The 60,948-nt window shown below is 46.7% G+C and overlaps 2 protein-coding genes across 5 annotated transcripts; both read left to right on the top strand.

Annotated features, from left to right (window-relative positions):
• The first annotated feature begins 4,398 nt into the window (after window positions 1-4,398).
• On the top strand, window positions 4,399-42,854 carry LOC141964667 (synaptotagmin-like protein 2). Of its 2 annotated transcripts, none has more exons than XM_074915336.1 (17): window positions 4,399-4,412; window positions 17,408-17,984; window positions 20,344-20,495; window positions 25,424-25,517; window positions 27,043-27,136; window positions 27,311-27,404; window positions 28,023-29,144; window positions 30,476-30,574; window positions 32,606-32,697; window positions 33,165-33,266; window positions 35,057-35,226; window positions 36,055-36,157; window positions 36,790-36,951; window positions 37,691-37,769; window positions 38,347-38,446; window positions 39,438-39,643; window positions 41,245-42,854. In XM_074915336.1, the coding sequence occupies exons 2-17, from the start codon at window positions 17,884-17,886 to the stop codon at window positions 41,388-41,390; spliced, it is 2,916 nt and encodes a 971-aa protein (XP_074771437.1). In that variant the 5' UTR covers window positions 4,399-4,412; window positions 17,408-17,883; the 3' UTR covers window positions 41,391-42,854. The 2 variants fall into 2 exon arrangements, with proteins under 2 accessions (XP_074771437.1, XP_074771436.1); XM_074915335.1 differs by lacking the exon at window positions 4,399-4,412 and adding an exon at window positions 16,201-16,344.
• Window positions 42,855-52,428: 9,574 nt separating this feature from the next.
• Window positions 52,429-60,856, top strand: RAB39B (RAB39B, member RAS oncogene family). Of its 3 annotated transcripts, none has more exons than XR_012634340.1 (3): window positions 52,429-52,714; window positions 57,022-58,760; window positions 59,610-60,856. XR_012634340.1 is itself a non-coding variant. In XM_074914986.1 (3 exons), exons 1-3 carry the CDS (start codon window positions 52,500-52,502, stop codon window positions 59,723-59,725), a joined length of 552 nt encoding a protein of 183 aa, XP_074771087.1. In that variant the 5' UTR covers window positions 52,429-52,499; the 3' UTR covers window positions 59,726-60,856. The 3 variants fall into 3 exon arrangements, 2 of the variants coding, with proteins under 2 accessions (XP_074771087.1, XP_074771086.1); XM_074914986.1 differs by having other exon boundaries at window positions 57,022-57,242; XM_074914985.1 differs by having other exon boundaries at window positions 57,022-60,856.
• Window positions 60,857-60,948: the final 92 nt, after the last annotated feature.

Raw genomic sequence — 60,948 nt, 5'->3', positions numbered from 1 at the left:
CTCAGTTTTCAATTAAAAACAGTTCAGCTTTTCATCAGTAAAAACTGAGGTCCATACTGCCAAATAAAATAAGTCCAGGTTCTTAGCTGGTTTAAACTGGATGAGCTCCACTTAGCTTCAGCTGACCTGCACTGAATTTTACTTGCTGGATTTTGCCTGTTACATGTCTTTCCTTCTCTAAGACAGACATACAAGCAGACTTGCAAGGGATGTGTCTGAGAGACACATTGCTATTCTGTACCTGTTCAGTCCTAGATCCACAGTTCCTGCAGGTGCAAGTAGGATCCTGCTCATACACAGATTTATCGGGTTTTTTTCTCCTTTGGAGTCTGCATTTATGTTTATGCCTTGCTGCTGGAGCATTTGCACTAACGGACAGGGGATTTTTATCTATTTCCTTATTCTAGCATGCTGTAAAATAAAATTTTAACACCCAGTAAACAAAACTGAGAGGCAGTTTGTTCTCAGTATAATGTTTTTTGTGACAAGACAGTGTGAAGTAAATGGTATCTACAAGCACCATGTTCTTCCCTTGGTGTTCCTGGTAATTTTAGAACTGCAGTTATGTAGCTGAGGAGGAAAGTTACAGAGACCCATTGGGGTAGCAAAAATTTGAATGAAAACCTCCAGCAAGATAGTTGCTGGTGATTTTATCATGTTTCCACATTTAGGTTCTTCTAACACTGAGCCGAATCTTGAAGAAACACCGAGAGCATTAATCACACTGCTATATACTTTTCAGCTCTGTTTTGGCAGCCTTTTAAAAGTCAAAGCTAAAAATACTGAAAACACTCTAGGCTTAATGGGATTTGAGTTAAGAAAAAGGATAGCACAGAAAGAAAAAGACTGAGAACAAGTTGTGTTATGGCTATACTTACTGAGGTCCCAATGTAGGTGAGATAACAAAAGGACTGTTCATCTGAGTTAAAGGTGCACCTGATCTGAAGAGGAGTCATCCCTTGTCCTCTGAAAAGTTGGGCAGGTTTTGAGGGACTTTCCCCCCCTGTACTGGAATACAAATGAACAAACCTGTGTGTGGTAGGTTGACCTTGGCTGGATGCCAGGCGCCCACCAAGCTGCTCTATTACTCCCCTCCTCAACATGACATGGGGGAGAGAAAATAAGATGGAAGAATAACTCATGGGTTAAGATAAAGGCAATTTAATAAAGCAAAAGCAAAGTCTGTGCATGGAAGCTAAGGAAAACGAGATTTTATTCTCTACTTCCCATCAGCAGGCAATGTCCAGCCACTTCCCAGGAAGCAGGGCTTCAGTATGTGCAGAGTTTTCTCTGGAAGACAAAGGTTGTAATAACAAATGCCGCCCCCTCCCCTCCTCTTTTCTCTTAGATTTTATTGCTGAGCAGATGTCATATGGTATGGAATCTCCCTTTGGTCAGTTGGGGTCAACTGTCCCAGCTCTGTCTCCTTCCAATATCTTCCCAACCCCCAGCCCACCGGTGAGGGGGGATGTTGGACAGACAGCCTTGATGTTGTGGAGCAGCAGCAGCAGCCAAAACACAGGTGGTTATCAACACTTTTCCAGCTACCAATACACAGCACAGCTCTATGAGGGCTGCTGTGGGGAAAACTAACTCCATCCCAGCCAGACCTGATACACTTTGTCACTTCAACCACGGCATAAGGGGAGGAAGTGCTCCCAGAGACAGATAGATCCTTGGCAGAGCAGAAGCGCCTAAGGGTTATTGCAGAACTACTTTTGTCTTGGGGCAAGCCCAAGGTTATTTTAAAACATACTGGGGGCTTAAACAGCCCCAAGTTCCCTCTTCTCCCTGCTTTCCTGTCTGGACTGGGTGCTCCAGGGCAGTGGAGAATCCTCGACCAGACCCACAGAGTCAGAGACACTGGTCCAGCTTAAGGATGTCCAGTCTCCTTTCCCAGTCATGGAGGTTTGTGCGCTTGGCCAATATCATCCTTTATAGAAATCATCAGGGCTGCACATGGGCCATAGGCAAAGTGTCAGCTGATCGCAAGAGACTCTCAGTGACTTGTAAGGGCAGGCAGCAATCACCATCTCCCAGACTCAGAACACCTCCCAGTATTTTCAGCTTAATAGCCCAAACCTTAGACTTGAATCAGCAGTTCATTTTAGGATACAGACCATAAAAGCTTAAATAGAGATCAGCAAGTAAATCAGACTTTTTCCCCACCTCTGCCTACTATTTTAGTGTTTTACGTGGCTTCTGCCAGTTGTTCTCATGAAGACATTAAAAGACTGAAAGTTGAGAAAAGCATAGGAGTAGCTGGCTGCGGTAATAAAATACATTTCTTCACTGATTTTACAGGCTGTTGTAAAGTTGTTCCCATGTGACTGTATTTACTCACTTCCAAGTCACATTTTTTTCTATCACTAAAGAGGACTGGCGAAAAATAAAACCTTTTCTAAGCTGTTGTTCCTTTCTCCACTTAATGCAGAAGCACTGATTATCCAGCACCCAGAAATTCAAACGGATAATGATGTTTGGACACTTTGTATGTCTATCACTTCTGAAGCCTACTGCATGCTGTAAGATTGTTATATTACAACCGTTATTAGACATAGACTCCAACGGCCTGGGTTTAAGCCACCTGGATAAAAATGTGAAAGCACAGGCTGTAAATCCAAGCAATATTGTATTCTATTGAATCCTCATACCAAAATTCTTCCTGCAGTTGCAGAATCCAGTTTGCACTAATTAATTTGATGCTGAAACCCCAAAATGGATTCTGAGCATCCAAGCCAAGTTATGGTAGTAACACAGTGCTCTTACTGATCTCAGTGGGCTTTAGTGTTATTGCTATTGAGTGGAGCTGAGATGTAGAGAAGTTAAGTCATTTCTGTGGTACTACATGAAGTTAATTGTAGGATCAGGAGTAAGACTCTTGACTATTTGCCTTAAAGCCATTGCTCCATTTTATAGCCTAAAGGCACCACTGAACCAAGTAAGCCAAGGAGCTGAAGGCCATCAGCAGAGCTGTCTCTGTTTCCTCAGTTCTTGGTTTGTCTGAGCTGGAGGAAATGCACAGCTGCCACTAAACTTATCTCAGCTAATTGAGATCATTAAAGTGATTCTGGTTTACTGCAACTGGAAATCAGTATTTATGGTGGGAAAGCAAATACTCCAATTCCCATGTCCTGAACTCTTCATGTCCCTCGTTTCAAAAAAAATATTTTAATCCCATTGTGTAGAGGCTCAGGCTTGCAGAGGCACTTGAGGATCGCCCAGGAGCAGCACACATTTTTGGGCAGATCAAAGGGTTTTGTCTCAGGGCTGGAACTTGTGAACGGGTCAGTACTGCTGCTGGGGACAAACTGGACTTTGAGGCATGGTGTTGCACTTTGCATCCTTCATATCCCCATTTTTAAAATAGGGACAGTAATGTAAAAGTATGTAGCAAGCAAACACTTAGCAGAAACCGAATGCACGTGTGAAAGTGTGACTAGTCTGTTGTAGAAAGTGTGATTTATCTGTTGTAGAAGGTGAAAATGTGGGAGTTGCTGTACCTGCAGCTGGTCAGGACAGCATGTGCTGCAAATAGCTGCCTGTTGCTCTCAACACCCTTTTCTTGGCTGGGTGCTAAATCCTTTTTTCTAACATGGCACTGACGCATTGTAGATGACCATGGCCCAAATTAGCAAGGTAGGGGCATTCCCCAGGTCTCCTGCAGCCTTTTGCTTTCTCCTCTGTGCCCAAGATCTGTTACTGTACCTTGTGTCTTTCTTCTTGGTGGCTGTACTGGGATGGAGACCAGTGGAGCACCAAGGGGGATGGAAGGCAGTGTCATGGGTCTAGTTTACATTGACAAGGTAAACAGCAGGGATATACGAATGCCAATAAACTGGAATTGCTGGGAACGTAGCTTCAAATCCTAACTTGGACGTTAATTTTTGCTGGCTCATGTTTGAACAGGGACTTGGAGCTAAAGGCGGGCAGCATTGCTGCCTACACCTGCTCTCCTAACACCTTACACCTGCTCTCCTAACACCTTACACCTGCTCTCCTAACACCTTACACCTGCTCTCCTAACACCTTACACCTGCTCTCCTAACACCTTACACCTGCTCTCCTAACACCTTGCCTTCCCGAGGCGGGTCCTGTCCTGGCTGTGCCAAGGGTGGGACTAGTTACCTTGTCTTTACAAGCCAAATATAAAATAAGTAAAAGCTGTAGCTGGGGAAATCGAAAGGATCCCCAACCTGCTCCCAAGCCCAAACTGTCCCCAGCCCCGCTAACCTGCCTGAACGCCCCCGGGCCCCACCCGCGCCGGCTCCCGCTCTCCCGCTCCGGGCCGGGTTTTCCGCGGTGCTGCCGCCCGGGACGGGCACGGCCCCGCCCCGTCCCCGCCCCCGGGGCGCGGCCCCGCCCCCGGGGCAGCCCCGCCCCGGCCGCCCGCCCCGCGCCGCCGAGGGCAGGTAAGGGCCGCCGGGGGCTCCGGCTGTCCCGGGCCCCGCTCCGGGGTCTGTGAGGCGGGGGGAGGCGGCGCAGCCCCCGGCCCGGCAGAGGCGGTGGGTGCGGGCGAGCGAGCGCCTCGGGTCCCCGCGCGGGACGGGGCGGCCCCGGGGACCGGAGCGCGCCGCCGGCTCCGGCCAGACCTCTCCCGCTGCCCGTGCGGGGAGAGCGGCCGCGGTGGCGGGCCGTTGGCTCCCGGCTGGGGTGCCGCTCCCCGCGCTCCCGCCCGTGGGGGCCCGCCGGAGCCAGCCGTGCCCCGGGGGCCCGGGGCGGCCCGCGGGACCTGCGCGGCCCGGCGCCCCTGTCCCCGCAGCGGCGGAGCCGCCGAGGCGGGCGAGCGCGCGAGGTTTGACAGCGGGTGCTGCGCGCAGGCACCGGGCGCGGCACGTGGGGCGGCCTCGATGCCGTGGCGGGGGGAAGGCAGGCGCGGGCCCGGCGCCGTGCCGCGGGCGTGCTCTGCCGGCGGCTCTCCGGGTGAGCAAAGCGCCTTGCGCGGCCTCGGCCTGGGTAGGCTCTGGCGTGGCGGGGGGCGGGAGGTGTCCGTGCCCCCTGCTGCCCTTCGGGTTGGGGCTCGGGGCCGGGGCGGGCTGGCGGTGCCGGGCCTCGACTTGGGGCACCGCGCTCCTGAGCCTAATCGGGGCTTCGGGCCGTGACCGAAATAAAAGCGTATTTCGTCTTGCTTTGGTGAGTTGTGTTATCGAGGCCTTCTGCAATTAGTTATAGAGTGGTTTTGTGGCCTCTGTTAAAAACAAGTTTGGGAGGCAGCAACAGGTTTTCAGAGGAGGGATACCAGACCAAAGGTGCAGCTGTGTTAGAAAATCTGATGTGAAAAACTTGAAAAATAAAAAAGGAAAATCCTACAAAATAAGGGGTACTGCTGGTGCTTTATAGCACACTGTTTGTTACTGCTTCCCGACTTCACGCTGGAAGCTACTTGTGAAAACCTGGAACATAAGTGTCATTTCCCTGTGATTTCTCCTGCTGTGTTGTCTGTATTTCCATAGCCCCCCCCCCCCTTCATCCTGGTTTTATTTACTTCCTTATTCATGCGTAATTCTTGTAAATAGGTGTCGTGGCAACAAAAGCAGCATTTATTAATTTCTCATTAACTTGCAGCCAGCTCTCTGGTGTGATCAATGCTGTTGTATAAGCAGTGGTAACCTGCGGCCACTGCTATTTTGTTTATGATGTCTGTCTTGGATTTCTTTGGTGGGAATAATTTTTAAATAAAATAGCTTGCCATGAAACTTATCTTCCCCAGTGACGTTATAGACCATTCTGTGCCCCCTGGGCAGACCACAGGGTATAGTCAGGATGGTGGAGATCTACTGTCCTACCACTGTGAAACTTCTGTGAGGGTGTCAGCAAGCAAGGATCAGTTGGTTATGAGGGCTGAACTCATCTCCTTTACCCTCTCCTCCTTTCTCTCTTCCACTTTTAGCAGAATATCTGAGAAGTTCCACATGAGGACCCAAGTTTCTGCTGTCCTGCACAGTTCTGTAATTGAAGTGCAAACTTGTTTTTTTCCTCCTGAACTCATAAACCATGTCCTTTAAAATGGGCCTACATCACTGGGAAAGAGGCAGCCCTTGCCACGGCATGGCACAACATGGACAAAGTGTTCATTGTACAGCAGGCTCGCTTTGATTGCATTTAGATCAATATTGTTATCTATGCTTCAGAGATGTAGGGGTGGAGAAAGAACAGTAATTAATGTTTGCAACAACGTTGAAAGGAGTACATAGCTGTCCTGAGGGGGTCAACAGGTAGCAAAGCTGCATAGAGGAATAAGTGCCTGTTAGTGACTCTTGAATCAAAATCAAAGTTACTTTTTCGCAACTTAATGGTGCAGTTCATGTTGGAGGGGAGAAGACAGGTGGCACTGGGTTAACAGGTCCGTGAAGCTCACTTACAGAGGATGCTGTAACTGCCGGCAGCTGCTCTGGGTGTCTGCTTGAATGTGCTTGCCTGACTTCAGCAGGTTCAACCCAAGCTGTTGCATCCTCACAGACATGCAGCTTGCCAGGCTGAGCAAAGCAGAGTGGTCAGTAGCGTGGAGTGGTCAGTCACTGGGCGGACATCTTAACCCTCTGCAGTATAATGTGTACTTTACATGACAGTATCACCATAGCAGGTTTATAGTTGTCACTGCTCAGATAAAAGCTCCAAATCTTACTCAGCTTGAGCACCTACAAATAAAACTACATTGTTCGATGGTACAGGTGATCTTGTTGTTCTTATCCAATCTTATCTGTCTTCCCTACCTCCCTGCAAGATTTGCTAAGTATTCATGGTGCTGCACAGATGGAAGAAACACCTTGTCTGTGCAAGAAAATGGTACCAGATGATCATCTGAAACTGATTTTATTTTTAGTCATTTAATTAATTTGGTGCAATCTGTGTCTGGATTTCTCACTTGAGTTTACCTAAACTTTATCTTGAGCTAAACTAAATGACAGTCCATGTCCATGTGCAGATTTGTGCTAGTTTAAGCACATCCTTTTATAGCCATGCCTGTAGTTAATTAACCTACTGTAACGTTCTCCTATAGAGAAAACCTAATGTGAGAACTGTGCCTTTGTGATGAAATCAGTGTGGCATCTGATTTAATTAAGTAATTAATTTCCTTGTGAATTCAGACTGCCCAGCTCTGGTAGTATTAGCCTCCTCACGCCTGTGGGTGTTGTTAATCACCCTTCACTGGGAAGACAAGATCTTTCACCTAACTGAGCACTGCAGGGGACAGAGTGGAAACAGGTGCTTTCTTTTTCTTCATGTAGGTAACAAGTGCTGCCAGAGAGACCTCCTGTCCCATTCAAGTCATCCAGCTCCTAGAGCACATACATGGCTTCAATAACTGAATTAATGACTGAGTCTGTGATTGCATTGGAAGGTTGCATTATTCCGGGAGGGAGAGTGGCCAGTTGATTAAAAAATATTCCCATCTATGAATTTGTTTCCTAATTGAAGAAGATCTGTTACAAAAGGTGAAATAACATCTTCAGTAATGGGATTACTCTCCCTGGAGTTTCCTTTCACTGTATCTCAAAGTGACAAAGTAAAATGGTTTTATTTAAAAACGTAGCATAGTGCATTTCTGTACTCAAACCAGGCGCAGCACAGACCAATCCAGGCCTTAGCACATGCCTGGAAATTAGAAGAGAAGGTGTGGATCCCAAATCAGGCATGGACTTGAGCTTTGTTTTTCCTCCCCTTTCATAATGTGGGGGCTGACCCTAGACTCAGGACATAGCCCCTCTGTATTTTGACATCACAAACTAGAAATTGCGGATCAGGAGAGTACTTCTTGGTATGTTCTTTCCAAAACTCTCCTTTTCCCAGATATTGGAGGGAATGACACATTCCAAATATACCTCCTTTTAAGCAATGATGAGATGTAGCCCACTGTTTTCCAGTTACCTTCATTCCATTTTTGAGTTATTTCAGAATCATCCAAGTGTGGCTGAAGCTTAAAAATAATCATTGACCAGCAGGAAGGATCCCTCAGGACGCAGTTTCCTAAACAAACAGAACTGGTTTCCCATGGGATTTAGCGCCATGCTCTGCCTCGTGCATCAAGCTCAGCAGGCAGAGGTGTACAAAGGAGCTGGGCTCTGCGAATTTTTGACTTCCGAGCTCCCACCGTATTACAAAACCAGGGTTTTTTGGGGTTGTTTTTCAACAAAATTAGTCTGATTCTGAGGACTCCTAACCAGCTCCAGGCGGGTGGACAGGTGTTGCAAGCTCAGTATTACTGGGGCGTAACAAGCAGGGTCAGGAAAGCAATTTATGTCATGTCACCACTGGAGGCAAACAAGGAGAAATTACATTTGGAAGGAAGCAAAGTTGAGATCAGCAAATATTTTTCAGGGTCAAAAATAAAAGCCAGAAGTTCTCATGGGTGGTTGCTTTTTTCTTCATCTTCCAGCCCTGCAGTTTCTTTATTTGAACTCAGCCAAAACTTATCTTCCATCTCCCTTTTTCATATTGAAAATATCCAGGTTTGAGGATGAGTAAGTGATAAATGGGGACAGGGAGGTGATTAGTCTAAATAACCTTCACCTGCAGTGGTCTAGCTTTAGGCTGCTAACTTTTGGCTATATTTAGTTGTTGGGTTTTTTTCAAGTGTAACGGCTGGGAAGATGCTTTATGGAGTAACCTTCATACCACATGACATCTAAACCACTGCTAGCAGGGCAGCTAGGTTTTGAAGCTGATACAACCTGTCCTCTCTCCCTCGGCTCAGAGGGAATCCTGAACACCAGGATCTTTCTCTGATAGAAACGTCAGTGCAGCAGCAACGCAGCCCAACTTGCATGAGGAGCTCTGAACTGGCTCACAGCTAAGCCGAGGGGATGAAGGCTTGTTGCAAACTAATAAACAGGGAATTGCAAATTCTTTTAAAATTCTGTTTTCTAGAGGATGTAAATGCAGATTTAGTGCAAACCTCAGCACGGGCCTCTGCCCCCCACCCCAAAGCCAAGTGCTCTTGGTGGTGTGGGAGTGCTTCCCTCTCGCCTCCAGCAGAACTGCCAGCCTGCCTGCGCTGGCACTGGATGGGGGCAGAGCGGGGCTAGCTGGGTGACAGACATAGCAAGGTTTCTGAAATACTGGCATCCTCTCTTGCAGCTGAGACACGACTGTCCTTGTTCAGTGGGATATTAGAGGATTTTTCGGTGTCCCAGGCGGCTGTGCTTGTTTATTTGTGTTCTGGCAATCCGCAGAATTACAATGAACTACATCCTGCAAGATCTGCAAATAGTCCCCACCTATGAAATAAACAGAAGTCTCAAATATTTAAACTAAAGCATTGGATTATCAGTTTATTACCGGTAAAAGGCCTTTTCAACCTTAAGGAGTCTGAGTCACACTTCTCCTCTGATGCGGTTTTTTTTGGTGATGCTGGCTCTAGGAAATAATGGTTAGGACTGAAAAGCTTAGTCTTTTGATTACCCTAGGTGGTAACCATAGGATGGCTCATTTAATTAAAAATGGGTAAAAGGAAGTAAATTCTACGAAATGCAAATTCCACCCATGCAGTTCTTTGCTAGAAGGAGATGGGTAGAGTTCAGTGTAATTACTCATGTAGTAGTTACATTGTATTGGGTAGAAATGCATAAGGGAGGAAAATCCTTATGCATCATTTTTTACAAAAGGAAACTGAAGCCTTAACAAAACCTGTAATATTGTAGGTCTCATACCTTCTTTGGGAGCAGTGGTATTTCTGAGGCTGAGTGCAAATAAGCAGAATTTACCCACTTCTAATGTGGTCAGTGGAGCATTTCCTCAGTTACGCATTCCCCACATGCACTGAATAGGGGAGTTTATTAGGTTTTTTGACTTAGTATTTAGAACAACAGTATTGTTGTTCTAAAATATCTTCTACTGGATGATCTCAAGGGGCTGGGCTAGAGACCCTATTGCTTTGATAAATTCCTGTAATTCCTCTGCGCCTAAAAGCATCTCAGGGCCATTCTTGATCAACGGATGTCCTTCACTAAAGCTGCTCAGGGGGAGGAGGAGGAAAAAGATGTTAATAAAACAGCTAAGATTCTCCATCATGCTGGACATTATTGGAAAGTGTAATGTGAGACAATGACCGAAACTGAGCGAAACCATCCAAAGCTGTGCTCACAATGAACAGAGCAGTGGTTTTTGTGCGAATAGCCATTGCTAGGGCCAGAGCTGCTGTCCTCCAGCCTGCCCCTCAGGGCCTGCCCAAGCTGCCCTCGGTGGTGGTTACTGGTAGGCACCAGCTGGCACCATTATGTCTGAGGCGGGAATGGCACATCGTATGATGAATAGAGAAAAACCTGTATAAAATCTGTGATTAGTTGAGCTTGAGTAATTTTGGTGTTTGGATATATGTGAGACCAAACCAGCCTGGCATTGCCAGAATTTGGCCTTGACATTCCTTGCGTGATGGTAACAGATGCATTTATACATGGACTGCTCTGGGAGACCACAATTGCCTGCTTTGTTTGAAGTTATTCTTTATCTTATCAACTGTCTCTCATCTGAAGGCCATTTCTATATGACTTAGTTGCTTAAGAGTTTTTTGGGCAGGAATAGTAGAACTTTTTCCTTTCAGTGGGACAAGTCAGACAAAATAGCATTGCAGACAGTGCAGTCACAGCATTTTTAGTGGAATAGCTTTTCAGGAAACAGTTATCTATATTCTCTGTTCTCATAACTCACAGCTGCTCTTGATCTGCGAAGGACTAGACAGTTCATAGCTACAAGTGGCATATTGCAAATTAAGAGAAAAGTATGCACCATGGAAGAGCTCTTACGATGCTGTGGAGCTTTGCTTTGCAATGGCTAACCAAAAGGCAGGTATTTTATATATTTGTTTCTTGACTGTGAGAGGGAGAAAAAGGGTTAGTGGTGTGACTGTGTCCACAGGCAGAATATACCTGGGTAGGGGGGTCTGCTGTTCAGCCATGCACCTTTTCAGCAGGACAGCCCTCGGCTGCCTTAGGAGCCCCTGAATTTCAGTGGGAGGGTTACACACTGACTGCACTCGCTGTTATCCAATTTGATACTTTAAGAGCAATGTTTGTAGGCTTGTGCAATACTGTTCCTGTCTGTATTATTGCACCTTGAGGGCTTGTTCATGTGTAAAAGGGAGCACTTACATCAGTCGAGCTGCCACAGGTCTAAGTGAGACTTACACATGTGGCTCCCTTCGGCTGCGGCAGCGCCATCGGCTCACAGCTTCCTAGCCCAGGACTGCCATTTCTCTTGGTGACTACGGCTGGTGCAGGCTACAACCAACAGCAAGCTCCTGCGCTGGGCAGAAACGGGGATTGCACAGTTCCCTTTCTGGCTGCAGCCGCAGCACTTGACTCGGGGCAGGGAGACACAGTCCAGCTCTCATGAACAGAGGGTTTTGTGCTGGTTTTCAGCCCATCTCTCCCAAAGAGAAAGACCATCCTATAGTATTATGCCTATGAGCATTATAACGGCTGTCAGTGTTTTGCCTGTAAAATAGCGATGGCAGCACCTCTGCATATTTCGTAGTACTGACAGAAGAAGAAATCAGATGGGAGGATGAGTGGGGCTAGATCTTCCAGTATGAGACAGGGAGAGGCACAAGGCTGATCATGGATTCTGTACAGGTATGGCTGTTTTGGCACTAAATCTTTCTGGTACTGTTAACTACCGCAAGTATTCAGAACTGCAGTATGGCTGTGGGTGCCAGGACCACATCCATCATTCTTAATACAATGCTACTTTTGGTTTGGACCTGCCCTACAAGAGCTGTCTTGACTAATAAGGGTATTGGGAAGTGTCCACACATTGTAAAGCAAAAGGAGGTTATTTCCTTACACTGTGACAGGATATGTGATAAAGAGGCATGGATAGAGGCAAGCAGCCTTTCCAGCTTGCTGCTATTTTCATCTGGCTATGAATAGCTTTGTGAGATCAGTATTATCTGTTCCGGGTTTTGTTATGTTTTGAGTAGGGATGCTTTCATATCTTTATTACATGGACCTATGTCCAGCTCTAGGTCTCAAAGGTGAGGTGGGTCTGGATGGTCCTATGCTGACCGAGGTGACGAAATTTGGGTGTTAAATACTGCCATCATTTCTGAGTTCTGACTACCAAATTGACAGGTTAAAGTGCCTAAATTCTTCGTCTTCCTTTACATGCAGCGCAGCATCTGGTCAAATATATCTGCATGGCCTGTGGTATATATTATTAATCTGTGCACATCCCAGCACTGGGGAGGAAAGGTGCACATGGAGAAATCAGAACTGAGACTGGCGTGCCCTGCAGATGGTCTGTAGATAATTTGTGTCTGTAGGCAGATGACAGCGAGAGCACTGAGCTGGTACTGTGCATCTGAGCAGTTTGTGCTCAGGTTAGCTATGAAGAACATTAACATAGTTCTGTTTTGAGCTGGAGCCGAGTTAAACCTCCCAGATATAAAATGAAAATGCAGCACAAAGAAGGCAGCAGTCCCTTCAGCATATGCCTTTCCAAAAGGGGCTGTGTTTCATGCCTGCTAGGCTAAGCAAGCATTTAATTTTCACCTGATAAAACTATTTGAAAGAGTTACTTAAAAAAACCCAAACAACACCCTTGTCCACTGTATTAAAAAGGAAAAACTTGGAGAGAATATATCAGTTCAGGCCAGAAGTCTGAAACATACCTTCCTTCACAAATAGCTCTTCTGCAGAAACCCTACATGGGATTAGTCAAACTATTTATTTTGGAAAGCGCTCCAGAACTACACCTTCTGAAGCTTTTCCTTGCAGGTGCAGCTGCATGCCCTTGACGGCAGGGCCAGCAGGCTCCCAGTGAGAGGAGGCAGAACCGTCGGCACAGGTAATTCAGTTGATTTTGATCATATGTGTGGGGACACCAAGGAACAAGGAAATGAGCATTGTCCAGGCTGCAGGCTGTCCGAAGGTGCTTTCACTCGGTGTGCCCCAGGGCAGGTGGGCTCCCTGCAAGAGGATGTTGCCCTCTGCTGCAAAAGATTGGTGTTTATTTGCCCCTTCACTTTTAGGGGTTGGATATTGGGTTGGTGCTAGGGGAATGCATGTCAGTCTGCCACCTGATGCTTTGCTGAAGGGGAAAAGCGGTGGTTTTGGACAGATCACAAATTTCTGTCTCAACTGGTGTAAATGGGAGTCTCGATCCACACTCAGCACCTGGCCTTTCCTGCTGTTAGCTGCAAAACATGTGGGGACTGCTTTTTGCCGGTGCACAGTCCAAGCAGCTGACAAAGGGAAGGTTTACTCCTTGTATTAGTATCCCTCTTAGCTTTTCTGCAGGTGATCAGAGCTCCCCTCTTTCCAAGGGCTTGGCAGAGCCATTAGCTGTGCCCCATGTGAAGGTTTTGCCACATTGTCTTTCTCCTTCCCGGCTGCAGAGCTGCAGCTGGGCATGGTTCACACCACCTCTTGTGGCACTGCAAAACCAGTCTTGCAGGTGAAGATACCAGGAGTTGCAGATGTTGGAAAAAGCCTTTTTGCACCCAAACACTGCTAAGTAGTTCTGTAGTAAGCTGGATGGGGAGCAGAGAAGGGTGTGCGGAATGATCAAAGGACCCTGAGTAACACCTTGAATGAGCAAACAACAAACTTCCTTTCTCTGGAAGAGAAACTATGGCTGTGACACAGGTCTGCAAAATGAGCAACATGGAGTAAGTGAATGCAGAGAAATCCTTACAGGGTTTTCTACTAAAATACTTGGGGATATCAAATGAAGCAAGCAAGTGGCAGGTCAAAACAAAACAAGGGCAGATACCTTTGTGATGCTATGGAGCTTTGAGGATATTGCAAATGCTTAAAATCAGTGTAAATTCACAAAGGGATTAGAAAAATCTGTGAAATGCTGCGACATTGCTCCTCTTTCTGGGAGTCCCTGCCCTGTACCTTGCAGGCAGCTGGAGTGTGGGGTGGCTTGCTGTGCTCTCTCTAGCCATATGCTGTTAGTCCTCCTTGAAGATAAGCTAGTGTGTTAGACCTTCAGTCTAGCCATGTATGGCCTTTCCTGTATTTTTAAACTGGATACTGAATATCTGTTGAGAGGTAAGGTGTGCATGTCCCAGTATGCTGTTTTAACAGAGCAGCCCTCACTTCTCCATCGGTGCTTGGGGTCGGGGTTTGACAAGCTGCACAGCAGGCTAACACACCATCATGGATCTCTCACTAGAGCATTTGCTTCTGCTTGAGGAGGCAGCCACAGGAAATCGAATGCAGCCAGTTATGCCACATGATAGGTCATGTTTCTGCTTGCCTCCACACCCAGCATTTGTCAACACAGCTGGGCATGCAAGTTGATCTCTTTGTGATGTTCTCTTCTCCAGAAAAGCAGTTAGAGGGGAGAAAGTCCTTTGGACATTCAGTGTATTCCTCTGCTCCGAGTTACAGTCTTTCCTGTAGCCATGATAATCCATTTTGCCCGTCTGCTTTGTGGTGACCAGCGTCAGGACCCAACAGGGCTGCTCCCCTGCACTGGGCCATCATGGTGGTGCAGCACCTGAGAGCAGCCTGAGTTTGCTCTGCACACTGTGCATCAGTCTTTAAGCGGACACTGCTAATCCAAATGCAAACTTGCTCTTTCATGACTCTCCATTTTGCTCCTGTTTCCAGAGAGCAATCCTGACGTAGGAGTGGTCCCCCACATGCAGGAGGGAAGGAGCGTGCAACTTTGATTTTGCTTGTCACAGTTTGTCCAAAACCAATTTGCATCAGTGGGCTAATAAAGGTGCTTGCACTTTAGAGGTCCCAGTCTAGGGTAGAGTCTGCCCCAGTGCTGCCTTACAAACCTGCAAGGCCTTTGTGTTTCCCTTCCCTGCTGTTTGCAGAGGTGGCGAGGGCTGGACAGGACACACAGAAAGTGGCCTCGTCTGTGTGAGACTCACGGGCTCCTGGCTTTCTTATGGATCTGTCAATTTAGTTGTTCGTACTGCATCATCCCTGTGGCTTCCAAAGTGTTTATTAACAAGGCGTTGAGAGGGAGAGGATTATATGCAGTCTAACAAAGCAAATCAAAGCTGTGTGGTGCTGCTTAAGGAGTGGATGCGAGAGCTCTAGGATTAAGCAATCTAGGGGAGTGGGTGATGTTTAGTGTGCCTGCTTGATAACATACTGTACATGTCAGTTGATTTTTATCCTTAATCTATTGTGCTTGCAGATCCAAGTAAAGAAATAACACGCTCTCCCTTGTGGCTGTGTACCTGAGTGGTTAATGGTGGGATTCTCCTGTTCCAAGCCTCTGCAGCATCCAAGATGCAGCAGCATGGTGCACCCATCAGAGGCTGCAAAAGCTCGAGGTGCAGCAGGGACAGCCCTGTAGCACGTATGGAGATCATTTCCCAGCCTTGTCTATTCCTGCAGGCCTGGGTTGACAGCTTTGCAGCTCCTGAGGCAGCCAGCAAAACCTCCAGGTGGAGCGGTCTTTTGGACCAGCTCACTTTCCCACAGCGAGTGCATTAAGTGGTTTGATTTTTAACTATTTAAAACAAAAGAAGGAGTTGGCTGTTTGGTTTCTGTTAACCTTTTCTTTCTAATGTAACTATTCAAGCAAGATGAAACATTCTCAGGGAAAAAAAGGCTATTTACAAAGAAGTAGCCTTTATTCTTTTTCTAAGTGACTACTGATGAATAAATATGAGTCTTTGCTGAAAATGTTTTCTGAAGTACTTTCAGCCCACACATCGTGGGTTTGTTAAAAATAAATAAAAGTTCTAGAGAAGCAAATACTGTGAAAACTGTGTCCCTTGATACTTTTTTTTAAAAATAAAGTCTGTCCCAGAAATTTCTGTAAATGTCTTTGTAGAGAAATAGGATTGTGCCTGAGAGCCAGCAAGAGTAGATGGTTGGAACCAAGCATGGAAGAGCTGTGCCAAGCTGGATGAAATGGAGGTTTAAACAGTAGAGATTCATCAGGGATTTTTATTACTGTTTCTGTTTTAACTATTGAGAGTGGCATATCGGTAGTTTCTCAGATGATAAAGGCTATAATTGTAGTGTAACAAGCACAGCCATACTTGCCTCAGAGAAATATGAAATGTTGTGTCCTTCCTTCCAAAAATTTTCTTCAAATAATTACAGTTTTTATGACAATGCCCATTTCTTGTATGAGCCTTTTTATGCAGTGTTCTGTGGCATTTCTTTGTAAGCATTAAGGTCAGATGCCAATTCTTCTAACAGTTTGTTACACCATTATGAAAAAAGCAAACATTTGAGAATGTATCATCCATAAAATAATGTAAATCTGTGAAGTTATGTCAAATGAGCAAAGTTCAGCTGAAATACTTCTGCTCGACTTGGGACATGCCAGTGGAAGGAAGACATGCACCATGTGGAGACACTCTAAAGAAGAGTTGACAAAAATGATGAAGACCCCAGCTCTGAGGAACCTGAAGGAGCTGGGGTTAGTTGATGTGGAGGCTGAAGCGTAAAACCCTGTGAGGATGGCTGCAAAGTGACTAGCCCCATGGTGGGTAGGAGGGGCTGAGATTAGGGAGATGTGGGGTAGGCAATAGGAAGAAGTTGCTTGCTGCCAGTTAGCTAAGCACTGAAACAGGTGACCCAGGAGGGCTGTGGTTGCCATCCTTAAAGGGGGAGCTTAGACAGACAGACAGTAGGGGTGATACAGGCCTTGAGGTTAGGGAGTGGGCCTGATGACCTTCAGATCAGGTTTGCCATGAAATCTGGAATTTATTCATTTTTAATGACCTGACTGCCAAGGCTGTGGCTTTGGGAGAAATAGCCAAGTATGATGAAACCCACAGTCACCTGACGGGCTTGGAAACAGTGGAAAAATCCCATCTGGTGAGCTAGAAACGAGCAGAACTTCTGCTCCCTCAAAGGTGTGCCTTATTGCCCTCAAGTTGACCAGGAGAGAGGAAAAGGAATAAAGTAGCAAAGCAACACATGATTTACTCTTCCTCCATACCTATCTGCAGCGTCTGGCCGTTTTCAGTGTCTGTTGAAACACTAAGTGATCTGCACCCATACTGTTTAAATAGCAAATATCAGTGCAGCTTGAAGCAAAGTGCACACATATTAGAAAATGAGCAGCCTCTGGTATTTCATAGCATAACATGCAGCAATAACACTTGCAGGTTGCTGTTCTGTCATTTTCTGATTGCTTTACAAAGGTTGGCTGCTTATCCTCGGTCTTATTTAGGGCAGAAAGAAGTGAGGAAAAGAAGAATGGAGGTAAAAAGCAAGCAAGTAATTTGGTAATTTATATGTATATTTTGCTTGTAGCACACTGAGCCAACTGTTTACCTGTTAGTAAGAAAGTGGCTAAAATGGAAAACTGTCTTGGTTAGGTTAATACCGCGTGAGGAGCTGTAGGACAGGGAGGAAAGTAGGGCAGCTTGTTTTGGAACTTGTGCTGAAGAACAAATAAAAACCCCCAATGTACACATTCGGTTACCATATGTCGCACTTATCATAAAAGGCATCTCGGTGTTATTTCTTTGCAGGGATGCTTGAACTCCCCGGAGGCAGACTTCCCCGTTGAAGAAAGCGCATGCCAGAGGTGCTGGGGTTGCCGTTGGTGAGACGAGCTTTCGTGCCTGTTCAGGCAGCTAAGGCAGGCGGCGAGCTCGCTCCTTCCCGTGCTTGCCTGTTTGATTGACGTTGGCTTCCAAATCGCTGCGACTGTGCCTGAAGAAAAGCAAAGGAGCATAATTTTGCTGAGAGAATTTTCCTGGCAGGGGAAGGAATGCAGTGCAGAGAAACTGCCAGTGAAGAGCCTGGAAGTGCAAGTCCAGGTGCTAATGCAACTTCCACCCAAGTCATGCTTTTGTGAAGTCCTTTTTCTCCAGCCGCGTCTTGCTCAACACACCAGGGCGGGCTGCACAGGGGCTGCCCATGGCATTGCAGCAGTCTAAACTGGATTAGTTCTGGTGTGACAGTGCTTCAGCTGTCTGAAGAACTGAAGAAGACTGCTGGGAAGATGTTGGACTTGAGCTTCCTGACCGAGGAGGAGTATGAGAAGCTGATGAAGGTTCTGCAGAGAGATGCAGAGCTGAAGAAGAAGGATGGGGATCGTATCAGGTAAGAGAGCATGCAGTAACAGTAGGATGTGTGTTCCCCTGGGGTATTGTTTTGCTTCTTTTAGAGAGGAATGTGTGTCTGTGTCTGTGTGTATGCAACAGGGAGAAATGCATGCTGCAGCAGTGCTGTACCTTCTTGCTCAGATCCTGATGGATCTTTCCATTGCACCTCTTGCTTTCTCAGCTATCCTGCTATCGCTGCTGCCTTCTCTCTGCAGGATTATAGGGCTGGACTCTTTTTTTGAATTAATCGGCAGCCCTCGGAGATGCCAAAGGGAAATCATCCCTTTCTTGCTCTGGGGAGGAAGATGCTGATTTCTCAGTGTCAGAGGTCCGAGCAGGGGTGTAGCTGCTACCTTGTTTTCCTCACGCGGCAGCACAGAAATCCTGTAGTGTTTTAGAATGAGACTTTACATCCCCATCTCTGCTTTGTGTCCCTCCAGTGCTCTTTGAGGTGGGTGTGTATGTAGTATCCATCGTGCAGGCAGAGAGGGGCAGTGAGAGCCTACGTGATCTGCCAGCGATTTGTGGGGAGCCATTTCAGAGCCAGGCATTGCGCTCGGTTCAGCTCACTTGTCACTGGCCATCCTGGAGCTCAGGTCTGGTTGATCAGATTGCTTGTGGCTGCTGTCACTTTTTTAATGCCAGGCATTAGACCATCTGGGTTGACAGTATGCACCAGGCTCAGGAATCTGGCACCAAACTCTCCACAGCAAGAAATGAGTAGTTCAGCGAGTGTGGATGGCACTGTGCCAATTTACCCCTGTTAAGGATGTGAGTCTTCAACTTGCTGTTGAGCTAAAAAGGAGTAAGCCCCATGTAGGAGGGATGCTCAAGGCTTGAAGGGGCAGTGGGTAGCTTTGCAGCAGGCTCCAGGGAGCCTGCGTGCCCTGGCCTCTGCTCCTGGGTGAGAGCTGGGGAAACAGCACTAGTGGTGGCTTGCAAAAAGCTTGGACTTGAGGTGTATGTGTCTGCATGCTCTTACATTTCCTCTGAATTGAAACAAGGTTTCAAAAAGGTTTTATATTTTTTTGTTCTTTTGTTCTTTTTCTGAAATGCAGTAAAATTTCTCCTTTGCAGTGGAGGTTTGGGGAAAAGAATGTTTGGATCATTTCAGTTTTGTTTCACTTCTCTTTGGAAGCTGTTGCACAAAAGGCTTTCATTGGGGAGCGAAGTGAGTTAGGTCCTGACCAGGGTGGTGCCAAGTGCCCCTCACTGTCAGCATGGCTATATGCAGTAAGGCCTTTGGTGCAAGTGTGCACGCAGTTGGCTCCAACACAACCTGCCTGCTGGGCAAAATGAAGTCAATGGCATTACGCTGATCTGGTGTCAGCAAGATTAAAATATAGTCCTACATATCCTCTGGCCCAGCACCTTGAGACCCTCATGGGGGCAGATGCAGCCCTGATCTAGATGGGAGCTGTGCAGCTCCCTGGCTGTCAGTCCTGCTGGGCCCCCCAGCACTGCTGGCAGAGGCTGGAGCCCGGTTATCCCATACCTGCTCCCTTCTGGCCTTTAGGCAGCCAAATGTGACCCTTCAAGGCTCCACAGTAGTCTGGAGTTTTGCCCCCTCTTCCTGCTGAGAATTGGACTGAGGTGGGAGTTTCTTCTGGCCTCTTTGGTCTCACAGGGACCCTGAGTTGTGGTGAGCTGTGGGAGGCAGTGTCAGCTGAAAGGCAGCTAATTCAACAAGTCATGGTATAAAAGCAAAATAACCGGAGAGGGGTTAAAAGTACGGCTAGCAAACAGAGCACTGACAGGTTTAGGTGCCAAAAACCAGCCCTGGGTGTGCCCAAATGAGTTACAGTAGGAGAAGCTGTGCTCGGGAAGGAGAGCTAACTGTTTGAGTGCCAAAATTGGCATGGCAGGAGGAACAAGGAGAGGAGCAGTGTCCAGGGAGAATGTTGCAGGGACAGGTTGCTCCTCTAAATAATATGATTTGGTTTTATGGTTTGCATCAGATTTGATCTGAAAGGCTTTGCCACTCATGAAGAGATGAATAGACAGATAAAATGAAGAAGTGCAAGACCTGCAAACAGCCCCATCCCTTCCCAAACCCGCAGGGCTGCAAAGCAAATGAACAAATCTCCTTGTCAGGTGACTCTGATTTGGATTGGTAAAATCTGGAAGAGGTGAAAGCCTGTATTTACAAGGTGCTGTTCCCATTTCAGATAAAGAATAAATCAGCTTTTTTTTTTTTTTTTTAAATGCTGGTTTGGCCCTTGTGATTGCAGAGAATAATCTCTGGATCCTTCATAGTATCAGAGAAGTGAACTATATGGAGAATTGTTATGAAGGTAGTTCAGGGGAAGTCAAAATCCTTGATCTTTTGGTGCGTAATTGTTCTCATTGACTTTCAGGCGGATACAAGGCTCCATCAAGGATGAAAAGAAGAAGAAGTTTGTGACAGGTGAATGGTTTTCAGAAGTGAAGGCAAAACGGTTTCAGGAAGACTTAGAGGGGCCAGATCTACTTCGGGCATCAATTAGAAGGAAAAAGGGCAAACTAGAAAGTAAGTATGGTAGTGTGAATTTTAAGAAAACAAATTGATGGACCAGAAAAAAATGGTCAAATATGGGGGTCTCCCTGCACTGGGAGCCTGCTGGGGACCAGCATTTGTGTTGTGATAAGGGGATTGTCAGCTAAACTTTCAGTACTAGAAAAAAATACCTGATTATCAAAATCAGGACCCAAAGAAAAAATTACAGTGTGGTGGAGGACCAAGGCAAAAGCTGTTTTCCAGCTACGTGCAGTAGATGCCTTTTCTTGGCATAGAAGCCAAAAGGGAAGGGGATGATGTCAGGCAGTTTCTGGCCTCAAACTGATACATGTGGATCAAACACCACTCGCCCCTTGCCCCAATTCCTAGGGTGGTCTGACAAAAACAGACAGCTGGGAGGTGGTGGGGTTCAGCCACATCTCTGCAAAGGGAGGATGTGCCTCTCTTCTCTTGCCAAATATTTGCCCACTTGAGAGGGTCCATAGCTAGGTTTTTACATGGGAATAATTCCAAGGCACAATGTGGTTTTCAAAGTAAAAAGGGCTTTGGGGCCAAGTCTGAATGGTACCCAGTCTGCTGTGCCATAGCAAGGGTATTTGAGGGACCATGTGCTAATTTGACACAGATGTACTGTGTGGTGTTTGACATGCAGATGAACTCTCATGGTAGTATGTGAAACAGATCAAATCAGATTTGTTGGCTCAGGGCAGAGAAGAGAAGGGATCAGGCCCATGTGAAGTGAGCAGGACTGTGCTTTGAGTCCAAATGCAACCAGCCTGGAGCTGGCACTTCGTGCTGAACATTTGTGCAAAGCAGAACTGGCCATGATTCACATCCAGTCCTCAACATGAAGACAGACCAGCTGACTCGCAGCAGGACTGTGGAACCGCAGCCCAGTCTCGCACAACCTCCTTGATTACTTGTCAGGGTGTGTAATCACAGATACTCAGACGTGACTGGTGAGTTACTGGCTGCTGCTGCTCTGGGGGAGCCATGGCCCTGATAGACAGCTCAAAGCAAAGTCTACCATTGTCCCTAATATAAGGACCCTATAACTGAGCTCTGTTCTTTTGCAGTAAAGGCTACTTATATCTGAAGGTTTGTCTTCCATCTGTCCAAAATTCAAATGTCATCTCCACCAGTTCCGTTCAGTCCTCTTTCCTAAGCCCAGCTGCCCATTCCTGCTGTAGAGTAGGAGCAATATAGATCACTCATTTGTTTGGTGGGCCTCATTGGCCGTGATATTTCTGTAACATTAATTTCCAGGGTATAGTATACACCTCTGAGCTCCACATTACTTAGACACATTCTCAAAGCTAAATGCTAGCTAGGGACTTCACTATCAGAGCCTCATTTTCTTTTTGTTTTACTTATCCCTGACAGCTCTGATAACTTAGCATAGAATCATTGGAGCCTCTGATGCAGAACTGGCCCATCATATTTCATGTGAAGTTGCTTTTATCTTTAGTATTAGGGATTCATGATGTCATTAAATTTACTAATTTATCATCCCTTCAGAATGCTAAAACATAGAAAGCTTGACAGAGTTGGCTGGCCATTTCTGCAGAGCATGCTCTCTGTTTTTTGAGGATGTGCATTTGTGCTTGCACTCTCTTCATGTGCACCCTATTTGCAGGAAGAGACAGATGCTTCAGCAGCCCCTCTGCTGAGGCCCAGGTCAGACAAATGCGCTGTCATCTACAGCCCAGCTAATAGCCAGCAATGAATGGGATTCAATCGCCTGTTGCCTCGCCAGAGGCGTCAGCACCCTTAGCTTGCAGACTATTTCAAGAAAGCAAAATTTGAAGTATTGTTGATTTTAAACTTTTACTGCTGATGTGCACATATGAGATGTGGTCTCACATTGTCATCTACAATAATCTCCTTATTAATATAGTAGTAATATGCAAGTTAAGTCTGTGCATGTGCATTACTTGACTAATGCTGTTTTAAGAAGGAAGAAGCAAGTGTTACTAATATACTATAGTAATGAAAAAAATCTCTATTTTCAACTTTTTTTTTCTTTCCTTTATCTTTTTCTATTCTCAGACTTATTTTGGTAAAGTACACAGGTATAATATGACTTTATTCCTTCCTCTTATTTTTGCCACTGTCGTTTTACAGCACTGGTTGAGAATCAAGATTCTGAAGCTAGTAATTTCACCTTGCTGTTGCGTGCTCAGCTCCTGCAGTGGTTACCATATAGATTGCCTGACTTCACACGTGAGGGCAAGCACTTCTCTCACTGGCTTGTCAGCAAGAGTATTGCACTGGTGAGAGCAGTGCTTGGCCTGTTGGGGAACCAGGGTGAGGCCCCTTTACAAACAGTTTGGCTGTGCAGCTCATGTTCAGTCTGCAATAGATGAGATAAGGGCTTTCGCTTGCCATCTTGACACCTTTTTTTCTTCTGGAAAGATCACTCACCTTCTATTGGCTTTCAAGGTGATGAAGGGGTGAATGTTCATTTAGCCAAATCAGTGTAACATGTTCATGACTCCAGGGCTGTTCATCCTGATTTAAGTCGTTGATGACTATGTTAGACTGTGAAATGAGAAAATTCCTGCATGGAAAAGACCCACTGAGATAATTGCTGGCATTCCCTTTGCATGGTAAATGGGCTGAGGAGGGGTGGAAATTTGTGCCTGCACAGGAGAATGCCCAGTGACCTTTTCTGGGGGAGGGTTTTAACCTTTGGAAGAGAGAGTTGTGTGGATCCCTAAAGGTCTTCACAGTTGGTATTGGTTATAATAGAAAACACAAATAATCAGCAGTAATATAAATGTATAAAATAGATACCCTATATTTAAACTGCATCCTGCAGAGCAGCACAGATGGATGGATTTGGTGATAACTTTTCCCTGAGCTTGTGTGTCATGGATGAGAGCTAAAAATCATCTAGGAGAGAGACTCTTTTATCCATCCGTTGAGGCAAGTCAGCCCCAATGGCACAGTTAGCCATGCTTTCCCCTGGCATTGATGTCTTCATTTTAGAGTGATAGGAAATGAGTAAAGCAGGTTAAAGTGTTAGGGCAGGAGTGGCTCTATACATATGTGATAAATATATGTATGGACAAGTTAAACTGGTCAGGCCACTACTAATTTCTGTTGGAATTTGCATCTTATTCTCTCATCCTAAGTTAGCAAAGGCATTTTGCTTGTCTTGATGGATTATAATGTGCTAATAACCTGTTTGTTTGTGGTTATAGAAGCCAGATATAGCTGTGTCAGTGGCTGAACCCTTTTAAAGGGCAGTGATTTGGATGGGGGGAAGCAAACACCTCCCCCTGCCTCTGCCAGCTGGGAACCAGGAGCTCTGTCTGAGGGGGAGGTGTAAGTGAAAAGCAAGTATGACACAATGGCTTTGGAAGCGAGATGAGAAATGAATGCAGCCTTCAGTTGTCGAGGTCTCTTCAACCATGACAGGCAGAGGGAAAACATGGGAGCTCTGTGTTTGGTTCCTCTGCTTCCAGAGAAGCTACCTGCTGGCATCTCCTTCCCTCGGGTCTAGGGCAGAAGAGGAGGATGTGGCTCACTGTATAAATAAACGCTCCTCAGCATGCCTTCCCATGCCTGCACGTGACATGGCCTGCACGTGCCACCAGCCATGCCACTGCTTGTCTCTCCAGAAACAATATTCAGTGACGCTTTTTGTACATCAGTGTTTTCATGGACAAAACAAAGTCCATCTTTCAGAAATGTGCTCTCTAAAACTGGCCCATTCTTACACAACCAGACTTCTGTGTTCCAGCAGGAGTGACGCCCTGACCTCCCACTGCTGGGGAAACCACGGGCATCCAGCTGCCATCTCATGTGTGTGCCAGGCGTGTGGAGCTAACGCAGACGGCCCTGAACAATGCCTGCCGTGGTCCCCTGCACTGCAGGGCCAGGTGCTGGGCAGGGAGGAAGAGTTGGAACTGCAGCATTTTTCTCCATGGGGATGCACAGGCAAGGGGGATTGAAGCTTCGTCTTCAGATATCCCTGTTACTGCCGGGTCTGCTGGTGCTGGATGGCACCACACGGGCAGCATTGGCGTGACATTGATATCACAGCCCGTCCGTAGTACTGGTCTACTCTTGGGCTTAGTGCAGTTTTCTAACCAGATAACAAGTGAGGCTATATTATTTAATGTCATATTTGAATCCTTTGAGCCTTTGATTCTATTGTATTGTGTAGTGAAATATATCCTGGAGAGATTTGGCAGTTTTTGTAACAGGTAGATTTACAGTTTAAAATAGAGCTACCTGCATGTGAATAAGTATGTGCAGAACTTATTGATTAAAAAATTAACTTTATCCCAGCAGAAACTAGGACACCAGGCTAAGCTTAGTTTTTCATCGCTGTTTGAGAGTTTTCATCCCTTTGGTTTTTCAGTAGCAAGAAAGCCTTTTTGCCAGCAAAATATCTAATGCAACTTTATGCCCCGGCAGGCTGCTGTAAAGGTTATTGTCTTCTATTGTTTTTTCTTTAGGGTCTTTGAGAGCTTAGAAGACATAGCTGAGCCTTGTGCCAGTGAAAATAACAGGGATCTCCTCATTAACTGTATTGGCCTCCTCCTTTGTTTGCCAAGATCGGATGACTTCGAGTCAAAACAGGAAATGGCTGAATTTAAATCCTGGAATGGATTAACTTTATTGACAGTGTCTTGCAAAGGTTTGCAGTGATGCGGCAGCTCCTGGCATGAGTCAGGCAGCTGGCTTTGGCCTCTCGGACCCCTGGGGTCTGGAGGTGCCTGCGTGGGGAGCACAGGCAATGTTGCCCTGGGGCCTCCCCCAGCCACAGGGGGAGCAGGCCGAGCCCCCGTCAGCCACCTCCTCTTAAATCCCCAGCGTTTGTGCTGGGGGGACTCATTTAACAAGACTTTTCTTTCCCCAAACAAAACACGCTGGCCATTACAAGTTTAAATAAATATAATTTCTCAATTATCTCTGTTATATTACAGATGAGGCCAACGAGCACATCTGGACGGGTCTGGAAAGCAAAGCTGCCCCGAGCCCTGCCTTCCCTGAGCACGCTGCTGGCGCAGGAGAGGAGAGGTAGGCACTGTTGCTTGTGCAATGCTCTGGCTGCTGCTCTTACTTCTAATGAAAACTGAATGCTGCTCATTAATTCCTGGTCTTTAACTGAATTTCCGAAACTGTAGAAGTAATGGGTTATATAGGATATTTTAAAAATCCTTTTTCCAGGAATTGTCAGAATATCAATCCTCCCCTAATAACTAAGTGCTAATGTGCTTATCCCAGAAAGGTCTTTTCCTGCATGATTTGATAAGGAGTCAGTAAAATGGAAACTGACTCTAATGTCAGGATATTCTGGTTAGTTTTTCAAAGTAATTATAGTTTTATTTGTTTATTTTTTGCCATGGAGCGACACTAACAGAATGAACCTTTTGAGGAAACTGCTCATTTCCTGCTGGTACCAACCTCTGTGTCCAGTGCTTAGCACTCTCCATGAAGGCTTGGTAGGATTTCACGTTGTGCTGACTGAGCAGAAACACCCACTATAAAAGCACTCCAACGAACAAATCATTGACCTTGCTCAATATTCGTGGACTATGGAGAAGCCATTAAAATACTCACATATTCATTTATTGTTGCTGCCATCTCATTTGCATTTTTTTGTCAGCAGAATGAAGACTCATTCTTCCCAGGTGGCAGTTGCTCCAGTTAAATATTAAATATGGGGCTTGACAACACTTCCAAACCTCTCGCAGCTGATTGTTGGGTATTGCTTAATGAAGCATCCAGAGTCAGCAAGTCTGAGATGCTCCTGCTTTACCAGCACAGCAATGGTCCTAGTGGGGTTTTTTGGGGGGTTGATTAAATCCTGAAAAGCTTGCTTTGTTTTTCTCATTCAACCCTAAGCACAAAGCATTCCCATATGAAATCTCACCAGCTTGACTGCTGTTCGCCATCTGAAGAGCAGCCACCACTAGACTCTCCCAAAAATGGTAGAAACAGTTGAGCAAACTGCCTGCAATATGTGTTTCTTCCATTTATTTACCAGGCATTTAGTAATTAACTTGTATTCCAAGCATGAAGATTTATATCTTGTACAACAACTATTGTTGTCATAATCATTCCTATAGTTTCTAAATTCTCCATCAATCTGGTTATGCCTTTGGCCTAAACTGGGAGGTGTGGCCTGTTCCTTCCCAGGCCATAGCATGGAAATGCATCTCCCTTCTGCATGGCTCTTGGGCTTTTCTGGCACTGCTGATTCCTGTTTTTCCCTGCATTTTTTTCCCAGAAGGGGAAGTCTGAATAAACGTAGAAGTTGACACCATTGTTTTTATTGAGCAAGTTCTGTACTGACTGCAGTGGGAGACTCATCCTTACTCCAAGTTCAGGCCATTTAACATGTTCTTCAGTCCTTCCAAGCAGTAACGTAGAAAATAAATGAAGGCAGCAGCTCTGGGTGGCCTTATAGCGGGCTGGGTCAGTAGATAAAAGTGACAAAGTAGCTGAGCAGAACTGAGATGATGTTGAAGACTGCCTCATCAACCTATGAGGCACATCACTACCATGATCTCCTTGCTCAGGCATTTCTCCTCTCCCCCAGATCCAGCACACCTGCTCTTGATACCACAGAGGAGTGTAAAATCTTTCCAAAACCGAAGCCAAGACTTCCCATCCCGCTGTCTGTGTCACACAAGGTAATGTAGGCACAGCGTCTGCACTTTGTTTCATTATTACTTGGACCTTCACATAGTCTGTACCTACTGGCAGGGGCTCCACAGACTGCCTGCCCTGTTGTCTGTGCTCAAATAAAATATATTTTTCCAGTCTTGCCAGTTTATATACACTGATAGGGTTTGTTTTCTGTTCAGAGATCCAGTATACATGATGTCTCTTCCTCAGAGAGTGACACTGGAACAAGTCCATCTGTGGCTGCAATGGACAGCTTGCATTTGTCTAGAAAAGGTAAGGTTTTTGTTCAATGAGCCATTGGTGGTTTTGTTATTCAACATCAGACACCAGGACACAAGATGCTTTGTTTGTGTGTGTACAAACAGATAACAAAGAGTATTTCTTACCTTGGCATGTAAGAATGGGCTGTCAACAGTTGTATGAATTATTCCCAAGGCAGCAGAGACCAAGAAAAAAAAATCCAATGACTAAAACTTGTCCTGGCTCTGAGTACATTTTAAACTGAGTGCTTGGCTCACATTAATCCACAAATCCAAGTTACCTTCTCTTTCCTGCCTTGAATGTAGAGTGTATTTTTGGTATGTAGCAAATAGCTAGTAGGAAAGCTCTCAAACTGAAAGCAAGCCTATAAACAAACCCCCAGCTCACAGCAACAATTTAGAGTCCAGTGAATTTTTTCCATGTCCTGTTGCAGAGAGAAGGGCGGGGGTTTTCAGGGCTTTCCTCGTACGGAAGGGGGCTTGCTAGACTCTTGAAATAGGGAAGAATTAGGAACATATTGATGATTTCTGGAAGTTTCCCTTGGCTTCCTCTTGAGAGGCTGCAGCCCAGACCTTCCAGGGAAATATGATGTCATGCAGTAAGACAGATCTTGAGCTTTTGTTGTTGTAGGTCATGGAGTATCTCTGTTGCCCACCAAGCTTTCAGAGGATGCTGTACCTCAGCTCAGCAGTGCAGTTGGAGGAGAAGCTGTTGATGGGGCCACTGGCACCACAGTGGGGCCAAAAACTCCACCCGAAGAGGCTTATGCTGTCAGCAAGATACCAGTTAAGAGGAAACCAAGCAGAACTTTCCCCAGATCCAAGGAATTTGTGAATCACATGGGGCTGGCAGAGAACAGCCTTGCAAAGAGGGAGCTGCTGGCAAGTCCCAAACCACTGACCACAGAGGGGGAAGGCAGCCAGTCTGTGAAGCAAGGCGTGAACTATACGATCTCCTCAATGAGTAACAAAGAGGAGGATATCGGCCTCAATCGTGAACACTTCAAGAACTTGAAGAACTTTTGGGAGAAGGGAGCAGACTCTGTGATGGTGGGAAACATGCCAGAGGACCCAAGCCGGGTGGAGGCAGATGGTAGGCAGTTCAAGCTGTGCCGCTCGCTCTCTGGGCAGCCTGGGCAAGGCCAGAGCAGTGAAGAAAAATCTGGTGTCTTCATGAAAACAAGAACCCCCTACAAAAGGACAATAACCTTGTCTTCTAGTGAGGAAGAACCAAGCAATGTAGCCCCTGCAAGGAAAGGCTCAGTTTCCATCGTTCCTAGATCCACATACGCCAAGAGCAAAGGCGGCCTGGCTATGAGAAATAACTCGCTGAGTGAAAGCAACGGGAAGCTGCCAGTGCCAGAGGAAGAGAAGGCGGCACAGCACTGCTCCAAGAAATCCAGATTGCCTGTGCGAGCGCCTTCCGTCAAAATTGAGTCACCTACCAAAGAAGTGTCTGGCAGCACATTTGAGCCAAAGATGCCTACAGATGAGTTTATCGTGGCAGAAGAGCGCAAGCATGCAGCGAGTTCACTGGCGAGCAGGGTGCAGATACTGATCGAACCTGTGCTTACAGATGGTGAAAATGATGGTGAGAAGGAAGAAAGATCTGATCTTGGAACTCATGACAACATGGAAATAAATGGAGAGCTACCTGAGGAAAAAACTCACAAGCCTTCAGACAAGCCACAACCCGGTGAACCAGCCAGAGAGAGAGAAGCTGTTCAGAGAGTGGACTCAGCTGTTTACTCAGGTACTGAGGGCTGTAACTGCACCCTGTGAAATCCTGACAGATGGTCACCCCTAAGTCTGTTTTCTTCTCTAACCCTTCTGCATTTTGCACATTTTCTTCATTTGTCCATTTATCCTGTATTGCAGTTCATGCAGAGTTAGCATGTGTAGAATGTGTTTAGCAAGCAGCTCTGGAAACAGATCTTGTGTAGCACCGTGTGAGTGTAAAAGGGACAGTGCCATGTTTCCTTGCCTTCCTCCCCGCTACCAGCCCTCGTGTCTTACCTGCAAGCACCTCAGCTCGGGACAGCCCTCCATTTCTTTAGCACTACCTACAACAGGTCACAGGAACTTACTTTATTTCACTCACTGGGAAGACTGTCTTCAAATGTGAGGCTGGAGGAATTCTTTCTGGTGGTAGTGATAAATCTGACACAAATAGAAGAAATAAAATGTGAAATAAAATGTTTAATAAATACATTGGCTGTTAGGCTACCTTGATGTAGCCACTGACTGTCAGTGCTTAAATGACATTTTGGATATTTTGGGAATGCACAAGTAAATCTGGATATTAAACTGCAACCAAAGTGACTGAATGAGGAGTCTGATCTTTCTGGATTCTGATACCATGTTCTCAACCATGATGGTGTCAATAGTATCACCACTTTATCGGCCTCTTCCTCTGGGTCTGATGGGCTCTTGTAATGACTGCTACTATGAGCAAAAATTATTGTCAATTGCAATTCATTTTACATGTGGGGTCTGGTTGCCCCCAGCTCTGCTCTCTGCCAAGCAAAGACCTAGGAAAAGAGAGATTCTTACCTCCTTTCTCCAAATTTCCTGTCCTTATGTACCTGGGTAAGACCTGTTTGAGAGAATTTTCCATAGACTCACCTGATTTTGATTTTTAATGGTGTCATATCTTGGCTTATCTCCTACCTCATGTAACATTTCTGTGAAAATTCTAAGTTGCACTTCAGGTAAACAGAAATATTTCCTTTCTATACAAGATCATTCTTACATTTCTCAGGTTTTTTGCCTATTATTACATTCGTTTCAGGATTATATTAGCAGATGGCTGTGTTGCACTGGAAACTCTTTGCAAGTGCTGATCTGTTTTAGGGACTGAGTTAATCCAGTGTTTAGATTTCCCATCACAGTGTGAAGAGTTATTCTCAGGGAGAGACATTAAAGCATGCTGATGATTTGAAAGCAGCCCTGTGTAGTGTAACTGCAGCATGTTCTAAGCAGAGTGAACAAGCCAGGAGAGACACACACACATGTGCTTGTTGACACACTGCCCATTTGTGTTTATTATTATACCATGTTGATTTGGCTTTCCATATATTCCAGAGGAAGATGGGGATCATTCTCCTGCTGCTCAGGCATTGGCCCGAGCAAATAGCATTAATCTGGCAAAGAGCATGGTGAACATTTACACAACCACAGAGAGTGAGTAACATCTTTCTTTCTCCTTTTGGTTTACATTCCCTGAAGGTAATCTATTATGCCCAGGTTCTGCATCCCTGGTGCTTCTGTGCGTGTACCAGGCAAGGAAAATGCCATATTGTTTCATCATCAAATTAGTGCCTAAAATTAAATTCAGAGCCAGGAAATTGCAGCTGTATTGGTGGTATGTTACTCAGTGTCTTCAGCAAAAAACACAAGGCCTTCAAAGGCTTGGCAAGAAGCTTGTACCCCTCTCTCCTCTTTCCTCACCAAGTACTGTGGGGCCTGCATAGCAGCCGGCGCAGTGGGTTTATCAGGGGTGCCAGACCTGACATCCTGCCTGTGAGTCATGCCACAGACTCCTGTCACACCCTCACTGGGCTTGCAGTGCCCAGCCTGGGCCTTTCACCTCACCCAGAGCAGACCCTGTTTGCTGGCCTGATCTTCCCAGCTACCACCTGGGACATGCTTTATGGTGGCAGTTTCTCCCTGAGAACCCAAGAGGAGCTAAGGAGAAGGCAACCAGGAAATCAGCAGCAAACCTGAAGAAACCCATGGCCAAGAAACCTGTCTGTGCCACGAAGAAGCCCAAGAAAGCTGTAGCCTAGGAAGGGAGCCTAAAGGAAGGCAGCAACAGCCTCTGTGGCCGAGAAAGCCAATAAAAGTCCCCAAAAGGTGTAAACTGGCAAACCCAAGAGGACAACTAAGAGTTTGCCTAAAAGCAAAGCAGTAAGACCAAGGCTGCCAGGACTGAGGTGAGACAGCTGGGAAGGTAATGCCTGAGGAAGGGTAGAGCTACTTAGGGGAAATGAATGAGCCTGTCTAAGTAAGCCTGACCCCTGGTTATGGGAGGGAGGAGAGTCCCCTTTGGGGCTGTGTGGAAGGCAGGCTGTGGGTGGGATGTGCTGCTCGCCCTGTGACTCTGTCACCCCCTCCGGTAGCCTTGGGCCAAGTGCATGCCCTGTCCTGAGGTGTGGTGACAAGTCACACAGCATGGTGGCTTGAAGCTTCAGGTCCCACATGCAGTGCCATTCAGTGATGTGGTCTTCATGCAGACAACCAAGATTTTAGCCTCCCCTTATTAAATCTTATTTAGAGCCACAAACTTCATCATTGGGATCTAGAGAGTTACACTTACTTGTTTGCAGTACAACAAGTCTTCTGCAGAAAGGGCTAGATTTAATGCTTTGCACATGTTTGGAAATAGAAATAGTAAATATTAAATGAATGGTAAATCACATAAAAGGTAAATCATACAAAAGGAAAATGCCAAAGAAGCTCTTGGGCATTTTGAGCACTGAAGAATATATCATCGTGACTAACATGCTAAACAGGTGTGTATATCTGCATACATGTTTATGCACATATATCTTCTAAAAACAAATTTCTTCTGGGATGGAGATAGTCATCTTCAAGGGATACTGAGAAAACATAAAGATAGAACAAATGGATTTTATTGAGACATTTAAGCAATCCAGTAACCATCTTTCTAAGCTGATATGAAGCTTTCTGACTTTCTTCTTCTAGATATCTGGCTATTGTCCACCACTTTGTGTGGCAGAGTATTTGAAAAGTATATGCAATGGTGCAATTGTAGGTATAAATGTTTTACAGCTCTTTTGTACAGGGAAATGTGCTATGAGATGAAAACATGAGCATGTTTGATTTCTTTGACAAGGAGACAGATCTGAATGGTTTTAGTTTAAATTAAATCTGCACAAAGAGTGATGCAAACAAGATACACATCCTTAGGCTAATAAGAGAATTAAATTAGCCACTAGAGGGAGTTTGCACACTCCCACACATTTAACAAAACCACATTGAAAATAGCTTTCAGATCTTAGCTAGCAGGTTTATTTTCTCAGGGAGGATCATCTTCAGTGTCAGACAACAGAAACGGGGCAAGAAGGTGGTACTCTAGTGCCTCCCACAAGCTTTTCCTCCTTCCTTATGCCCTTGAACAAAAATGTGACTTCCTTGTATTTTCCTGACTCTGACAAGATATCCTGATGCCTTTTTTGTTTGTACCTACAGCATACAATAAACCTCATTTGATACCTCATCAGTTCCTTGAACCTGAAAGAGTCAAAGAGCTGAGCAGATCCTCTCCTCTCCTGTTGTCTGAGGTAGGCTAGATGCCACAAATGGCTGGAATAATGTTCACAGCATCCTCTGAATTGCAGGCAGTTTCATGAGGGTGTTTCTCCTGGACACCGACAGTACTTGCTTTAGAGCATGCCTCGGTTATGTCATAAATAAATGAGAAAATCCTTAATAAAAAAGCCCCCAATAACCCAAAGAACCCTTCTATCCTGGAGGAGTTTTAGTGTTTCCCTCTGTCTCAAACCACACTATTCCGTGCCCTTTCCAAGAGACCCGGCGGTTGCATGCAGCTCTGTTTGGAGGCAGTTAATGATGACGTTCGCTGCCGATCGGAGGGAATGCCTCTGGGGAGACTCCCTGCGCTCTCCTCCACTCTCCTAACCTGATCGCTGCTTAATGGGACTCTGCTGAGCTATTGGTTTTTTTTCTCTGTAGTGTGGCAAAGTGCTCATACGGCAGAGCTTAAAGATGCTTGTTATTTTCTGAGCAGACTGAATCAGACACGGCTTCGGAAATCAGCTTCCAGTTTAACAAGCACAAAAAGACGCCTAGCATTGGCAGCCACTCGTCCGACATGGCATCTGTCTCCTCGGTAGGTATTTAACGCGTACATCTCGCTAGATAGGGTTTCTCAGGCGGATGCAGTGACACTGCATTTAGGCTGATACTGACGATGTGGCCTCTGGAGTATCCTGTTGATTTCTGCGTGATACGTTATTAGAATAATGGTGGTGGTTAATTACTTACTTGGGTTAAAGGAGTGTCTCCAGGTACCATCTAAAATAGAGACCCACTGAGTCATTGTTAGACAAATTCACAGTAAGCCATAGCTCCACAAGAGCTGGGACTGCAGATGGGTGCCCTGTGCAAGCTCATCATTCACCTTATCAGCAAATTCAAGGGAACTCAGAGTTGGACAGCAAAATGTGATTTAGAGCTTCAACTTCTAAGGAAAACTGAGAAGAGCTGAGTGTGTTTAGTTGAGCATTTATAAAACATTCCTTAGAGACAGTGTTTTGGGGGGTGCTGCTTAAAAGTGCTTGAATTTGCTGTATTACTGTTACAGGTATCTCCAAGGTGTGTATGTGAGATTTAAAGAACATACTTGAAGCAGTGCTGGTAGGGAGAGATCATGAATGTAGATAAATGTTAAAAAAACCCTTGAACTTTGGGGTACATGAGTCCTTTTCCTACTATGGAGAGCATGTACATGAGCCCTTTGTGTCCAAGTCACACAGGTGTTCTTGAAAATCTTGTTGCAGATTCTGTGCTGGAGTGTGTATCCTGATGGAATGGTAATGCAGCTCCAGGGACTGAGGGGAGATGTTTGGCAGGTTCTTATAGGTTGTAATAGAATGAAATTTAGAACCAAAGGAAGTAGGGGGAGGCAGAGAATTGGGTTATCACTAGGAAAGTTTTGTGATAAATGTTCATGACTGTACCACAGAAAAGTGTCAAGAGGGTTAATTATTTGATTTGTAAACATCATTAGCTTTTATGTTACCCCTGTCAGGAATCATGAGTGATTGCGACAACAGGAAATTCTCTCATCTTTCTGGAGCTATGTTTTGTTTCTGTTTCATCACTTTCTATCATTGAAAGGCAAAGCCTTGACAAAAGAACCCCAAGGTCTATGGGCCAATGTGGTTCGTTCTAGGAAAGCAAGTGGCTCTTGGGTGCCTACCTTCTGATTTGTACCTGTGGAAACCTCATTTTCCTGTGCCTTTGTGGCAAGTGGATGCACACAGGCTGACTCTGATAGGACAGGCTCTTCAGGACAAGGGTTATATCCATTTTTGTTGTGTACAGCTCCATGTACATTGTGAGCAAGCAACAAGATAGTAATAATTTTTCCTGCATTTCTAGTCTGATATGGTTCTTACTAGCCAATTAAAAAAATTACTGACAATTGTCTGACTATATCTACCTGAAGTTCATATACAGATAGTTCAAGTTCTCTCAATATATTTCTTAGCAGTAAGACTGGGTGAGGATAGCAGCTGTTTGTACTGTAAGCATAGGGAAAGGGAAGAGACTTGTGTGGTCCCCCCAGTAATACTTGACTCTGTTTTCCAAAGTTTTGGGACTTAGGGGTGAAAAATCTTGGGCATATCTTGAGCATTCAGAAGTATAGTGCTTCTGAGTCCTGGTCTAGGATAGCACATGCTTGTAAGACCCTTATTCAGGTTCTCCAACCCTTGCTTGTTTGAGCACAGCTGCAGATGTGGACAATTTCTGTGTCAAGGACACAATACTACACAAGAACGGAAATTGCAGATTCTTTCTCTGGGAATGAACTTTTCAGACTATCATCTTTGTCCAGAAACCAAGTCAGGAGGGTGCCTATTTCAGTGGCACTGACCTTGCTCTTCCACCTGGCAGGTGAGTGGCAGTGTGCTCAGTGTCTACAGCGGCGATTTTGGGAGTGTGGATGCCCAAGGTACTGTGGAGTTTGCTCTAGACTATGATGAGAAGAACCGAGAGTTCCAGGTTCATGTGTCCCAGTGCAAGGACTTGGCTGTTGTGGATGAGAAGAAAGGCAGATCTGATCCGTGAGTAACGCTTTGGTGCCTTGTGTCTTCTACATTGATTAATTTTGTGTTCTGGAGAATTTTCTGTCTTACGTTTTCTCCTTTTAAATGTCATGGTCTCTTCCTTCCTTCTTTCCTTCCTTCCTTCAGAATTCTAGTGCATGCTTACTGCTGGGACTTTCCTAGCTGATAGTTCTGGAGCCATTGACATCAGTAAATGTTGCCAGACTTAAATTTTAACAGATTGAGAAAGCTTTGGTCACTACAAAGACCGTTCTGTTATCACTGGAATATATTCTCCCTGCATCCGTGTGAACCTTGATCTCAGCATGGTGAACACGCTTTGGTAACTCTGGTGCTGCAGACACAGGTCTATATGAAAAGAAAGTCAGTAAAAAAGTGTTGTTAGGGGAACAATGGCAGTTATACAGAGATTAGTGATCTCTAGTTTGAAAGGTGATGAAAAGGAGCTTGGATTTGAACGCTGAGAGAGAGAGACTTAAAGACATTCCACCTCTTTCCTTCTCTCTAATTTAACCCTGATTTTGAATGAACAGAGATGCTATAGTTACAGGCATTTCAGAAAATGGATATATGACCCTGCTGGTTTCCCATATTGCCTAGAAAGCTACCTGTTCTGAATGTTGGTGGCACCCACCCATCTCCAGTGATATTTATAACTTCACATGCATGATAAGTTAATATCCTAGCAGGTCTCTTAATTAGTTTTGCCCTCACAGAGTCAACTCCAGGTCTTTTGTTTCCGTGTTACTGTTCACAAGTGTTGCCCACTAATTAGAGCTTGGCGATGCGGAACAATATCCAGCTGGAGTTTGTGTTCTTTTCTAGGTATGTTAAAACTTATCTGCTCCCCGACAAAGCTAGAATGGGTAAGAGGAAAACTTCAGTGAAGAAGAGGACAGTGAATCCTATTTACAATGAGGTGTTACGGGTAAGAACAAATACCTGCTCTGAAAACCTGTGTTATAGCAGGCACCTGTACCAGGTCAGGTCTGGAAAGATCCTGCCTTCTTTCCAGGCTTCTGCACTGCCCTTTCCTTGGGTTTGTGGGGGCAGAGATGTTAAAGGTTTCTCTGCACCCACCTGTGTGGCACCCAAGCTTTCTTTGTCAAAACCTCACAGTGATCTTTGGATGAGACGGGGACCTGCAACCTGTGCTGTCTTCAGCCAGAGCATGGGGTGTTCTTATTCCCTTCCCTGGCACACAAGTCATGAGGCATGGGACTAGTAAGAAAGGTCTTTGTTATGTTATCTTAATTATCAACAACTAGAGGATTATTTAACAATGCCTGGGACTGTGTTAATAATTCTTGAAAGAGCATTGGGTTTGCCCTGTGATGAACAGAGCGCTAGGTTTCCCTGTGCTCAGCAGAAAAGCTTTGTCAGGGTGGTAGTCTTTCTGCAGGACAAAACAAGAGATGTTCAGAGGGAGGCCAGTCCATTAGTGCATGTGTGAGTGTGTTTGAGTGTCTCAGAGCTTATTCAAGCTTTTGAGTAGTTTATTTCAGGTTGTGAAAGAAACAAGAAAAATTTGAACAACCTGACTTCTCTTTCTTCTTCTAGTATAAAATAGAGAAAATGGTATTGTTGATCCAAAAATTAAATCTCTCTGTTTGGCACAATGATCCACTGGGACGTAACAGTTTCTTGGGAGAGATCGAAGTAGACTTGGCCAGCTGGGACTGGAGCAACAGGAAACTCAACTGGTACCCACTGAAACCCCGAGTAAGTGCATCTCAGCTGCAGTCTCTCTTCCTAGACAAACCCTGAAGCCTTTAGAAGTGGCAGAAGTCCTTCCTGACTCCTCTGAGGTCTTTGGGTGGTGTGGTGGACAGAACAACCTGATTTGTACCTGAGGAAATGCAGTAAATTACCCACAAGCCCTGGACACGTTAGTGCAATATTCACAGCTCTGAACACAGGCCTTCTTGGGTCTTATTTGGTGACTGATCTATAGGGACACTTTCATACATGTCATCCGACACTAAACAGAAACTCTGACATGACTTTGCCTCTCTCTACTCACATAAAGACCATCCCTTAAAAATAGACAGCAGAGTGCTAGGTGATGCAGTTGAACATGCCTCGAGAGGTAAATATTCAGATGCCAGTTTTTCTAAAGCCTGTACAGCTTCCTGCATGCTTCTGGGTTCAGATCCCTTTGCAGAAAATAAAGGATATTTGTCTTTCAGAACTAAGATGCTTAATTATGTCCAGCTGGACATGTCTGGAAGGGCAGCCTTGCTCTGAATCCTCAGGCTTTTGGCTCTGAGGGACTGAGTTTGTGAACAAAACCACAAAGAAGGGAGCTGCCCCGAGAATGGGCTGCCCCGAGAATGGGCTGCCCTAGCCATGTAAAATCAGAGTTTGTCCATTTGTGCCCCTCCATTGAACTCAAAAGCTGTTTGCCTTGCTGTGTTTATACAACCCCTCGTTTAGTCAGTCGTAACTCTTTCTGTTTCAGAGCCTTTCTGCTGTTAACGGTGTGGATCATCGAGGAGTGATGAATTTGTCTATTAAGTATGTCCCTCCAGGAAGCCTAGGTAAAATGGGTTTCATGCATTAAGAACTATTGCCCATATGTTGACATGCAGCTTGGAATGCCTCATCTGTTTAAGAGATGGCAAAAGAGTGATCTTATTAGAGCAAGATCTCAGAGATCAGCACAAAAGCACAGTCAGCAGTGCTTGTTAGCACTACCTGCAGCTTACACCTGATTTTCACATCTGGTTTTATTGGGAAAGTGCTGGGGAGAGAGGAAGGTCTCAACAACCTCAAACTGCTCACTGTGGGCACTGTAGGGTGCTGTCATGTGGTGGCAGCAGCAGCACACAGCCCCTCTTATTGTGGGGCAGGCACAGGGTTGGGTTTGCCCAGCAATTCCTTCTCCTTTCCTGTTTCAAAGCAGCACCAGCAGATTGTGTCAGGAGGCCTCTGCAACTGCAGGTGTGATGGGGCTGGTAGGAGTGCTGTGGCACCCAGGCAGAGAGCTGCAGAGCTCACGAGGGAGTGCATACGCAGAGAAGCCCTCTTGCTGCTCCCTCAGGTCCCTGGAGAGGAAGCCTGTCATTTTGCTAGTAAGGACTGACGTGACAGTTTTTCTCCTCTCCTAAATGGCAGGTCCCAAGAATCCTCCCTCTGGCGAAGTTCACATTTGGGTCAAAGACGTCAAAGACCTCCTGCAGTTGCGTCCTTCTGGAGTTGACTCCTTTGTGAAATGGTAAGTGCACGAACATGTTATTGGCTTTGATCCTGGGTCCATGCGTTCACAAAGCAGTTTGCTTCCTTCTCTTTTCTCAGGCTCACCTCTCTGTGCCTCCATTCTGTAAAGCCTTTGTGTTGCATTGGACTCTGTAGAAGAAATTGCCCTTGTTATACACTCATGGCCAAATTAGGAAAATCCTTGCTGTGATAAAGCTCTTGGTTAATCACTGTCTGTGACTCACTCAGTGATTTGTCTCAATAACATCTGAGTGAGAGGAATTGTGGGCCCTGCACCTTGCCCAGCATGTTCACGTGAAGTGGTGAATTTTGCCTTGATATGGGCTTGCATGCAGAGTTTGGGAATTTGTTAGGGATTCACCAGAACTGACATACAGATGGTTGGATCCTACTTTGATCTTCTCCAGAATTTGGCATGTGCATGTTTTCTGCAGCCTGCAATATCAGTTCTGCCTGTTATATGGAAAAAAGTACTTCAAAAATTCCAGAAAATTAAAAACCTTTTAAGGGGATTTTAAGATCTTTTGGGCTTTTTGAAGTGATCACCATATCTTTTGTATATTTTAAATCCTTACAGAGTTTTCTTGCAAAAGTTTTCTTGCTGCTCAAGAAGCCTAACTGACCATTTTGAAATGCCCTCTTAGGCATCTAAGTGATGAAAATTTATGAAAGTAGAAATATCTGGAAGTAAGGTCATTTTTTTAATGTAAAATGTCAATTTGCAAAAAAACCTTGCCAAAAGCTGGAAATTTTAAGCAAGTGCCCTTCTTTCTGAAAATGTTTGCTTTTAAAATTGATTTTCTTGGCAAAACAAAAAGTTTAATCCAGGAATTACGAACATTTCCCATTAAATTTACAGAGACTTCTTATGTTGAGACCCAATTCCTCCCTCAGAACTGAGGCTTGTTAGACCAAGGAACTTGGTAGGAACGATTCAAATCTCGGGAGATATTCAATACTACATGCTGTATTTTTTTCTCCTCTCAAAGCTATGTGCTTCCAGACACCAGTAAGAAGAGTTACCAAAAGACCCGAGTCATAAAAAGAGACACAAACCCTATTTTCAATCACACTATTGTATACGATGGCTTTCATACAGAGGATCTGAAGGATGCTTGTGTTGAACTGACTGTGTGGGATCATGAAAAACTTACCAACCATTTCCTTGGAGGAATCAGACTGGGCCTTGGGACAGGTAAGTGACTTCCTTTACATCAAATGAATACCGTTACCATATCGCTGAGCTACAGGATATAGTGGGAAGTTGCAGAGCATTTTCCTGTTGGGGAGAAACCAGGGATGGGGAGCCTCAGTAATTGGAGAGAGTCTTGGTACTTGCACTGGGATGGAGGGGCACCTGGTGCCATGACAGCAACCCTCTATTCCTACATTTTATGCCAACATCAACTCTGAGGTCTGGAAAAACTCAAGAATCTTCTTGATCAGAGAGTTTTCCTGCTGTTACAGGAAGACAGGCTGTGTTACAAATTAATGTTGTATTGCTGCTCCTCCCAGGGAGGAGTGCTCAGAGATGAAGACAACGTGAATGCCATGTGGGAGAGCACCACCTGGTGCTCCATCCACATCACCTCCTCCCTTTAGTAGCTTTAGCAGCAGGAATAGCTAATATTTGAAAAACAGAGCAAGCTACGCTAGTTGATCTGGTAGGTAATCAGTACTGAGAGTGCATCAGCTGGAATTAAATCACAAATTGGAAGAATGGAGTTGTCTGGGTGTAGACTAAGGTGGTGGTGGTTTTTTGTTTTGCTTTTATTTGGAGGATATAGTGCTGAAAGACCTCAGCAGGGATGCCATTTGCTCCACTGGGAGACAGTCACTGTCTCTGGGAGTTGATGGCATGAGGTTCCAGTTCAGAGAAGCTGAAAGTGTTTTACTTCAACAGGGTTTGGAAAACTCCAATATTTTTAAGCAATATCCTAGCTTTCAGTGTACCCCGTAGCTAAGCTTTGACAAGATAGCATGTTCATCTTTTAATTTGTAAGTGGCATATCTAAGGTTTTCTAAACTATTCATTGTTAAGCGAGAGGACTTTCTGAGAGATGAAATACAAACAGAAGATTTCAGGATGTTGCAATAAAGGATAACTGTTCCTTGAGGGTGTCAGGAAAAGGCTTATAGTAGCTGCAAGGTCTGCCTTGCAGGGGCCCCTGTGTTAATTGCATTTATCTTCTCTGTTTTCAGTCTCTAACATGTCGTCAGGAGGGCTGTGTACTATCTAGTGGGAAGGGGCAACAAGCTCATAAGCAAGTTATAAAAATACTAACCCCCAAATAAGCTGTGATCCAAATTTAGACTTTTATCTCATTGACAAGTAGTTAGCACATTCGAATATGGTTGAATAATCAATTCTGGATTAATGTAAACACTTTTCTGCTACTGTGTGTTTGTTTCCTATACAAATGAAGTGTAAAGCAAAAGAATTTTGATGAATACTCCACCCAGTCCATACGAAAATCTTCTAAGGAGAAACCCAAGCCTTTTAGACTTTCTTTATCATTCCAAAAGATGCAGAAAGGGCTTGAGCCCAATATTATTTTCCTCGGCAGGTTATGTTTAGGGTTCTTGTATTTTGTGGCTTTTACATTGACTTCATTCTGAACTCTGGTGTAAAATGGAGGTCATTAGCAGAAGAACAGGGTGCAACTTGCTGAGGGAAACTCAGCACCTTTTATGTTAAGGCACTGCCTGCAACAGTTATATCCCAATGAGTATTTTTGCATGGTGTAGAAACTCTACGTGTAGCTCTCAACGATGTAGTTTTCTTCTTCTTTATAGGTTTGAGCTATGGCATCTCTGTGGACTGGATGGACTCCACGCAAGAGGAGGTGGCCTTTTGGCAGGAGATGATGTCAGCTGCCAATGAATGGATTGAAGGATTGCTGCCACTGCGCTCACTGGCAGGGAGAAAAAAACTGAAATAACCCATCATTTGTGCCATAGAAAGGTTGAACGTGGTGATTAGAACTAGGAAACTTCCTGCACCGATGTGATAGAGACCATCCATGGGGCTGGCAAGTGTCAGGTTAATAAGGCAGTTGTTGGACAGCACTTTGGAAATGTTAAATGTTAAGTACTAATTCCCTGACAGAGGACATGGAAGATGCCAAACTGATGCTATACTTTATTTTGACCAAGAAGAAACTTCATTTGTCGTTTTATTTAATCATTTGTATTCAGTATCTTTGAATTCCATTAACCTCTGGGAACATTAGCAGAAGGAAAAGGAGATATACATATTTTTATTTTTTTACTGTTTTTGTGCCATTTTTTTTTCTGTGCAGATTTGTAATTGTACTAAAGCAGCAGCATGGTATTATTCGTATTCCCCTGCAAGTGGTACACTCTGTACTTGATAGAGAATTGCTCCAAGTCACCAGCAGCACAGTCTGAGAATGGGAGCTTGGCATTTGTGATTGGTGATAACACGTCTCTAACGTGAGGAAAATTGAGATCCAAGGTGAATCTAAAGACAGAAAGGACTATATGAACCAGGAAATGAAGCAACGTGAGGAGGATGACAATGAGGAATTCAATATATTAATTTCTTTCTGATTTTATATGAAAGAGAGAAGTGATGGTCCTGCAGCTAGCGGGATTTTGCAACCAGGGGCTGTTTTCCTAGCTTTCCCACAGGCTTCCTCAGTGACCTCAGGCAAGTACTCTATTAAAGGACAGTTTTAGTGCAATATAAACTGAAGTGCTTGCCCAAGTGTAAAACATGGTTACATTGCTGATGGGCCTAATCGCACCTTTGAAATGCCTTGTGTGCAAAACATTTCAATACAAAATAATGATGTAGGAAGTGGTCTCATGTTAGCCTGGCACAATGGGTCAGGAAAGAAAAAAAAACCCACACTGGAACACAGGAGATATTGGGAGCTGGTGGGAGAGGTAAGTAGGGAGTGAACGGATGCGAAGGGTGGCTGCAGGGCTACAGCTGCTTGGGGGCTCTCCTGCCTCTGCGTGCCCTGCTGCTGCCTTCCTTCCACCTGAGGCCTGTCAGTGAGTTGTCCACGGCTGGAATTTCCTTTCTACCAGTAGCTTGCAAGAACTTCTCCTTTGGCACACTGACCGTGGCAGAGTGGCGTTGTGAATACATTTTTGAAATGCAGCTTTGTAATTTGTATTTTGGATGTACATATTGTGATTAAATAGAATGCTCTTCTTTAGTCATCAACTGGTCTCCTTGTACCCATTTTTAGCATGGTCTGAGTATCGAAAAAGCAAGAAAAAGAGTAGTTAAATTTTGTCATGTCAAAATGAACCATTTGTGCCCAAGGGCAGGTAAAATGTCATGGAGAAATATTTTTTGTAGCGATCCTACCCTAGATTTCGGCTCTGTGAATGTTTTGATATACTTTAATGTATTGATTTTATTTAAGTCAAGCTCAACATAAATTTTCAGCTTAGCAAAGCTGGTTGTAAATAAATTAATGGAAAATGTACACTTAAAATAACAAGACTTTCTCATCAAATTAAGACATGTTGGAGATAATCACCAGTTTTCATGGGAAAAAATAAAGAAAGAAGATATTTTTGCAATTTGAAAAAGAGAATACTTGAAAATGTACCAGTCATAGTACTGAAGGCACTAAAAGAGAGTCCACAGAGCAGTAGAATGTAATGAAAAACCAGATATATACTGCATGTCAGCCCAGAGATACTTTGTGTGGGCTCCAGCCCAGCATGTTTTGTTCACCAAGGTTTGGTCATTTATTGCCTTTGTTGGATAAAATAACAACATTGGGCCAAAGGTGGGAGTTTTAAAACTATTATCTTTACCTGTTTAGGTGCTGAACATGTGAATATTTATGCATACATATAATTTACCTACTAGAAGGAGCCCTGCTAATCGGGGAGCGGTGGCTTGTTGCAGTGAAGTTATTCACAGGACTGCTGCTCTCGTCCCAAGCCCTTCCCCATCCCACAGGGTGATCCCGGGGGAGGAATTTCTGCTGTGGCTGCAAATGCAGCTGGCAATGCCACGGGCTTCAGCTCAGACAGGTCCAGGTCTCTTCCTGGAGGGTTGAGCTGACTCCTCGCCATCACAGTCATCCCACTTCTGCCTGTCTCTCACGTGCAGTATTAGTACATGCGGTTGCGTCAGTGTTGCCAAAACTGCATCAATGGAGCTGGAAATGGTTGTGTTGGTGTTTCAGAAAATTAACATATTTTTTGTTGGTGGTGCCAATAACAGGGGAAAAAGGGGGTTAGTGGGCCAGTTTCATCCCAGTGCAGTTGCTTTTATGAACTTGTCCTGGGATTTTGTGAGCAGCCTATTTTTGCATTAAGATTCCATAAAGGGGTTTTGTTAAGCTTTTGGTGGCTTGTTTATTTAAATTAAGCCCTGATTAATTTAAGAAGCTTTCTTTGGCATTTAATAGTTTATCAGAGTAAAAGATTACACTGCCAAACTGCACACAGATTTGTAACACAGCTGTATCTGAGTAGTAAAATTTTCTATGATGTTTCCGTCTGCGCAGAAAGCACTTTATCAGAAAAAGACTTAAGGCATTTTTATTGTCAGTGTCCTATGGAGGAGTGAAGGAGCTTGTGAGTATAAGGTTAACAGCCTGTTTGTATGTGGCTTATGATGTTGACATTTGTTGTCTGTATGTTTACATGTAAAAGAGACTCGGGCCTGTAGGCATGTGCTGATGATAACGTGTTGGGTAGTAACTGGTAAAAGAAAAGGAAGAAGAGATGGAAATTTCTCTGACTGTATTTACTGTCTCAATGTAGAATGGGTTAAGCAAAGTTCCATGAGACAGTAAGACTTCCTGGATACGGTAAATGTGTTTTAAGCCTCTCATTTCCCTGAATACAAGCATGCAGGTGCCAGTGATGTAGTGGGAGCTGCCTGTGGTCACTGAGCTCTTGCTGGAAACAGAGGTGACCCCAGGGATGGAGTGGGCCTATGAAATGGTAGGTTACAGCCTGGCACCCTTAGGCACTATCCTCTTAATATAAAATACAAACCTCAGTATCTACAGTAGAGCTGGGTGACTGCTTTTCATCAATATTCTCTATGTGAGAGTGAATAGGCTTCCTTTAAGTTTATGTCTTATTTATATAACTTTTTCTCAGGAACCTTGCAAGCAGAAAAAAAGAGAAAGTGAGAGCCTAGAAAGTATTTCTGCCCCATTAGGCAAATATAATCTGTGACCGATGTCCATTCAAAACCGTTCATATTACAGGTATCAGAAACTATTGAAAATAGTTTAGCAGCTAACTAAAGAAGAGAAAGAAAGAATTGTTGAATCTTGAACAGCATCCACTGAATGAGTGTCTCAGAGGAGATGGAAAAGAAGTGGTTGAATTAATTATCCATTACTAAATATTTGCTCAGCTTTATCCTTCACAGGAAAAAACATTTGAAGTACTGTGGAGATTCAGGGAGAAAATTACGCTGGCTAAATAAACCCATGCAATAACGTAATCTGTTGAAATAAGAAAAGCTGTATTTTTGTAGGCTTCTAAATTAAGTGAAGAAAAAAGTATTGAATAGAGCTGTATATCAAAAACTGAATAGATAAACACACATCAGTTCCTGATAACCAAGAGTGAGCATATTCAGCACCAGATTTGGTTGGCTGTTTTGTACTTTAATATCTTCCATGGCTTAATACTTTTCCACCTGCTTACTTTCCACCCCTCAGGTGTCCTGGTTGCCTGCTGGTACTGTTAAAACGGGTGCCTGGGAGGAGATGTCCCTCTAAGCACTGTCGCCAATGTTGTCAGAAGACACTGGGAAGCTCACTGTAAAGCACCATGCAAAAGCATGTTTGCAAAGACGCCGTAAGGTATGTGTTACTGGAGCCATGCTGCCCTCAGCAGCATCGCTGCTGCACAAGATCCCACTGACCTTTAGAAAGCTGTTGAAAACAGAAGTCTCTTCCCAGTGGGTTGGCCAGGAGCAGTCACTTTTTCCCAGTGGCTGCGCTTTTTGGGAGGCTCCTTGTACAGGTGGCTCTGCCATGAGAGCAGCTCTCCCAGCAAGGGTCAGGGTGAAGCTGGTGGGGCCACAGGAGGACTCGGAGTGTGTTTTGGTACTGCAGTACCTGCTCCTGGCCTGTTGTGAGCGGGGGATGGCTGATCTGTAACAATGGGGTTTGCGCAAGAGCGGGCAACTCCAGGGTGGCCCTTCACACTTTGGGGGCATTTGCCAGCTTCTCCCACCCTTCTAAGTACATTGGTTGGTTGGAGGGTGCTGGGTCTGCTTACAGCAGCACAAAAACTGAGCATCGGCCTCCAGGAGGCCCATGGAGAAATTACTGTTCATGGATTATATGACATCTCTTTCTTCTGAGAGAGGGACAGGCTTGGTGGAGAGATGGAAAGGTTCAGCACTCTAGACCAAGCTCCTGTTGGTTTTGCATTAGTTTCCCATTCACTCAGCTGGAATGCCTCGTGTCAGAGAGTAAAATCTGAAGTTGGATGAATATGTCAGCAGGCAGCAGCATCCTAGGAGGAGACACAGGCAGGAGCAGGGTCTGAGCTTGGTGCCAGCAGGTTGGTGGCAGCAGGCTCCTGTTAGCATTCCTGCTGGAGAGCAGCCGGTGGTGGTATGGTCATTTCTCTGCAAGCCACCTGAAGTAGGTGTTCACTTAAGCAGACAGGTACTTGCTTTTTAAAATGCTGTGAAATTGTACTATGGCTGGACTGGTCTCTGGGCTGTGGCAATCCAGCCTCTGTTGTAGACCCAAACTAGCTAAACCAGCCCTGCTTTAACAGATCATTTTAGGAGGAAAGGAAGGAGTCCTGAGTGTGAAGGCATTTCTGCAGGTCAGGTTTTTTTTCCAGGAGTGCAGCCAGGGTTTAGCAAATTATTTGGCATCCTATATTTCACAAAATGGAAACTATACAACACCACAGAGCCACAGCCTTGCAGACTACCCCCTGCAGCACCTTAAAGACCACCACCCCCAATTAGTCCCCAACAGGCGTTGCAGCTTCTGATAAAAGGCACATGTTTAGTGGTGTTGAACAGAGCAAATGCAAGTATATTTTGCTTTTTCTTACTCTACAGACCTGCCTGTGCTGCTGCTAAACTTGAGACACTACCAGTAGGAACAGAAATCAGATTTCATGCACCTAACAACCCGTAATGCCCTCCTGCTAGTTATTAACAATCCAAAGTAGCTCTTGAGCTGTAAGCAAGCAGTCTGAGATCTGGGCTCAGAGGGGAAGCTAGGGAGCTGTTTTCTGGAAATGCAAGTAGCTCAGACACCCGCTCTGTAGGAAGAAAAATCACAATAACCTCTTCTCCTCTCCTCCTCTCTCTCCCACTCACCATTACTAATTTATCCTGATGGTAATGGCTCCTATTTGCTCTGTGCAGATCCTGTTCCCTTGCTGGGAAGACTTGAACAGCTACAAGGACATAATATTCCCAGTGGAGGATCTGTTCTTGGATTCAGGCAGACTCAGGCAGATATAATGATCTCTTGATGGGAGCCCCCCTTTTTTGACTGGCCAAGCCATGGCCATTTTAATGTGATCATAATCTGAAATAAGACACAGGGAGCTGCATCTGGAGTAAGCCATCCCACAGTAATGAGCTGACGTTTAATTTATTGTCCCAGGGAAATATTTTGCAAATGTTTTACGTCTCCAAAAACCCAGCTGACTTGCTCGCATGTGCAAGCCATTGGGGCTGGAGGCTATGTCATGTGGGTGCTGTGTGGCACCAGAGGGTGGCCTTGCCACTTGCAGGGATGCAGGGATAAGCTTATCCTCTGTGCATGTCCACCCGTGTGGATCACACTGTACGAGAGTTTAATCTCTCCTGTCTGTTCAGGTTGCAAAGCAAATGCTAACGCTGCCCTGGAGCACTGTTATTGACTCAAGAGGCTTCTCTGGTTATTTCTGAAGTTCTTCTGCATTTTTGTCTCTCCCACGTTCTCCCATCGGCACGGATCCTGGCTGGTTTTGCAGCCCCATCTCTGCAGTGTTGCTAAGCTCCTTGGGAGGAGGCAGAGCCTCCTGCTCAGGGGATGGGGCAATTCAAGCTGTCTGAGGTCAGGTAGCTGCTCTGCGCTGGGCCCGCTGTTCCTCTACGGCCAAGAGAGAGGACAGTGGTGGTGGAGGATGGTTCATCCCACCAAGGTGAGTGGGATAAATAGCTCTCAAGATGTTCCTGCCTTTCTCTGTTGGCTACAGAAGGAGCCTGGATGCCTAGTGTAGGAGCAACATTTAGGTAACGTGTTCCTGTATTAATGAGGGACCATTAATAGGACAGCCGGCATCGCTATATTTATCAAGCCTGTGTCTGCTCTACGGCTTTTGATTTGATCCCAGTGTGACACTGGGGGACCAGTGGTACCTCTGCAGGATGCCACCACTGGAACCCCAGCCAGCCCTCTTGGAGCTGCCTTGGTGTGCAGTACCCCATTGCTCACTAGAAGCATTTTTCCAACAAGTTGATGTTTGGAGAGGGAGGTTAAGCAAGTTTCCTGGGGACAGAGGCTGCCAGCCTGCCACAGAAGTCCGCCACTACAAAAGGCCCTTCAGTGCAGGCAAAGGCCAAGGTGGGACAGAAGCTTCACCATGTGGCTCCTGGCATTCAGCCCTGCCTGTGCTCCCCTCCTGCTACTGCTGTTGGAGGCTCTAAGGCTGTCACCTCATCACAAAGTCCTAAATTATGCTCCTAGTGCCTGCTGTCAGCTAGGCTGTCAGTTCTGAGCACCGTGTGGCTTTACGCTTGTCTGCACCACCCCGGCTAACTGTGGGCATCATATAAATAATAAACATTAATTCACTTAATACCTTCCCTCTGTCCTGGGTTTTACAGTGGCACGCATCAGCTAGCAGGTCATGGGTGCAATCACATCCCTGTCAACAGTGTAATCTGTCTCCATGTCTCATCTCCCGGACAGGCCTAATTTAACAGGGATGTTTTTTGGAACTAGCTAATAAATTGTTTGCTATGTGTGGTTAGCCAGCCCTGTTCTCAGCACTCCTATCACCCTGGTGTGTGGCCCGTCACTGTTTGCAGTAAGTAGCAGGTCTCTGACCTGTCTGGTAGCGTATACTCACAGGGCTCCACTTGGGTGCCGTTATCTCTGCGGTGATGAGCAACTCCATTGCGAGTGGGGCTGGGATATAAAACCCGCAAGGGCCAGGGGTGTCAGCCTGTGTGTTCAGGTGCTCTGGTTCCCCAGTGTGTTACAATTGCTGCACCTTCCCAGGCTGGGGTGAAGGCATGGGCTGTCTCGGGCAGCTCCCGTGCATCCAGCCCAGCATCGAGGGATTCTGCCTGATTGATTGTTTTTTGTATCCTTGGAAACTGAAAGGGCATTAAAATTGCATGGTGTGTGCAGTGCTGATGCACTCTCCTCCTCGTAGTGCTGCCATGGGCTTGGAGATGTCTTCAGCCTCCAGCTGCCAGCTATGGGGTGTGAAGGGCACTGGCTGGTTCTGGAGAAAAACTAAACTACAACTGACTGGCAAAATATTTAGAGGGGGGGAGCCTCTGTGAATCACAGTGCTGGGGTCCAGGGGGGTGGCTGACTCCTTGCCATCCCTGACCATGGCTAGGGACCTTCTGTCTTTATGGCCCAGCCCAGCGAGCCTGGGTTTCACAGCAGAGCTCCTGCCCGAGAGGAGCTGCCTGCCTTGAAACCATCCTACCCCAGCCGCGGGGACTGCTGAGGCTGCTGTTGGGCTCTTAATGTAGGGTTGCATGATGGTGGTTCCTGCCATTTGGAGTACATATGGCACTCTGCACCCACCAGCCTGAACTGGGTTGGAACTGGGCTCTCGGAAGCCCCTCCTAAGTATCTGCTTAGGCCTCCATCGTCTAACACTAAAAGGAAGTTAATATAATTGCTCTGAGATAGAGACTACAGGCAGGGCAGGTTAGCAAGGGAGTTGTTCTCCAGCCCTTGCCCCCTTTTGTCCCAGCCTTCCTGACTTACAATAAATTTACTAAATATGAAACACCCCCTCCAGTGGCTGATGTGTGGATGTTTTCCACCTTGTGCAGGAGCTGCATGCCCAGGCGTGCATAGGCCGCCCTGGGGAAGGGCTCTGACCCGTGTTTGCCATACACAGTGCAGGGCTGTCCGGCAGTGCTGCCTGACGGGAGCTCCCCTCTGCGTCTCTGGGCAGGTTGGACCCTGCTTGTGGGGTCCCACGGGTGCTGCCAGCCGATGCAGGAGCTCGGCCCCAGCACACCACCGTGGGTTCAGCTGTCCCCTCGCCTGTGCCAAGGTCGTTTTCAGGCAGCGTTCCCCCAGCACTAGCAGCTTCGAGGAGAAAGGGGCTGCTCTGGAATCACCACTGGAGCCACAGGGAGGAGGGCTGAAGGGTTGCCTGAGTCCAGAGGTGCTGACAGCCAGCGAAGGCTGCCCTGGGCGCTGCCACCAGTCCACACACTCCCGCAGCTTCTCACCAGCACGCGCTGTCCTGTCCCCAGCCAACAAACCTGCTTTTGCATCAAATCTAGGTTACTCTCTGTCTCGCTCTTTCAGACACCAGATTTTCCATTTTCTAAAATGGTACCAGAACAAAGGCTCTCCCAGGAGCTCGTTTTCTCCTACCTTCTCAGTTGTTGCTAATTAATATCGTGGCTGCCTAGTCACGCAGCGTGTGTTCATCTATATGCATGTGTTCAGAGAAGATGAAAATAATATCTGCATCACGGGATCCTGCGGGTTTATTTGCTGGGGAAAAACAGGTCCCTGATGCTCCAGGAATTCCTCTAGCTACGACAGTGTCTGTTGGGCACCGGCCCACCCCTTGGTGCTCTCCTTGGCTCCTCACACAGCCCTGCAAGTCGGGGCGCTATGGCTGCTCCCCACCATAGCTCATGGTGCTGCCATGAGATGTCCACTGGCACCTCTGCCCAGAGATCCCTGCTGGAGCTGGTGCTGGTGGGCTGCGTCACCGGGCGCCTGGCGCCTGCTCCCGCGCGGTCACACCCCTGGCAGAAAGGGAGTGGGGTGTCTGTGTGTGCGAGGGCACGGGGAGGAGAGAAAAAGTTGAAGAGAAACCACAATTTATTGTGGGCTTGGACTAATGGGCATCAAATGCTTAGAGATCATACATTAAAGTGCAACAGATCCTCACAAAGAATCGTTGGCAGAGTAGCTGGTTAATGTGCTACTAACTTGGATTTATAGGTTTAATATTTTTCTGTTGCACTGTTTCTCTTGCTGTGCAGATTGCTTCATCAGTTTTCTTTCCTGTCCTGAGGTACGTTAACATAAGATCTTTTGGGGTTGTTAATAGATATATTTCAAAGGATATTGAAAAAATTCCTTGCCATTTATTCCTCAAGACTTGAAATGATCTCTCTAATGTCCTAGTCCAATTTGCAAGGTGCCTAACTATCTCATACCTATATAAAAGTTCTTTTTCTGAGGAGCTAATGAATATAATAGGCACTGTGAGATGTGTTTATTTCAATAACAGTCATGCAGGAGGAGCTCTTAATGAAACCATCTTTATTTAAGAAAAAAGCCACCAGGGCTTTCACAAATTCTTTTTTAAAAAAAGCATAATAGTCGTCTTTTTTTTTTTTTTTTTAAATGTTTGACTTAATACACACAGTTTAGTCACTGTTTTTAGTAATATACACACTCATTTTCCCTTCCAGAGATGAAGACTCTGCTCTGGCAAGTGCTGCACAAGCTGGCGTGGGGCTCAGCCGTACCCGGGGGGCCGTGTGCCGCTGTGGGGGTGCAGAGCACGGCCCTTGGGACAGCCCCAGGCTGGGACTGCCCTGGTCTGGCCTGGTCAAAACTGGGACCTACAATCCCAGGCACTTGTTTCGCTGCTGCCCAGGCTCCTGAACGCTGTGCTTCACCCTGCGGAGGTGAGAACCCGCTCGAGCAGAGTGAGGGAAAATGGATTTGTTAAGATTTGTGGTATTTAAGTTGCTGGGTATTTAATGTCTGTAACTGTTCATTTTGGAGACTGTACACACATGCTCTACACACACACACACACAAATATAAATACGTGTGTGTGTGGGCACGCAGGGCTTCGCGCAGCTGTCAGCGAGACCCCTCGCTATCCCAGCGCCCCCCGGACACGGCCCGCGGGGTGCAGGTGACCCAGCGCCCAGGGCGGCGGCGCAGGGGCGCTCCTTGGGCTGCCCCCGTTGGACTCCGGTGCGGTGCTGAGGAGCCTGAACCTCTCCCAAACTTGGGAAGGTGTTGCAGGCCCAGCTCAACCCTTCTCGCCTTGGGCAAGAGCCGAGGCTCGCCTTGGCCTGCGCCCCCTTAGCTTTGGGGTCTGCCTGGCCCCCTGCTCCCCCTCGGCCCTGGGCTCAGCACGGCTCCCCCTGCGCCGTGTCCCCCTCGGCGCCCGGCTCCCCGCGGTCCCCGGGGATCCCCTCGGCCCCGGGCTCCCCCCGGCCGCCCCGCCGCCCCGCACGGTCCCGCCCCGCCCCGCCCCCGCCCGGCTCCCGCAGCGGCGGCGTTTCGGGGGTGGCGGCTCCTCCCGGCAGTGCGGTAGAGCGCGGCCGCCATTGCATCACGGCGCGCCCCGCGCTCGGCCGCGCCTCCATCCCGCAGCCCGGCTCCGGCTCCGGCACCGGCACCGGCGGGGGGCGGCGCAGCCGCAGCCGCAGGGAACGGCCGCCGCGGAGAGGGGGCGCGGGGAGCGACCCTCGGCCGGGCGCCGGCGCCCGCCCGGACCCGCGGTCCGCGCAGCGCCTGGGCGGCGGGGGCCGGGCGCGGAGGGGAGGGGAGGGGAGGCGGCCGCTGGGCGGGGATGCGCCGGCGGTGACGGGGCGGCGGGGTGCCGGGCGGGGGCCTGCGCCGGCCGCCATGGGGCCCGCCTGAGCGGCGCGGCCGCGGCGCACACAGCGGGGCCGGCCCGCCCGCGCCCCGCCGGCGGGGGCCAGGCCCGGGGCCGCCGCCGGCCCCCCGGGGCGCCGCGCTCCCGGCCCGGCGGCGCGGCGCCTCCCGGCCGGCGCCCCCCTGCGGGCGAGCGGCGCGGCGGCGGCGGCCGCCCCCGGGCCCGCGGGCCGGGCATGGGCGGCGCGGCGGCGGGCGGGCGCTGAGGCGGGCGGCGGCAGCATGGAGGCCATCTGGCTCTACCAGTTCCGCCTGATCGTCATCGGCGACTCCACCGTGGGCAAGTCCTGCCTCATCCGCCGCTTCACCGAGGGGCGCTTCGCCCAGATCTCCGACCCCACGGTGGGCGTGGATTTCTTCTCCAGGCTGGTGGAGATCGAGCCGGGCAAGAGGATCAAGCTGCAGATCTGGGACACGGCCGGGCAGGAGCGGTTCCGGTGAGACCTGCGGCGGCGGGGCCGGGCGGGCCGGGAGCTGCGGGGCTGGGGCCGGCTTCCCCCCGCTCGTGTGCCGGGGCCCGCACCGCGGCTGAGGCGCTTGGCGGATGACACAAAGAAGGGTCGAATCGCACCTTTTGCCCCCCAACCACTCCCCCCCCCCCCAGCGCTGTGCCCAAAACGCGCCGGGTCAGCGTCCCGCGTCGTGTACCCGGGGCTTGTGTCCAGCCCCGAACGGCCGCGGGTGGGGGTGCGTAGGGTAGGGTGGGATGTGGAGCAGCCGCCGTGGAGGGGGACGGAGCCCCAAGGCAGCGCTGGGGTCTGGGGGTGTTTCCCAGCCCTGCGCGGCATCCGAGGATGCAGCTCGGCAGGGAACGCGCCTGCTCCCCGTTGGTGCAGAGAGGCAGTAACCAGGATGTTTCATAGCTGAACGCACGTTTAGGCTCGCTAACCGCCATGGAATATGTGGTTTGATTCTCTGCAGCGACAGCAGAGCTCAGCTGTCCCTGGGACAGAGAAAGGCCGGGACTAACCCTTGGTGGTGGCTCGCAGGGGTCACAGGTGCGCTCCGGGGAGGGCCGTGCTGGGCGCTGCACGGGCACAGGCCGTTTGAGAGGTTAAGCCATAGTAACGGAGCCTCGAGGAGGAAGAATAAAGGTGGTGTGTGGGACCATGCCGAGTTCCCTACAGCGCTGTATTGTATGGTACAAACAGCAGGCGCAGTTTGAGCAGGCTCGGCCCCAGCTAAACAGGGAGCTGGTGGTGTCACAGGACACATGCTGTTCGGACAGGGCTTATGTGGAAGGGCTGCGAGTGTACCCCTCAAGTCCCTGCCTCCCGTTTGCTTCTATTTTCCATGCATCTTTAACCCTCATCCACTCTTTCTTCCTGCTCCCTCCGGGAGCACTTTTCTTGCTCCGCATCTCTGCGCAGCTTCACGTAGCTTCTACTTCTGTGCTGTAATGACTCGCCTGAGGAATGGTTTGGTTTCATTCAATAGCTGAAACCTCCCCTACCCCCACCCCTCTTGCCACCTTCCTTCGCATCTGTGGCGCTGGCATCTGGCCCAGGATGTGCAGTAGTCGGTCCTTATCCACTGACAGGTTTTTCTTCTGCTACCTTGCAGCCTTTCGGCGTGAGGAGCTGGTGCTTTATTCTGCTGAGAGGAGGTGCTTTAGCTTGCAGTTGCATCAGCTTCCAGCTTTGGATCTCGGGCTGAGGTCTGTAGAAAGCACGCCTGGGTGCCGTCCCCTGCTTCAGCCTTTGCTGTGAAGAGCAAAAGCTGTCAGATGGCTTCAATTTCCTTTCTTTCACACATTCGGAAGTTTGGGGCCCTGGAGGCTGCTTACCCTTAGTGCTGGCAGTTGACCCGGCCCGGCGCTCGGGTTGTCAGCATGATGAGCAGGCGACCTTCAGCGCAAGGGCAGGCTGCACTGCTGCGATGGGCAGCGGCATTTCAGAGGCAGGAAGAGTGCAAGGGGCAGGAACAGCGAGTGACATGAAAAAACACATCATGCAGCTTTGAAATGCCCTTGCTAAAGTGCAGAGTTAAATTCCCAATGTGAAAAGCTAGAGGGAAATGAGCAAACCCAGGTGCTTTTGTAGTGTGCTCTGAAGTATGAAGAAAACAGGCTAAAAGTCTGTTTTGCATTTATCCCTTTCAGATTGTCATTAGCCCTGTGACAAATTTCGCCCCATAAAGACAGCAGTTCTTGGGCTTCTCCTGCAAGCTGTTTTTCTTGGCAAAAGACAAGGTGTAGTTATTACTGGAATAAGCTGAAGCCCCTTGGACTTGTGGGCTTAAGCAAGAAGCACAATGGTGCAGGTGCTGTCCAGCACCCTTGAACTTTTTTGTCACAGCACAGGGAATTTCTTGAGAAGGACATTTCTAAGAATGAGCTCCACTTTGTCAGAGTTCTCTGATTTGAGCATTTCCAGTCTGCTTTGCATAGCTTTAACAGCTGCCCTGCAAGGAAGAAACCACTGTAGTTATTCTGAAGACACCACGTTTCTGCTCTTCTTGATCCCCGTTGTGAGCTCTTTCACTCTTCATAAATGAGAAGCAATTTCTGTGCAGTCGAGGCTTAAATTACAGTTAAGCATGTGCCGTTCTATTGTGCCAGCTTAGGCACCAAAACATGCTACGTGGGGCAGCGTTGAGGCTGCTTTGGAGCTGTAGAGGAGCAGGGTCCAATTCCTCCTGGATTCAGCAGGTCTTGCCCATCTCTGGTTGCTCAGATACTGTGATTTCCTTGTCTGAAACGTGATGTTGTGTAATGCTAACAAAAGCAAAAGCATGTGGAGCCCTCACTCCCTGGAACTGAGTACCACCACCTACAGCAGAGCTGTTTGCTTCCAGCCAGCAGCTCTCCGTCTGCTGAGAGGGAAAGGCTGGAACAAACAGGCACAGACCCCGGGTACAAGAGTCCCTACCACAGGTATAGAGTGGGGCAGAGTCCCCACAGGCACAATACCTTTATGTTAAAACTTGGCCAAAATAGGTGCAAATCCCTGTGGCTGCTCTGCATGAGCATGTAGGAGCATGGCGGGAGAAGGGAAGGTAGGAGTTCTGGAAGGGAATTGGGGAGTGATGTGCAGCATGAAGGCGGTGTAGTTTGCTTTCTGTGGGTCGGTAGGGAAAACAGCCTGTGAAAGAGGCTTTGAAAAAAGGCACTGAGACCTTCACCTAGTTTTTTCTCAAAGCAGCATTCAGTTTAGATCCTGTCATGTCTTTCAGAAATACCTGAGGCGTTGTTGATGTTGGCAAGGAGGGGGCAGGGTTGATGGCATGGAACACAAGGCAGAAGCAGAAATGCCTGTGTGGGGGTGAATTCAAAGCACCAATATCTGTTTGCAGCTGACTAGATAGCAAAAGGCAGATCTAGTTCCCTCAGTGCCAAATGTGCAGAGCTACTGTTGACCCTCAGCCAGATAATTGGGAGAGGAGAAATTATCCAAATGCAGCCAACTATCTTATTTTCCTCTCTTCTGGCTTTTTTTCAGTTTTGGCTCTGGATTTTCACTCGTCAGTGCATGTCTGTTGATAAAGCAATTCTTGAAAACTCCAGTTCACCCTTTCTTGGGGCAGTTTTTCTAGGTCCACATGCTGCAGGACCAAATAACCCCTAAGAAAGTTTGCATGTCCAAAAAGTACCTTGTCCCAAGGTAAAAATGCAGCAGTGCTTACATTTTCCCAGCAAGAAAGGTTCAGGCCTGAGTGTGAATTCCTCCAGGGACTGAAATCGATCATTGCTTCTGGATTTAGAATGAATCCGTGACTTTGCAGAACCACCACAGTTTTACAGCTTCTTGGTTTTTCCATATGCAGTAGCCATTGAACTGTAGCTCTGCTCAGCCTCACGGTCTCGGCTTCGCTCCATCGCCCTGTGTTAGCTGATTTCATGTGCTGCTTCTGGCAGCACTGAAGTCTGCCCTTGCTTGGAAGAGTTGTGGAAGATGTGCTCCATTTCTCAGCCTGCGGTTTGGGGGTCTTCTTGGTTACTGTTTAATGCTGTCAGTATTTGGCAGGGACAAGACCAACAGTAATGCAGATTCCCCTAGGAAGCCGTTGTAGCATTTTGCTGTTACTCGGGAGGTCAGACTGTTTGCTCCTGCCAGCGTGTTGGCTGTAACATCGGTTTGACCAGTGGTGTAGTGTAGAAAGTGTAGGGGGTCAGTGGGTGTCCCTGTGCCAAGGCCCTGGGTACATGGAAGGGAGCTACAACCCATTGGTTTGCCTTCTGAACCCGTAGCCTCCTCCTTTTATATATTTGTCACAGTAAGTGTTTAGTTTCAAAAGAGTCCTTTAATTTGTTACAGTGCATCTAAACCAATGGGTTAGACAAGGTATGCAGAGAACTTCCGTGGCGGGGGGACGGGACTCTTTAGACTAACAGCAAAGGGCATACAGAAATCCCTGATAGAAAATAGAGACCGAAAATCGTGGGGTGGGATTTGTTACAGAGCGGTAATAAATCAGTGGGGCAGTTACCCAAGGGTGAAATCTTTAAGCCAAGGTCAGTTAGTTGTCTTCTTGAATGACAAGCTCTACAGATCACAAGCTGGAAGTGGTAAGACATTGCCTGAATGGCCTTCCCTGCCCTGTGGTCTGCAGGGTAGACAGGGTGGTGGTGATGCTGCTTTCTTAAACAAAGCTGTAGGTTCAGAAGGGCTACATTTGGCTTAAGGAAAAAAAAAATAAATCAGAAGACACAAACAAAGAAACAAACCCTCACCTGAAACTCACTCTGCCCTTCTTCCCAAACAGCTGTAACTTACACCTTTTGTTGTGGCTCATTCATTTCCAGGTCCATCACCAGAGCGTACTACAGGAACTCGGTTGGCGGACTCCTCCTCTTTGACATTACAAACCGCAGGTCCTTCCAGAACGTCCACGAGTGGCTAGAGGAGACCAAGGTGCACGTCCAGCCGTACCAGATCGTCTTTGTTTTGGTAGGTCACAAGTGTGACCTTGACACACAGCGGCAAGTCACCAGGCACGAGGCTGAGAAACTGGCTGCTGCATATGGTATGAAGTACATTGAGACCTCAGCTCGGGATGCCATTAATGTGGAGAAGGCCTTCACTGATCTGACTCGAGATATATACGAGCTTGTTAAAAGGGGGGAAATTTCAATCCAGGAGGGATGGGAAGGGGTAAAGAGCGGGTTTGTCCCAAACGTAGTGCACTCTTCAGAAGAAGTGGTGAAATCAGATAGGCGATGCTTGTGCTGAGCTCTTCTAGTGAGGCGAGTGGTGATGAACTCTACTAACCAAACGTACTTTACTAAGTGAACTCAGTGTGACAGAAGGGAGAGCAACACTCCCGTTGTGAACAGCCTCCCACGTTGTTTTGGACACCAGAACAGACCCCGGAAAGAAATGTTCTGTTCCAAATAACCTTTCAGAACTGGGGGCTACAAACCTAAAGGAGAGTGAGTGAGGGTGCGTGTAGATGTTGTGAGGAGCCAGGCAGCAGAAATGAAGGGTTGCACGAGACAGGAGAGAGTATATAAAAAGAGCTGAATGGGCTGGCACACACCAGGGTACTGTACATGTCCTCTTTTAAGTAAATCCATAGCTCCATGCTGGGTAGTGAAGCCACAGTACGGATACTTTAGTAGTATGACAAATGGGCAGATAGAGAGAAAGAAAGAGGACATCTTTGTTTGTGCCAGCTGTTTATTACAAGGAAGGTGTCAAGGCAGCACAGATACTGTTTCCTCATGAGGCCAGCTCCACAGGAAAAGTTTACTGACATGGTATGCACACTCCCGAATTTTCTTTCTGATGTTCTTGAACCTAATTCAATAGCAAAGATTATTCTGTGGGATTTAAAGAGGAAAACAGTAGTTATTTGTTTGGTAATTAAAATTTAAATTCCCACCGACCCCCCCCCCCAGTAGTGCTTTTCTTGCTGTGCTGTACTGGGCTTCTAAGTGGCAACTCCTGTTCCAGTAATTATTCAATGCATTTTTACGCATTTACTGCCTAGGTGAGTACCTTGAAAGTACCCTGAGTTCAGGGCTTTCCAACAGAATTGTGATCAAGAGCATAAAGAGAGAACCATGTCCTCATATGTTATATCTTAAGGCTGGGGTGTTGCAGCCAGGTGGGACACACCAACATTTCTGTCTTGCTAACAAACAGCACTGTGCTGACCTTCTGGGTGTCTTACCAGCCAGGTCACAAGGACGAATGGGAAGGAGGGGAAAATAAAAAAAATTTAAAAACCCCAACAAACCAACAAAATAATAATAAAAAAAAACAAACTTGAAAAGCTTAACTCAGGTGCATCAGACATCCTAAAAGGTGAGATTTGCTTTTAAAGAAGTTAAATAGCATGGAAAGCAACAGCTTCCATCAGTACTCTCTGCTGTTAAAGTGTCATTTTTCTTTCTTTGGCATCTGTGGAGAGCTAGCACTGGGAAGGAGGAGCACACAACAGAAGTGTCTGAGCGGGTGGAAAGGAAAGCCACAAGACAAGCTCAAGAATAAAATTTGTTTTCCTCCATGTTTTAATTTGACAAAAGAAGATCCATCTCAGGTTGGTCATCACGGGGTGGCAGCCATGTTCCAAAAGCTCTGTATTGGTGGATGTTTTCTGGGAATGCCATTCACCACTTAGGAGCTTTGCTTCTGCTAAGTTTTAACTTAAGCTTTTGAAGTGCAGCAGGGTAATGGTGCTCCTGTAGCAAACTAGGGAAGTTCAGCCTATTAAAAGCAAACAAACAAAACTATAGTGACTTCTTTTTTACTCAAGTTTGCAAGCTTTATACACCAAACTGCTAATGGGCAGGAGGGAGGGATTAGTTAAAAAACACAGGACGCATCTAGCGTATGATTTTAGGCCTCTAAGTAGAGAAGAATAAAATACTTCTTAGAGCTTTTTAAGCTACCCCATCTATAAAAGTGTGGGTCTTCTTGATTGCTGTCGAGTTCAGACTGTTTTCCCCTTTGAACATGTTCTCACGGTTTGCAGCACACGGGCAGGTCTCCATGAGGAAAAAAACCCCCCGTGGTTTCTATGTTAAAGCTGTGAAAAGAAAAACAACCAACAAACCCAACAACCAAAACCCTAGAAATGAGTAACATTTTTATCTTCATTGTTCTAGGAACAGCATCAGTTCCTGAGCCCTGCAGGGGGCCAGCAGTGCTCGTGCCTGCTGGGGGGGGGCACTGGGAGCAAATCAGCGGAAGGGAGGGCGGCAGGGGCCTAGCACCTTCCAGTAAGCTTGTCGCTGCCAACCCCCCATCGCTCCTGAGTAGGCTGTAAACGTACCAGGAAACTTGTCCTAAAGCCCAGGGAATTCCAGGCAGATTCAGTTGTGGTCAAGTTGAGTACCCTGAAGATATTAAAAAAAAAAAAAAATCCCTTTACAAAATCTCTTTCTAGGTAAGCAAAGCTGGAGAAGATTGATGCAGCGAGCGCCACAGGAGCTTGGCTGCCATGGGCTCTCGTGGGCTGACGCCAGTGGAGAGCGGGAGGTTTGCTCGGACCAGGTCTGTTAGACACATTCTCAAAGGCAAGGACAAACAAGTACGAAAGGGTCAGGTTCTTCCTTCTCTGAATGGAAAGTTCGCCAGGCAGACACCTTGGGCTGCCAGGGTGGGGCTGGCCAGGAGGCATGTCTTGGGCTGCAGAGCTGGGGCAGCAGGGCGGGAGCGCTACTCCAGCAGCAGGCAGAAGCTGGCTCAAACGGCCTTCGAGCAGCACTAAGATTCTGTAATTCTCTGTGCAGAAACCTGGACAGCAGGGGAAAGATCACTTTTCACAACACAACCAATATTGTACTTAACGGGTTTTGGGCATTCCCCTTTACTGCTCCCTGAGAGAACTTCCAGAAAGCCTCAATCAGTAAGTGCATTCAGGCCTTCATAGTCAATTTTCAATTTAAAAATGCAAGTGTCATAATTCTAAAGAGGAACAGTACAGGAGGAAGTGTACACACTCTTAACTACTTAGAGGTAATAAATGGTTATATTAAATGATAGAGAAACCATTATCTACATCTTTTTCTAATTCCTTGCATTTTCTAGACAGCTTATTAAAATATAGGAAATGTAGATTCATCTGTACAAAATTTGGAATGTTTTTTCTAAGATGAACTTATAGGATATGCTAAGAATTCTTTTCTAACAACTGGTTTTAATGCTTTGACTTCTAGTGCAAGAGGGACTTAGAGAAATCAGAAGGTGATACCTTTCACAGGATAAAGGTCAGGAGCTCTTTTACTCTAGGACAAAAAGAAGAAAAAAAAAAAAAAAAAGAAAAAGCTAACTGTGGTCTCTTCCACATGTTAAAAACAATCTGCATGTTAGATTGAAATTGCTCAGACCCTCCAGAATAAAAGCATACTATACACTTTCCTCGCTTTCTGTTATGCTCTGTAACGAAATGTGAAAATAATGCTGTATTTAGCTGTCTGTATGTGACTGAAAATATGCTTGTATTTAGCAGAATGGTTACTATGTGATAATGTGAAATCCAAAACTTGTAAAGAAACTTTGGTGGCTTTTTTTTCTTTCCCCCTCCCCGTTCTTTATCAGTAAGCTGTCTACTACCTGTACCACTTCTGTACCGCAGCCGTAACTGGAAGTCTAACATGGACTGGCTCAACAATAAACAGGCACTCTTTGCAACAGCATCCACTGTACACTTTTCTCCAAAGGCCCTGCTTACATCTTCAGAACCAGTTTTTTTCTCGCAGAGAAAAAACAGTAAAACTCCAGAA

The sequence above is a fragment of the Athene noctua genome, chromosome 11 (genome assembly GCF_965140245.1).
Source record: "Athene noctua chromosome 11, bAthNoc1.hap1.1, whole genome shotgun sequence".
NCBI classification, from domain to species: Eukaryota; Metazoa; Chordata; class Aves; order Strigiformes; family Strigidae; genus Athene; species Athene noctua.
The sequence above is the reverse complement of the archived record's forward strand: the minus strand, read 5'-3'. Positions and strand labels throughout refer to the sequence as shown.

Excerpts from the sequence above, each read along its gene's own strand:
- LOC141964667 (XM_074915336.1), top strand. The coding sequence starts at position 17,884 with ATGTTGGACTTGAGCTTCCTGACCGAGGAGGAGTATGAGAAGCTGATG. Across the intron at positions 27,137-27,310 it reads CGCTGTCTGTGTCACACAAG|AGATCCAGTATACATGATGT; the intron begins GTAATGTAGGCA and ends TTTTCTGTTCAG. Across the intron at positions 30,575-32,605 it reads CATTTACACAACCACAGAGA|CATACAATAAACCTCATTTG; the intron begins GTGAGTAACATC and ends TTGTACCTACAG.
- RAB39B (XM_074914985.1), top strand. The coding sequence starts at position 52,500 with ATGGAGGCCATCTGGCTCTACCAGTTCCGCCTGATCGTCATCGGCGAC. Across the intron at positions 52,715-57,021 it reads GCCGGGCAGGAGCGGTTCCG|GTCCATCACCAGAGCGTACT; the intron begins GTGAGACCTGCG and ends ATTCATTTCCAG.